The sequence below is a fragment of the Oncorhynchus mykiss genome, chromosome 15, assembly GCF_013265735.2.
Source record: "Oncorhynchus mykiss isolate Arlee chromosome 15, USDA_OmykA_1.1, whole genome shotgun sequence".
In the NCBI taxonomy this organism is placed as follows: Eukaryota; Metazoa; Chordata; class Actinopteri; order Salmoniformes; family Salmonidae; genus Oncorhynchus; species Oncorhynchus mykiss.
Window position 1 is genome coordinate 69,892,239 of NC_048579.1, and position 72,089 is coordinate 69,964,327.

The 72,089-nt window shown below is 44.1% G+C and overlaps 2 protein-coding genes across 3 annotated transcripts; one reads left to right on the forward strand and one right to left on the reverse strand.

Moving 5' to 3' along the window:
- Window positions 1–13,182: 13,182 nt before the first annotated feature.
- LOC110499754 (transcription factor E2F7) lies at window positions 13,183–35,393 on the reverse strand. 2 transcript variants are annotated; one of them, XM_036945147.1, is made up of 13 exons: window positions 34,755–35,393; window positions 34,122–34,214; window positions 29,707–30,003; window positions 29,134–29,293; window positions 28,204–28,452; window positions 26,594–26,752; window positions 26,088–26,225; window positions 25,389–25,628; window positions 25,039–25,126; window positions 22,762–23,110; window positions 17,740–17,929; window positions 16,958–17,319; window positions 13,183–15,313 (listed from the first exon to the last, which is right to left on the reverse strand). In XM_036945147.1, the coding sequence occupies exons 2-13, from the start codon at window positions 34,212–34,214 to the stop codon at window positions 15,155–15,157; spliced, it is 2,484 nt and encodes an 827-aa protein (XP_036801042.1). In that variant the 5' UTR covers window positions 34,755–35,393; the 3' UTR covers window positions 13,183–15,154. The 2 variants fall into 2 exon arrangements, with proteins under 2 accessions (XP_036801042.1, XP_036801041.1); XM_036945146.1 differs by having other exon boundaries at window positions 17,740–17,944; window positions 34,755–35,392.
- Window positions 35,394–53,357: 17,964 nt separating this feature from the next.
- On the forward strand, window positions 53,358–55,648 carry LOC118936536 (fish-egg lectin-like). Its single transcript, XM_036945148.1, has 5 exons — window positions 53,358–53,624; window positions 53,741–53,974; window positions 54,153–54,370; window positions 54,498–54,616; window positions 55,207–55,648. The coding sequence occupies exons 1-5, from the start codon at window positions 53,570–53,572 to the stop codon at window positions 55,346–55,348; spliced, it is 768 nt and encodes a 255-aa protein (XP_036801043.1). The 5' UTR covers window positions 53,358–53,569; the 3' UTR covers window positions 55,349–55,648.
- The last annotated feature ends 16,441 nt before the right edge of the window (window positions 55,649–72,089 follow it).

The following is a 72,089-nucleotide window of genomic DNA, read 5'->3' on the forward strand; positions in this document are numbered from 1 at the left end:
TGACGTCAACAGGATTTTCTCTGTGTGGATCAAAGACGATGCACAATGCCTTGTAGTCAAATCCAACCTCTCAGGACTACGGTGAGAGTCGCAAATGGCACCCTATTCCCTATAAAGTACACTACTTTTTACTAGGGATGATAGGGCTTTGGCCAAAAGTAGTGCACTATATAGGGAATAGGGTACCATTTGAGACGTAATCTACCAGATAATTAGCTTGGCCTGTTTTCAGGGCAGAGTCCAGCCCTCAGACAGAGGTGGGAGTGTTGGACATTGTTTGGGTGTTCACTCACATATAACATAAATATTTACACCCTCTGTCTGTCTCAGTTGTCCCAAACCTCAGTGTCCTGTATGATAGCTATTCTGCGTCCCAAATTTGCACCCTATCCCCAATATAGTGCATTACTTTTGACCAGTGCCCATAGGGCAAAAGTAGTGATGTAAGAAATAGGGTGCCATTTGGAGCACAAACCATTGTGTTATGGTTGGAATGTGCCAAGTATCTGAGATAGCGCCCAAGGTCTGTCATGTTGCTGTGTGAAGACCACAGCTGGCTGGGATTTTCATGGGTTGTGCACTTCTTTTTCCCAGCTGGCACTGAGACTACGCTAGACAGCGTATTGAAAAGGGAGTGCAGTATAGAAAGGACCAGAGGAAATGAGTTTAGGAAACACACATGTCAAGGCTGTCTGATGGCAGATATGTGGAGATTGGGAGCCATATGAGTTAGTGCAACCTGCGTTCTTGTTTTTCTTCACTCCAACCATCTGACTCTGTCGTGCAGTAGTTGGTCAATGTATTATCAGAGATGGAAAACTTTGAATTGAAAGGCAAACCAAATCTACAGAAAGATAAGACATTTAGTCAGAGGCACAGTTCACTTCAAGGGTTTTCTTGGTATTATTTAAATATGTACACTACCAGCCAAAACTTTTAGAACACCTACTCATTAAAGGGTTTTTCTTTCTTTTTACTATTTTCTACATAGTAGAATAATAGTGAAGACATCAAAACTATGGAATAACACATATGGAATCATGTAGTAACCAAAAAAGTATTAAATAAAATTTAAATATATGTTATATTTGAGATTCTTCAAATAGCCACCCTTTGCCTTGATGACAGATTTGCACACTTTTGGTATTCTCTCAACCAGCTTCACCTAGAATGCTTTTCCAACAGCCTTGAAGGAGTTCCCACATATGCTGGGCACTTGTTGGCTGCTTTTCCTTCACTCTGCGGTCCGACTCATCCCAAACCACCTCAATTTGGTTGAGGTCGGGGGATTGTGGAGGCCAGGTCATCTGATGCAGCACTCAATCACTCTCCTTCTTGGTAAAATAGCGTTTACACAGCCTGATTATTATTATTTGACCCTGCTAGTCATCTATGAACATTTGAACATCTTGGCCATGTTCTGTTATAATATCCACCCAGCACAGCCAGAAGAGGACTGGCCACCCCTCATAGCCTGGTTCCTCTCTATGTTTCTTCCTAGGTTCTGGCCTTTCTAGGGAGTTTTTCCTAGCCACCGTGCTTCTACACCTGCATTGCTTGCTGTTTGGGGTTTTAGGCTGGGTTTCTGTACAGCACTTTGTGACATCAGCTGAAGGGCTTTATAAATAAATGTGATTTGATTGATTGGAGGTTTGTTGGGTCATTGTCCTGTTGAAAAACAAGTGATAGTCCCACTAAGCCCAAACCAGATGGGAAGGTGTATCACTGCAGAATGCTGTGGTAGCCATGCTGGTTAAGTGTGCCTTGAATTCTAAATAAGTCACAGATAGTGTCACCAGCAAAGCACCCCCACACCATAACACCTCCTCCGCCATGCTTCATGGTGGGAAATACACATGCGGAGATCATCCGTTCACCCACAAAACGCATCTCACAAAGATGTGGTTGGAACCACAAATCTCAAGTTTGGACTCATCAGACCAAAGGACACATTTCCACCAGTCTAATGTCCATTGCTCATGTTTCTTGGCCCAAGCAAGTCTCTTCTTCTTATTGGTGTCCTTTAGTAGTGGTTTCCTTGCAGCAATTCAACCATGAAGGCCTGATTCACAGTCTTCTCTGACCAGTTGATGTTGAGATGTCTGTTACTTATTTATTTGGGCTGCAATTTCTGAGGTTGGTATCTCTACTGAACTTATCCTCTGCAGCAGAGGTAACTCTGGGTCTTCCATTCCTGTGGCAGTCCTCATGGGAGCCAGTTTCATCATAGATACATGTGTTGTTGCGGGTGTAAGTAAGCTTGAGGAATAGGATATCATAGCGCTTGATGGTTTTTGAGACTGCACTTGAATAAACTGCACTTGATGTTCTTGAAATGTTCCGTATTAACTGACCTTCATGTCTTAAGGTAATGATGGACTGACCTTCATGTCTTAAGGTAATGATGGACTGACCTTCATGACTTAAGGTAATGATGGACTGACCTTCATGTCTTAAGGTAATGATGGACTGACCTTCATGTCTTAAGGTAATGATGGACTGACCTTCATGTCTTAAGGTAATGATGGACTGACCTTCATGTCTTAAGGTAATGATGGACTGACCTTCATGACTTAAGGTAATGATGGACTGACCTTCATGTCTTAAGGTAATGATGGACTGACCTTCATGACTTAAGGTAATGATGGTCTGACCTTCATGTCTTAAGGTAATGATGGACTGACCTTCATGTCTTAAGGTAATGATGGACTGACCTTCATGTCTTAAGGTAATGATGGTCTGACCTTCATGTCTTAAGGTAATGATGGACTGACCTTCATGTCTTAAGGTAATGATGGTCTGACCTTCATGTCTTAAGGTAATGATGGTCTGACCTTCATGTCTTAAGGTAATGATGGTCTGTATTTTCTCTTTGCTTATTTGAGCTGTTCTTGACATAATATGGACTTGGTCTTTTACCAAATTTGGCTATATTCTGTAACCCCTCTACCTTGTCACAACACAACTGATTGGCTAAAACACACAAAGAAGGAAAGAAATTCCACAAATGAACTTTTAAGAAGGCACACCTGTTTATTTAATGCGTTCCAGGTGACTACCTCATGAAGCTGGTTGAGAGAATGCCAAGAGTGTGCAAAGCTGTCATCAAGGCAAAGGGTGGCTACTTTGAAGAAACTCAAATCTAAAATATATTTTGATTTGTTGAACACTTTTTTGGTTACTAGAGGATTCCATGTGTGTTATTTCATTGTTATGATGTCTTCACTATTATTCTGCAATGTAGAATATAGTACAAATTAAGAAAAAACATTGAATGAGTAGGTGTTCTAAAACTCTTGACCGGTAGTGTATACAGTGCCTTGCGAAAGTATTCGGCCCCCTTGAACTTTGCGACCTTTTGCCACATTTCAGGCTTCAAACATAAAGATATAAAACTGTATTTTTTTGTGAAGAATCAACAACAAGTGGGACACAATCATGAAGTGGAACGACATTTATTGGATATTTCAAACTTTTTTAACAAATCAAAAACTGAAAAATTGGGCGTGCAAAATTATTCAGCCCCTTTACTTTCAGTGCAGCAAACTCTCTCCAGAAGTTCAGTGAGGATCTCTGAATGATCCAATGTTGACCTAAATGACTAATGATGATAAATACAATCCACCTGTGTGTAATCAAGTCTCCGTATAAATGCACCTGCACTGTGATAGTCTCAGAGGTCCGTTAAAAGCGCAGAGAGCATCATGAAGAACAAGGAACACACCAGGCAGGTCCGAGATACTGTTGTGAAGAAGTTTAAAGCCGGATTTGGATACAAAAAGATTTCCCAAGCTTTAAACATCCCAAGGAGCACTGTGCAAGCGATAATATTGAAATGGAAGGAGTATCAGACCACTGCAAATCTACCAAGACCTGGCCGTCCCTCTAAACTTTCAGCTCATACAAGGAGAAGACTGATCAGAGATGCAGCCAAGAGGCCCATGATCACTCTGGATGAACTGCAGAGATCTACAGCTGAGGTGGGAGACTCTGTCCATAGGACAACAATCAGTCGTATATTGCACAAATCTGGCCTTTATGGAAGAGTGGCAAGAAGAAAGCCATTTCTTAAAGATATCCATAAAAAGTGTTGTTTAAAGTTTGCCACAAGCCACCTGGGAGACACACCAAACATGTGGAAGAAGGTGCTCTGGTCAGATGAAACCAAAATTGAACTTTTTGGCAACAATGCAAAATGTTATGTTTGGCGTAAAAGCAACACAGCTGAACACACCATCCCCACTGTCAAACATGGTGGTGGCAGCATCATGGTTTGGGCCTGCTTTTCTTCAGCAGGGACAGGGAAGATGGTTAAAATTGATGGGAAGATGGATGGAGCCAAATACAGGACCATTCTGGAAGAAAACCTGATGGAGTCTGCAAAAGACCTGAGACTGGGACGGAGATTTGTCTTCCAACAAGACAATGATCCAAAACATAAAGCAAAATCTACAATGGAATGGTTCAAAAATGAACATATCCAGGTGTTAGAATGGCCAAGTCAAAGTCCAGACCTGAATCCAATCGAGAATCTGTGGAAAGAACTGAAAACTGCTGTTCACAAATGCTCTCCATCCAACCTCACTGAGCTCGAGCTGTTTTGCAAGGAGGAATGGGAAAAAATGTCAGTCTCTCGATGTGCAAAACTGATAGAGACATACCCCAAGCGACTTACAGCTGTAATCGCAGCAAAAGGTGGCGCTACAAAGTATTAACTTAAGGGGGCTGAATAATTTTGCACGCCCAATTTTTCAGTTTTTGATTTGTTAAAAAAGTTTGAAATATCCAATAAATACGGTTCCACTTCATGATTGTGTCCCACTTGATGTTGATTCTTCACAAAAAAATACAGTTTTATATCTTTATGTTTGAAGCCTGACATTGTCAAAAGGTCGCAAAGTTCAAGGGGGCCGAATACTTTCGCAAGGCACTGTATATATATATATATATTTAAATGATTTTTTAATTTCTTTCTCTCCTCTCTGTTGACTGAGAAAGGACAGTTCTGAACGGCTCTCCATGAAAGTCGTCACTGAACGCCAAGGACACCAACCGGTAACACGAGACTGTAATGAACAGGTGAAAACCTCACAGACGATAACGTTGAATGGGTCTGTTACCATTGTGACGCTCAAGCTAGGAATGGTCCAGGGCAATGCGTGGCGAATGGTCCCGTTCACTGCTATGGTTGAACTGCAATGAATTCTCAACTGGAGGGTAGAACCAATGAAGATACATGTGTTGTTGCGGGTGTAAGTTAGCTTGAGGAATAGGAGATCAAAGCCTCTGAGAAACAGTAGTGTGTTTCCATTGAATACACCTCTGATAAACAGTAATGTGTTTCCATTGAATACACCTCTGAGAAACAGTAGTGTGTTTCCATTGAATACACCTCTGATAAACAGTAATGTGTTTCCATTGAATACACCTCTGAGAAACAGTAGTGTGTTTCCATTGAATACACCTCTGATAAACAGTAATGTGTTTCCATTGAATACACCTCTGAGAAACAGTAGTGTGTTTCCATTGAATACACCTCTGAGAAGCAGTAATGTGTTTCCATTGAATACACCTCTGATAAGCAGTAGTGTTTCCATTGAATACACCTCTGAGAAACAGTAGTGTGTTTCCATTGAATACACCTCTGATAAGCAGTAATGTGTTTCCATTGAATACACCTCTGATAAACAGTAGTGTGTTTCCATTGAATACACCTCTGATAAACAGTAATGTGTTTCCATTGAATACACCTCTGAGAAACAGTAGTGTGTTTCCATTGAATACACCTCTGATAAACAGTAATGTGTTTCCATTGAATACACCTCTGAGAAACAGTAGTGTGTTTCCATTGAATACACCTCTGATAAACAGTAATGTGTTTCCATTGAATACACCTCTGAGAAACAGTAGTGTGTTTCCATTGAATACACCTCTGATAAACAGTAATGTGTTTCCATTGAATACACCTCTGAGAAACAGTAGTGTGTTTCCATTGAATACACCTCTGAGAAGCAGTAATGTGTTTCCATTGAATACACCTCTGATAAGCAGTAGTGTTTCCATTGAATACACCTCTGAGAAACAGTAGTGTGTTTCCATTGAATACACCTCTGATAAGCAGTAATGTGTTTCCATTGAATACACCTCTGATAAACAGTAGTGTGTTTCCATTGAATACACCTCTGATAAACAGTAATGTGTTTCCATTGAATACACCTCTGAGAAACAGTAGTGTGTTTCCATTGAATACACCTCTGAGAAACAGTAGTGTTTCCATTGAATACACCTCTGAGAAACAGTAGTGTGTTTCCATTGAATACACCTCTGAGAAACAGTAGTGTGTTTCCATTGAATACACCTCTGAGAAACAGTAGTGTGTTTCCATTGAATACACCTCTGATAAACAGTAGTGTGTTTCCATTGAATACACCTCTGAGAAACAGTAATGTGTTTCCATTGAATACACCTCTGATAAACAGTAATGTGTTTCCATTGAATACACCTCTGATAAACAGTAATGTGTTTCCATTGAATACACCTCTGAGAAACAGTAGTGTGTTTCCATTGAATACACCTCTGAGAAACAGTAGTGTGTTTCCATTGAATACACCTCTGATAAGCAGTAGTGTTTCCATTGAATACACCTCTGATAAACAGTAATGTGTTTCCATTGAATACACCTCTGAGAAACAGTAATGTGTTTCCATTGAATACACCTCTGATAAACAGTAGTGTGTTTCCATTGAATACACCTCTGAGAAACAGTAGTGTGTTTCCATTGAATACACCTCTGAGAAACAGTAATGTGTTTCCATTGAATACACCTCTGAGAAACAGTAATGTGTTTCCATTGAATACACCTCTGATAAACAGTAGTGTGTTTCCATTGAATACACCTCTGATAAGCAGTAGTGTTTCCATTGAATACACCTCTGATAAGCAGTAATGTGTTTCCATTGAATACACCTCTGATAAGCAGTAGTGTTTCCATTGAATACACCTCTGATAAGCAGTAATGTGTTTCCATTGAATACACCTCTGATAAGCAGTAGTGTTTCCATTGAATACACCTCTGATAAGCAGTAGTGTTTCCATTGAATACACCTCTGATAAGCAGTAATGTGTTTCCATTGAATACACCTCTGAGAAACAGTAGTGTGTTTCCATTGAATACACCTCTGAGAAACAGTAGTGTGTTTCCATTGAATACACCTCTGATAAACAGTAGTGTGTTTCCATTGAATACACCTCTGAGAAACAGTAGTGTGTTTCCATTGAATACACCTCTGAGAAACAGTAGTGTGTTTCCATTGAATACACCTCTGAGAAACAGTAGTGTGTTTCCATTGAATACACCTCTGATAAGCAGTAATGTGTTTCCATTGAATACACCTCCGAGAAACAGTAGTGTGTTTCCATTGAATACACCTCTGAGAAACAGTAATGTGTTTCCATTGAATACACCTCTGACAGCTCATAGATCATATCTTAAACTCTCTTTATTCTATGTCTTGAATGTTTACATCCTCTGTTCACTTTAAATACAATTAATTAATTCAGTATCATGCTCGAACCAGATGTAATGTCCAGTATCATGCCCAGCCCGAACCAGATGTAATGTCCAGTATCATGACCGAACCAGATGTAATGTCCAGTATCATGACCGAACCAGATGTAATGTCCAGTATCATGACCGAACCAGATGTAATGTCCAGTATCATGACCGAACCAGATGTAATGTCCAGTATCATGCCCAGCCCAATCCAGATGTAATGTCCAGTATCATGACCGAACCAGATGTAATGTCCAGTATCATGCCCAGCCCAATCCAGATGTAATGTCCAGTATCATGACCGAACCAGATGTAATGTCCAGTATCATGCCCAGCCCAATCCAGATGTAATGTCCAGTATCATGCCCAGCCCAATCCAGATGTAATGTCCAGTATCATGACCGAACCAGATGTAATGTCCAGTATCATGACCGAACCAGATGTAATGTCCAGTATCATGACCGAACCAGATGTAATGTCTATGGCACACCATTTGGTAAGCCCTCTAGTGGTGCTTTCTAGTGAATTAGTAGAAGAGCTTCACAAATCATTATGTGTAATGTGTATGATGTTAACCTATTGAATGGAACACAATGGAGCCGACAGTAGAGTCACATCCCATCTGGGGCCATGTGCATCAAACGTAGGACTGCTGATTTAGGATCAGTTTGGTCTTTTATATATATTTATATCCTAGATCAGCACTCCTACCCTGTCCTTCAGATTAACCTCTTCATACTGACCTACTTTTACTTCCTTCTTCTAGTCTCTGCCAAAGGATTAGATTTGGAACTATGTTTGGGGGCAAACAATCGGCTTCAAATGTAGAAATCCTGGAAGGAGTGGGCAGAGATTGGGCTCATGGGCCTAACCTGTTACGCCTACATTGGCACTGCTCAGGCCAAGGCCTTTCAGCTGGAATGAAAATAATACGAAATGTAATTCAGAAATCGCTCTCTAGTGATTTCTTGTGGCGGGCCTGGGTGCATGCACACTGACTCAGGTCGCCAGCTGGACGGTGTTTCCTCCGACACATTGGTGCAGCTGGCTTCCGGGTTAAGCGAGCATTGTGTCAAGAAGCAGTGCAGCTTGGCGGGGTCGTGTGTTGGAGGACGCATGGTTCTCGACCTTCACCTTAGACCGCTGCGCCACTCGTGAGTCCTGTCTGTAGATGTTTTTGACCTCTCCCAAGGTAACCGTTGAGAAAAACAACACATTCACATGATTGGCATTAGTGTGCAATTATAATGACCCCCGGAGCTCTACTCATGTTTCATACTGTCCACAGGGAGTCCTGCTTGTTTAAAGTCTCTATGATGTTAACAAAAGGTGATGTTGGGGAGCCTAAGTGCTGTTCAGCTGCAGGAGCTGCTTTGATGAGGAAACACCTGTTATCACCAGTAACACCTGCAGCCGCTAGCAGCCCACACCATAGAACTAGAATCACATTACATCACCATAGAACTAGAATCACATTACATCACCATAGAACTAGAATCACATTACATCACCATAGAACTAGAATCACATTACGTCACCGTAGAACTAGAATCACATTACATCACCGTAGAACTAGAATCACATTACATCACCGTATAACTGGAATCACATTACATCACCATAGAACTAGAATCACATTACATCACCGTAGAACTAGAATCACATTACATCACCATAGAACTAGAATCACATTACATCACCATAGAACTAGAATCACATTACATCACCATAGAACTAGAATCACATTACGTCACCGTAAAACTAGAATCACATTACGTCACCATAGAACTAGAATCACATTACATCACCATAGAACTAGAATCACATTACATCACCATAGAACTAGAATCACATTACATCACCATAGAACTAGAATCACATTACATCACCATAGAACTAGAATCACATTACATCACCATAGAACTAGAATCACATTACATCACCATAGAACTAGAATCACATTACGTCACCATAGAACTAGAATCACATTACATCACCATAGAACTAGAATCACATTACATCACCATAGAACTAGAATCACATTACGTCACCGTAAAACTAGAATCACATTACATCACCGTAGAACTAGAATCACATTACATCACCGTAGAACTAGAATCACATTACATCACCGTAGAACTAGAATCACATTACATCACCGTAGAACTGGAATCACATTACATCACCATAGAACTAGAATCACATTACGTCACCATAGAACTAGAATCACATTACGTCACCGTAAAACTAGAATCACATTACATCACCATAGAACTAGAATCACATTACATCACCATAGAACTAGAATCACATTACGTCACCGTAGAACTAGAATCACATTACATCACCGTAAAACTAGAATCACATTACGTCACCATAGAACTAGAATCACATTACGTCACCGTAAAACTAGAATCACATTACATCACCATAGAACTAGAATCACATTACGTCACCGTAGAACTAGAATCACATTACATCACCATAGAACTAGAATCACATTACATCACCATAGAACTAGAATCACATTACGTCACCGTAAAACTAGAATCACATTACATCACCATAGAACTAGAATCACATTACATCACCATAGAACTAGAATCACATTACATCACCATAGAACTAGAATCACATTACGTCACCATAGAACTAGAATCACATTACGTCACCATAGAACTAGAATCACATTACATCACCATAGAACTAGAATCACATTACATCACCGTAGAACTAGAATCACATTACATCACCGTAGAACTAGAATCACATTACATCACCATAAAACTGGAATCACATTACATCACCATAGAACTAGAATCACATTACATCACCATAGAACTAGAATCACATTACATCACCATAGAACTAGAATCACATTACATCACCATAGAACTAGAATCACATTACGTCACCATAGAACTAGAATCACATTACGTCACCGTAAAACTAGAATCACATTACATCACCATAGAACTAGAATCACATTACGTCACCGTAGAACTAGAATCACATTACGTCACCGTAAAACTAGAATCACATTACGTCACTGTAGAACTAGAATCACATTACATCACCGTAGAACTAGAATCACATTACATCACCGTAGAACTAGAATCACATTACATCACCGTAGAACTAGAATCACATTACGTCACCGTAGAACTAGAATCACATTACGTCACTGTAGAACTAGAATCACATTACATCACCGTAGAACTAGAATCACATTACGTCACCGTAGAACTAGAATCACATTACGTCACTGTAGAACTAGAATCACATTACATCACCGTAGAACTAGAATCACATTACGTCACTGTAGAACTAGAATCACATTACATCACCGTAGAACTAGAATCACATTACATCACCGTAGAACTAGAATCACATTACGTCACTGTAGAACTAGAATCACATTACATCACCGTAGAACTAGAATCACATTACGTCACCGTAGAACTAGAATCACATTACATCACCATAGAACTAGAATCACATTACATCACCATAGAACTAGAATCACATTACATCACCATAGAACTAGAATCACATTACATCACCATAGAACTAGAATCACATTACATCACCATAGAACTAGAATCACATTACATCACCATAGAACTAGAATCACATTACGTCACCGTAGAACTAGAATCACATTACATCACCATAGAACTAGAATCACATTACATCACCATAGAACTAGAATCACATTACGTCACCGTAGAACTAGAATCACATTACATCACCATAGAACTAGAATCACATTACATCACCATAGAACTAGAATCACATTACATCACCATAGAACTAGAATCACATTACATCACCATAGAACTAGAATCACATTACATCACCATAGAACTAGAATCACTGATTCTTGTTCTTTTTTTCTTATACAAGTTAACAAAATCAATGAAAACTAAATCAATAGAGCGCTTCCTTTTATACATCACAATCACCATTGTACCGTTTCTATTTTTTACATTGCAAACTAAACAGAGAAAAAAAAATATTTTCTCTCCACAATCACTAGAACAAATTCATTCTTCTTGTCTTCCAAAGAACTGCATAATTGTTGGCCATGTAGTTGAAAATGTCCCAATTTGACTAAAGAAAGTGTTAGCTGAGGCCTGTGTAACTTGGCTAGAAGTCATGTATGTTGCTTGTTTCCTCCAGACAGAGATGCTGGCCTGCTACTCTTTTAGATATTCCAACTAGCAGAACCTTGGCTAGAAGTCATGTATGTTGCTTGTTTCCTCCAGACAGAGATGCTGGCCTGCTACTCTTTTGCAGATATTCCAACTAGCAGAACCTTGGCTAGAAGTCATGTATGCTGCTTGTTTCCTCCAGACAGAGATGCTGGCCTGCTACTCTTTTGCAGATATTCCAACTAGCAGAACACGTCATTATGACGCAACCAGGATCTTCTTGGATTTACCCATCAATGGAGAAAGATGACTTCAGGACTGATATTGTAATATCAAACACCACAGATATCAATACGGTTATCTGAAGTCTAAACAGAGACTTTTGTTTCATGTTTGGCTAAGGCTGAGCAGTTCACTCAACATTCTCTATTATTAATTATGAATGAAATAAGAGCCCAGACATGACAGTCTACTCTGTTCTCCTAGTTGAAGTGTGTATTTGTGTATGGTTTAGTACCTTCAGGGGGAGAATACCAGTACGTTATACTTAACTGGACGTCATTTGCTGTGAAATATTTGTAATACCTGGCCACTACCAGCCTATGCTGTTGATTCATCTACATATGATTTTTTAATACCTGGCCACTACCAGCCTATGCTGTTGATTCATCTACATATGATTTTTTAATGCCTGGCCACTACCAGCCTATGCATCTACAGATGATGTTTTAATGCCTGGCCACTACCAGCCTATGCTGTTGATTCATCTACAGATGATTTTTTTAATGCCTGGCCACTACCAGCCTATGCTGTTGATTCATCTACAGATTATGTTTTAATGCCTGGCCTCTACCAGCCTATGCTGTTGATTCATCTACAGATGATTTTTTTAATGCCTGGCCTCTACCAGCCTATGCTGTTGATTCATCTACAGATGTTTATGTTGTAAATACATACAAGGCCTAAACCCGAACCGAACCTATGGGCAGCAACCCACCAGGTTTATTACACCTGTAATAAAATACCAGATTGGTCTGCAGTCACACTGACAGGATGCATTTGCCTGACCTCTGACCTCTATTATTAGGACAGCTTTGATTGGATGTAGAAAGAGGTCATTGGCCCTGTTTGAATAATTAACGTGATCTGATAGATGACCAATCAAGGCATGTCCATGTCAGACTAGTGAATACTTCAGAGAAAGGAAGGATGCAGGTTTTCATTCAGGGCCTTTATAGGAAATGGAGCATGCTGTTTCTTAATGAGTGATCTACTGCCATCTATTGGTCAGTTCCTTCAATGGCAGCCAAGTGCCAGTGCCTTATTCACTATATTGTGAAGCACAACGACCTGTGGCTAAATATGTTGTAATTTGACAAAACGAAGTGTCATTGCTCAGAGCTAGATATACAATACTATATTTGCAGGTGAAAAATCTGTGTGAGAAATACGAGTTGCACGGAAAGCAGCTGGACATTTTCACTTTTTTATTACAAAGGTTGTGGATGTCTAGAGAGAAACCCTGTTTGTCCCATAACATACATACAGGCTGTAGTAAGCACGGTGAAAATAACAATGTGTTGTAATGTTAGAAAAGGTTCCCTACAAAGCAGTGGACGGATAACTACAGAAACTAGCAGTGTAATTATTATTTTATGATAAGAAGCGGCATTAAATTAAACATTTCAATGTTTTGAAGTAATAATTAAAAACATATGAATACAATATACAAAAATAATTCCTGGTTTAAAAAAAAAGAGAGATTTCTGTACATGAACAACACATCTACAGCAGTGGAGGCCTCTGACTGGAGGACGGCTCATAACGGCCAGAACAGAGCAAATGGAATGGTATCAAACACATGTAAGCCATGTGTGATGTATTTGATACCATTCCAGATTCCGCTCCGGTCATTACCATGAGCCCGTCCTCCCCAGTTAAGGTGCCACCAACCTCCTGTATTCTACAGTTCAAGTAGATGATCAGCACCCTTTGGTGTAATGTAACTTTTCCTCAATTACTCCCCCCCAAAAAATATTCCAGAGGCCAAACTCTAATGCATTAAATACAGTACTTTGATATTTCACTCTAGTCTCCAGTATACACCGCTGGATAACTAAGTCATTCAAGTATCTTGTAACATCATCAAATCATTTCACATTTAGTTTTCACCTGGCATGTGGTGCCGTGAGCACATACACATTGACAGAGAGCGATGCTGGCATGTGGTGGCGTGAGCACATACACATTGACAGAGAGCGATGCTGGCATTTGGTGTTATTCTTAAAGCCCAACAATTGGAAACCTGTAAACCACATGAGTGTTGTACAAATACAGAACCCTTTGGAGTGGCCAAGATGCCAGTCTTTGTACCAAAAACCCTGGCAGCCATTTTGTAGGCCTTAAGCTCACCAATGTGTTGCTGTGACAGCTTAAAGGAGAACTCCACCCAAAACATTTTGGACTATATCAACAATGGACTAATGAAACACATAGCAAAATATCGTTTTTGGGTGGAGTTTAAGTTAAAACCTAATTTACACAGTGAAAACCAGTGGTTTTTAAACCTCTCTTAGAGCCAGGTCAGTTACACGCTAGAAGTGCAACCGAGAAGCGTATCGATATCTCTTCGACGTCATGACTTATTACCAACACCAGTTTCTGAAATGTGTCATCATGGGAAACCTTTCAGCTTCCACAGATATCATTCACCTATGATCAACTGTTTTCCCTTTTCCTACGGATACCGTTTTTACAGAATCCCTCCAGAGCCAGCGAAACTCAACAATCAGAAGTATATTCTTAAATACTTAGTGCTAAAAGTAGAGTAACATCATCAGAATTGTTACTCAACAGATATATTAGTTAATATATAAATAACGTTGGGATATAATAAAGTCATGGGTGGAGCGATTACCAAGGTAGCTCAATCTTTCTATGGAAGATGGACTAGAAAAATAAATATGAGTGGTACCTAACTCCCACCACAGGAGGGCACTAAAACAAAAGACGACAACACTGCTTCCCTGTGTCCTCTGATAGTTATCGGTGTCCCACAGTCCAATCATGAGGAACTCGAGGGTGAAGTTTCCCCTAGGATCAGCTTCCCTTCCCCCAATCCTAACCTTAACCATTAGTGGGGAAACTGCAAACTGGCCCAAAATCAGAGTCTAGGGGCAACTTCGCCCTACATGATGAGGCACTTAAAGGAGGTATCGTATAGACTAGCATTCATTCATAAGGCGAAGCACCAGTGGTATGAAAGCAACACAGTTCGGTCATACAGAAAAGATACCCTGAGAGTCAGAGCGTGGGGACTAAAGCCAAAGCTAGCGCAGTCAGAGCACGTTTAGCCGGAGAGCAACATTTGTCCATTCCTCTCAGGCCACTAGGCAGTCTTTCAGGTTATAGCTAACAGCCACTGCCACTCTAAAAGGTCCCCAGACTTCTAATTGGTCAGTGGTTGGCTGATGTCCAGCCTCCTCTGGGCGGAGCCTCGTCGGCGGGCCACGGGGGTTGTGGTGGCCATTCCCAGGGTCCCTGGCGTCTGGAAGAAGGCCTTGGAGCCACCGCCAGCTGCCGCCTCCTCCTTGGGAGTCTGTGGTGTCTGTGGAGGAGAGGCAAGAGAGTGAGGCCCTGAAACCACACAGTTTAAGGAAAGCTGCCTCTGCCGAGCATCTCACTACAGATGAATAATCAACTCTGGCAGTAGAGTATCACTGTGACAGTATTCCATCTACCCCTCACCCCCTCTTCCAAATACCAGCCTTATAAAATACCACTCAATTCAATTCTAAGAAACAATGTTTTCCAGCGAAGGACACATTTCAGCTTGAACGGGGGGGGGGGCCCTGCGAAACCTAGCTATGCATTTCTAAGCAGAGCAAGCGAACCACCTGTTGGAAACAGACCACTTGTATACAGTCTTCATTCCATCAATGTTAGGAGGGGGAGTGCATAGCAGGGATGGGAGACCGTGTGCTGATTCATTTGTTATGGCTGAACACGTTGGCTCGTCCAATCATTAATAATGTCCCTTCATTTTGCGCCAAGAGTCTAACGAGTGAGCTTGTGTCCCAAATGGTACCCTAATCCCTACATAATGCACTACTTTAGACAAAAGTCCTATGGGCTCTGGTCAAAGATAGTGAGTTATAGCTATAGGGAATAGAGTCCAATTTAGGATGCAACCGGAGTCTGAGAAGTGTCTTCTCGAGGCACAGAGTGATGTCATCAGAGCTATGTTGGGGAGTTTAATTGTCTTTTAATGACCAAAAGATGAATGAACTCTGCTGAGGTGAAAAAAGCTATATTTTCCCTTTCGGGGATAATCTAAAGCAAACAAAAGCTGAACTGCTGTGGAGTAGTTAAAACATGATAAACGGAGTTTGATGGTGGCATTTCCAGTGTTTGTCTGCTACACAAAAGGTCATACATCATGTGACCGGATTTAACTGCTTTCCAAATATAATCTGATCCTTGTGAAGTGGTTAAGGCACGGTCTGTCTGTCTTCCTGCCTGTCTGTCTATCTATCTTCCTGCCGGTCTGTCTGTCTATCTATCTTCCTGCCTGTCTTCCTGCCGGTCTATCTATCGTCCCGCCTGTCTGTCTATCTTCCTGCCTGTCTGTCCATCTATCTTTCTGTCCATCTATCGTCCTGCCTGTCTATCTATCTATCTTCCCGCCTGTCTGTCTATCTATCTATCTTCCCGCCTGTCTGTCTGTCTGTCTGTCTGTCTGTCTGTCTATCTTCCCGCCTGTCTGTCTGTCTGTCTATCTATCTTCCCGCCTGTCTGTCTATCTTCCCGCCTGTCTGTCTGTCTATCTTCCCACCTGTCTGTCTGTCTGTCTATCTTCCCGCCTGTCTGTCTGTCTGTCTGTCTGTCTGTCTTCCCGCCTGTCTGTCTGTCTGTCTGTCTGTCTATCTTCCCGCCTGTCTGTCTGTCTGTCTGTCTATCTTCCCGCCTGTCTGTCTGTCTGTCTGTCTATCTTCCCGCCTGTCTGTCTGTCTGTCTGTCTGTCTATCTTCCCGCCTGTCTGTCTGTCTGTCTATCTTCCCGCCTGTCTGTCTGTCTGTCTATCTTCCCGCCTGTCTGTCTGTCTGTCTGTCTGTCTATCTTCCCGCCTGTCTGTCTGTCTGTCTATCTTCCCGCCTGTCTGTCTATCTTCCCGCCTGTCTGTCTGTCTTCCTGCCGGTCTATCTATCTATCTATCTTCCTTCCTGTCTGTCTGTCTTCCTGCCTATCTCACCTGTGCCTCTGTCTGGATGAAGGTCAGAGACGGCCTGGTCTCCAAGGGAGAATGTGGAGGTATGGGTGCCGACCCGAACAGCGGGTGCTGCTCTGGACTGGAGAGGGCCGGCGCCACTGCCCCCCCATTGAACTCCGGGGCTCCGGCCACTGTGTAGGGCCCGGCGGATCCCACCACGAAGCAGGCGGGGGACATCATGGTGGACATGTTGAAATTGAGATTGGCATCGCCCCGGTTGGCCATGAGTGGGTAGGGGGAGAGGGTGGAGGAGGACACAAGGACATAGGGCAGGGTGCCAGCAGGTAGAGTCAGGCCGCCTGTCGTCTGACCAGCAGAGAGGAGGAAGTTGAGACTGTTGAGACCTGGAGGGGAGAGGGGTGAATGAGGATGAGTCATCTGTGAAAAATGGCACCCTATTCCCCATTTAGTGCACTATTTTTGACCAGCGCCCTATGGAACCATGAGGAGGGGGAGTAGACATCGCTTGAACCAACAGGAGACGAGGTGCAGCCAAAAATCACAAGAACATAGAAAAATAGGCGTGATCATCACTCACAATGCCTTTATCCTTGAAAGACTACAAATCCCTACATGGGACTGAGGTAGACAACAAGTCTATCAGCACTACCTGTACAGTCCAATATCCATCCTGGCACAGAGTCTAAGGTCATGTTTCAGAGACGCAAACTAAAAAAAATGATGCTAGTGTGGATAAGAGACATTAACCGAGCAACACTGCAACACTGACTGACTGGCACAGAGTTGTTTTTAACATAGCATACCTGCAGAGTTAGGCACATAGAGGTAGTGTGAAGGCCGGACCAGGTTGTTGTGGGGGCTCTGTCTGCCCACCTCCCCGTCTCTGAGGACTCTCAATAGGGCCTCTTCCCTGACTAGCCCCCCTGGGTGTCCTAGGGAGCTGGTCTTTGGGCTGGTGGTCATCTGACAGCTGTTTCCCTCCACACTCCTTCCCTCCACTCTCCTTCTCTAGGAAAATAAAAACAAGAGACATTTTGAGAGGAGTAGAGTGAAGTTGCCCCTAGATGCTGATCTTGGGTCAGTTTTGTATTTCCCCCACTAATAATTATGGTTAGGATTGAGGAAGGGAAGCTGATCCTAGAAATATACCTACATTTTTAGAGAAAAGGGTTCTTCAGCTGTCCCCATAGGAGAACCCTTTTTGGTTCCCGGTAGAACCCTCTGCACGGGTATAGCCTGTAGAACCCTGTAAGGTTCTAGATGGCACATTTGCATTCTAAGAGTGTAGGGAAACTTCCCCCCGGAGCCCGATGCGTGTGAAAAGGAAGATCAAATCAAACTTTATTTGTAAAGTGCGCCGAGTACAACAATAATAAACAGCTAGTAGCAGCAGTGTACAAAAGGGAGGGGGGGGTCCTAGGCCCCAGTGATGTACTGGGCCGTGCGCACTACCCTCTGTAGCGCCTCACGGTCAGATGCCGAACCGTTTCCATACTAGGTGGTGATGCAACCGGTCAGGATGCTCTCGATGGTGCAGCTGTAGAACTTTTTGAGGATCTGGGGACCCATGCCAAATCGTCTCCTGAGGGGGAAAAGGTGTTGTCGTGCCCTCTTCACGACTGTCTTGGTGTGTTCGGACCATGATAGTTGGTTGGTGATGTGGAAACCAAGGCACTTGAAACTCTACACTAGTTAATGGGGGCCTGTTCGGCCCGCCTTTTCCTGTAGTCCACGATCAGCTCCTATTCTTCAGTTTTTAATGTGACCCTCCCACAGCCCAATGCTGCAGCGCTCCCTAGTGCATCCCATAATTAATTTATGATGAGCTTTGATCACATTTCCCTCTCAAATAATGAACCATGAAATTGCATGGCTCATCTACAAAAATGATAGCTCTGTTTTGCTAATTTTTCAAGCACAAATAACGTGAACTGCTACGCTTCCTCTGCAGAGGATTTTGTGACTGCTTCAGGTGAATGTACCAGACTACTGGTAGGTAAGAAATACTGTGGATTTGAGCACACCTACCATGACTTCTCTCGCTCCTCAATTTGAATGGAAGTGAGAGGCTGAGATGAATAGTCTGGGGTTTTGTACAATTACAAATATCACATGCATCACCAAAATGATAATGCCATTGTGTTTAATTACAACTTGGAATCCCTTTATCCTGGTCAGGGAGCATGCAGTGATTCAGATTTTAATTTAATGCTTCGCTTTCGGGAATCATTAAGATTTTCTGCATTTTCTGAATGAAATCACAGCATGTATGACGATGAAATATACTGAAATAATGTCGTCCTCTACTACTTCAATGTCTTCATAATGTCGTCCTCTACTACTACAATGTCTTCATAATGTCGTCCTCTACTACTACAATGTCTTCATAATGTCGTCCTCTACTACTTCAATGTCTTCATAATGTCGTCCTCTACTACTTCAATGTCTTCATAATGTCGTCCTCTACTACTTCAATGTCTTCATAATGTCGTCCTCTACTACTTCAATGTCTTCATAATGTCGTCCTCTACTACTTCAATGTCTCCATAATGTCGTCCTCTACTACTTCAATGTCTCCATAATGTCGTCCTCTACTACTTCAATGTCTCCATAATGTCGTCCTCTACTACTTCAATGTCTCTATAATGTCGTCCTCTACTACTTCAATGTCTCCATATCGTCGTCCTCTACTACTTCAATGTCTCTATAATGTCGTCCTCTACTACTTCAATGTCTCTATAATGTCGTCCTCTACTACTTCAATGTCTCCATATCGTCGTCCTCTACTACTTCAATGTCTCCATAATGTCGTCCTCTACTACTTCAATGTCTCCATAATGTCGTCCTCTACTACTTCAATGTCTCCATAATGTCGTCCTCTACTACTTCAATGTCTCTATAATGTCGTCCTCTACTACTTCAATGTCTTCATATCGTCGTCCTCTACTACTTCAATGTCTCCATATCGTCGTCCTCTACTACTTCAATGTCTCCATAATGTCGTCCTCTACTACTTCAATGTCTTCATAATGTCGTCCTCTACTACTACAATGTCTTCATAATGTCGTCCTCTACTACTACAATGTCTTCATAATGTCGTCCTCTACTACTTCAATGTCTTCATAATGTCGTCCTCTACTACTACAATGTCTTCATAATGTCGTCCTCTACTACTACAATGTCTTCATAATGTCGTCCTCTACTACTACAATGTCTTCATAATGTCGTCCTCTACTACTACAATGTCTTCATAATGTCGTCCTCTACTACTTCAATGTTTCCATAATGTCGTCCTCTACTACTTCAATGTCTCCATATCGTCGTCCTCTACTACTTCAATGTCTCTATAATGTCGTCCTCTACTACTTCAATGTCTCCATATCGTCGTCCTCTACTACTTCAATGTCTTCATAATGTCGTCCTCTACTACTACAATGTCTCCATAATGTCGTCCTCTACTACTTCAATGTCTCCATAATGTCGTCCTCTACTACTTCAATGTCTCTATAATGTCGTCCTCTACTACTTCAATGTCTCCATATCGTCGTCCTCTACTACTTCAATGTCTCCATATCGTCGTCCTCTACTACTTCAATGTCTCCATAATGTCGTCCTCTACTACTTCAATGTCTCCATAATGTCGTCCTCTACTACTTCAATGTCTCTATAATGTCGTCCTCTACTACTTCAATGTCTTCATAATGTCGTCCTCTACTACTTCAATGTCTTCATAATGTCGTCCTCTACTACTACAATGTCTTCATAATGTCGTCCTCTACTACTACAATGTCTTCATAATGTCGTCCTCTACTACTACAATGTCTTCATAATGTCGTCCTCTACTACTTCAATGTCTTCATAATGTCGTCCTCTACTACTACAATGTCTTCATAATGTCGTCCTCTACTACTACAATGTCTTCATAATGTCGTCCTCTACTACTACGTCTTCATAATGTCGTCCTCTACTACTTCAATGTCTTCATAATGTCGTCCTCTACTACTACAATGTCTTCATAATGTCGTCCTCTACTACTTCAATGTCTTCATAATGTCGTCCTCTACTACTACAATGTCTTCATAATGTCGTCCTCTACTACTTCAATGTCTCCATAATGTCGTCCTCTACTACTTCAATGTCTTCATAATGTCGTCCTCTACTACTTCAATGTCTCCATAATGTCGTCCTCTACTACTACAATGTCTCCATATCGTCGTCCTCTACTACTTCAATGTCTTCATAATGTCGTCCTCTACTACTTCAATGTCTCCATATCGTCGTCCTCTACTACTTCAATGTCTTCATATAGTCGTCCTCTACTACTACAATGTCTCCATAATGTCGTCCTCTACTACAACAATGTCTCCATAATGTCGTCCTCTACTACTTCAATGTCTTCATATCATCAGCAGAAGCTCTCAATTTTCTAATCAATCAGTATAATGTTGCTAAGAAACTTGAGGAAACCTCTTTTCATTATGAAGTGATCGCTGAACATAAACAGCACATTCTTCTGAGTTATGTCTTTCACCTTCACATGTAATGAACCTCACAAAATCATGGGTTGCCTCTCAAATGGCACCCTATTCCCTATATAGTGCACTACTTTTGGTCAGGGCCCATAGGGAACAGGGTGTCATTTGGGAAATAGCCGTGGAGGAAAATGAAACTCCCTCCTTGGAGAAAACATTCCCGTACGTAAACAAACCATTTGGTAATTCACTGGTCTGACCCCCCCTCATGAGATCAGGCCTGAGTCCCAAGTGGCACCCTATTCCCTACATAGTGCACTACCCTATAGACCCTGGTCTAAAGTAGTGCACTATATAGCAAATAGGGTGCCATATAGGAAGCAACACAGATACTTCCAATACACATGTTGAATTAAACCAACAGAGGACAAAGTTATGTTCTGTGATCTTTAGAGTGGGTATAAATGGAGTGTCCAGACAGACAGGCAGTTCTGTGTGTGTGTTTGTGTGTGTGACTTCTCAGCAGTCGTATCAGTGTGTGTCACTTATAAATAACAAAAGGGCATCATTGGGAAGCTCATTATTGACAATGCATAAAGAGTGTACTGGTCACCTTGGAAACCAACCAGTGTGTTATTAAGAGTGAGGGTTATATTCAATCAGATCTGCTTTATGTGACATTGGCATAGAGATTGTTTTGGCGGTGTAAGAGGTGGAACTGCGTTAGAGCTGTGAAATCCACAAGCAGCTCACGTTATTATACCTAAAGCAGACATTGCCACTGGCTGCACAGAGTCGCATTATGAGAATCCCATGCAGCCTGGTTTACAAGACTGAACACTGATAGAACTCGTCATTATTTCTATGTAGTCCACCCTTTCTCCTTCTGAACTTTAACGTGAGTGGGACAATGATCAAGACCAATTTGACAGCGCCAATGCAGTTCCACCTCCGACACATCAGCTATGAGGGTGTCAGCTATCGCCGGTTAACACTTGATCTGATTGAATCTAGGCCTGAGACGTTACAGTGTGAGGCGTCGCTCTCCCTGACCGGTCTTATCGGTTGTCAAATCACCACGCTTCTAATTAAAAAGTTTTGTTTTTCACAACTTTCAGGGTGAGGAACCGTCTATCGTTAAGTAGTAAAACACTGAACTTCCCCTTTAAATGTGGATCATACATTACTGTGATTGGTCTAGCAGGAGGAGGATGATCTACAGTGATCTAAGGTCAGAGGTGGTCCTAGGTACAGTGTGGAAATATGGACAACAACTACCTGAAGCGTGTCAGGCTCATGGTCAGTCAGAGATCCACAGTACATCTGTGGATTTCACTTTTTCCACAAACTCACCTTTTCAGATAGCTCTGTCTCAGGTGACTCCCTCTTCTCCTCCACTCCTTCATCCTTCTTCCTCTTCTCCAGGATGTTCTCTCTGGACCTTGACCCCGGTGACCTTTGAACTTCCGTGGTCAGGCAGTCAAGCCCATCCTGCGCCTCCGGACCTCCGTACAGCATGACCACCGAGGCCTGGGACAGGCTGGGTAGATAGGCCATGTGGTGGGGATGGGGGGACAGGGGTCCCACGTATGAACCCTCTGGGTGGACGGGCACGGCCAGGGGGGCTAGGCCCGGGGAGCAGAGCAGGGAGTTGCCGTCACTGTGGGCGGGGCTCTGAAGTCCGCCGCTGGGGTGGGAGACACTGCAAAGACACAGAGGAACCAACTTAGACATATGTTTCTGTCATTCTCTCCAAGCAAATGCTCTGTAGCAGGGCTGTCAAATTCATTTCCTGGAGGGGCCGAGTGTCTGCGGGTTTTTGTTCCAATGAATGATATTAATTAGTTAGGAACTCTCTAGGTCTTAATCAGACATGGTCCTCTAGGAATTGAGTTTCACACCTTTGCATTATACTGTTTATAGAAAAAGATGGGACATTAGAATGTAGAAACATATAGTAATAAAGTCCTTAAATGCTATTTTTTCCAGAAAAACAAAACAATGTGGTGACTGTGCATTAGCCAGACCAGATTTCAACTGTAAAAAATACAACAACAAAACAATGTGGTGACTGTGCATTAGCCAGACCAGATTTCAACTGTAAAAAATACAACAACAAAACAATGTGGTGACTGTGCATTAGCCAGACCAGATTTCAACTGTAAAAAATACAACAACAAAACAATGTGGTGACTGTGCATTAGCCAGACCAGATTTACTGTAAAAAATACAACAACAAAACAATGTGGTGACTGTGCATTAGCCAGACCAGATTTACTGTAAAAAATACAACAACAAAACAATGTGGTGACTGTGCATTAGCCAGAGCAGATTTCAACTGTAAAAAATACAACAACAAAACAATGTGGTGACTGTGCATTAGCCAGAGCAGATTTACTGTAAAAAATACAACAACAAAACACTCCCTCTCAGCAGTCTGGAACCAGCAACCTTTACGACTCCTCCATCCCCACTCCAAAAACACTCATTCTCAGCAGTCTGGAACCAGCAACCTTTACGACTCCTCCATCCCCACTCCAAAACCACTCCCTCTCAGCAGTTTGGAACCAGCAACCTTTACGACTCCTCCATCCCCACTCCAAAAACCACTCCCTCTCAGCAGTCTGGAACCAGCAACCTTTACGACTCCTCCATCCCCACTCCAAAAAAAAAAACACTCCCTCTCAGCAGTCTGGAACCAGCAACCTTTACGACTCCTCCATCCCCACTCCAAAAACCACTCCCTCTCAGCAGTCTGGAACCAGCAACCTTTACGACTCCTCCATTGCCACTCCAAAAAAAAAACACTCCCTCTCAGCAGTCTGGAACCAGCAACCTTTACGACTCCTCCATCCCCACTCCAAAAAACACTTAGAGCAGCAACAGCCTCGAGACGGCTGTGGCTTGGCCACCGGTGAAATAGCCACCACATCCTTAGTAGAAATGGTCAGAAACCGAGAGGACCAGGAGACACTGCAGCCAACTCATGTAAAACATGTTAAACCAGCCTAAACAAACATCAGGGTAAGAGTAAAAACTCAAAGCCAACCATTACGAAAACCACCTTTTAGAAATGAAATGAACTGTGAGACGTGGACCAATAACAGTTTGCGGAGAGCTATTAAAGACCTATTAAAAACTCCAAGCCGGAGCCTCTGGAGCTGGTCATTTGCACGCATCACTTCCTCTAAGGGCCCAGTTTCCTGTTCCTGAGTTGCAACTAAATCACCATAGGCCATGTCTCAAATGGCCCCTTATTCACTATATAGTGCACTACTTTTGACCAGGGCACATAGGGCTCCCATAGGGCTCTGGTCAAAAGTAGTGCACTATAAAGGGTGCCATTTGGGACACCTTCATATATTTTATTCACGTGGCAGCCCTGTTGTATACCAGTGGACCTGATGTGTCATTACATTCAACCAACAAGCTAGTCCTTGGCAACAGGCAGTGTAATAGATCATGAAATGCAACACAGAAGTTGTAGATTGTTTGCAGTAAATCTAAGGTTATTACCACTGGATGGCGTATGAAAAGTGATGGCGTGATTAGGAACAGGATTGGTAGCAGCCTGGGATGTTTGGTGTGTGTGTGTGTGTGTGAGCCTCCTTCCGTGTGTGTTCTACTTACCCTGTAACAGAGGTTCCAAACTGCAGCCGGCACACAGCGCTGTTGCTCACACAACTTCTGGAATAGTCCACTGACTGGGGAAGCAGACCTGGACAGAACCGAGGGAGACGTGAGTTAATTACATTTACAGGTATTACTTTATTTGAATGGTCCCAAATAGATGGTTGGTAGATGTTCAGCTAACTAGCTGCTTGCCCTTAACCTTATCCTAGTCTTACCCCGACCTGTAACCCTAGCATATCAACAGATTAGTAGTTGGTTGACAGTTGACAGCTATGTGCTCTAACCCACATCACAACTGGTTCATTGGGAACCAGTTGTGATGTGAGCGGTCTGTCCTGACTCCTTACCCGTGACCTCTCTGCGTGGGCTGCTGGGCGCCGAGTTGACACGGCGTTGGCTGGCCACGGAGGTGGGCACCACATTGAAGGAGGCATGGCGTGCCAGCTTCTGTTTCCTGCCGCCCGGAAGAGCGATGGCCTCCGGAAGAGCGATGGCCTCCGGAAGAGCGATGGCCTCCGGAAGAGCGATGGCCTCCGGAAGAGCGATGGCCTCCGGAAGAGCGATGGCCGCCACAGCCTCTGAGTCCTCTGTTGAAAAACAGAGTGGTCAGTGAGTTCTGTGTGTCAGTAGGAGTAGGGTGAAGTTGCCCCTAGACACTGATCTTGGGGCAGTTTATCATTTTCCACACTAATAGTTAAGGCTAGGACAGGAGGAGAGGAAGCTGATCCTAGATCTGTGCCTAGGGGAAATTCATCCCAGAGCGTGTTAGTCTTGGTCAGTAGACAGGTTTATGAGTAGTTTTAGTAGAAGACAGTTCCATTATAAATGTATAATGCATCCATTTCCATTCACTGTAATATTGTTTTATAGATGGTCTCCCTATGTACTGAGCTGATGCCCTTCTGAACCAACATGGGAGTGATGTTATTTACCACCGAGGACCACTGTGTGAAAAGTGTTTTAATGAATGCTTTTAAGTGCTATCCTATGTGGATCCACATCTGGCTGTATTATTCACTACCCAAATCATTTCAATTCAATCTTACCATGTCTGCTGTGGAAGTCTGCCGGGCCGATCCACTTGAACGCAGGCTTCCTCCCCCTCTCCTCCCGGACGTGGACCTTCTTGATCAATCCCAGACTCGTCAGGACGTTGGCGATGTCATACAGCCGCCGCACCTTAGCTGAAGACAGATTTGAATCAGATTCGAACAACACAGTAAAAAGGCCAATGGGAGGGATGTCTGGAGGTGACGTTGCCCCTAGACACTGATCTTGGGTCAGTTTTGCACCTTCCCCACTAATGTTTAAGGTTAGGATTATTAGAGGAGAAGTTGATCCTAGACCTGTACTAGGGGAAACTTCAACCTGCAGCTATTTGGTGGCTGGGTTGTGATCATTAGGCCCCAAAGGGAAGACACTGACTGAAACAGCCAGGGACTACCTGGACTTGATGTTGTGTCAGAGGCTCTTTGACTGCACAGCAAAACCCTCAAGATCCCTATGAGCTCTGGTCAAAAGTCGTTCACTATGTAGGTAATAGGATGCTTACTTTTGTACTTGCTGTGGCTGGCGGGGTCCTGGCTTTCCTCAATGAGGATTTTGGCGGCCACGTCCAGAGTGACCGTCTGGGTCCTGGACACCAGGAAGAGCATGACAAACTTCTGACTCATGATGCGTAGGGACTTGTCTTTCCTCGTGCTGGCGGCCGCTGCAAACAGACAAGCAGAACAAAGTTAAAGGGAATACTGGGTCCTATTCACTAAGTGGCAAACTGAAGAAGATGGACAGAAACAGGGAGGGAACTACCTGAACTTGTTTCCGCTTTTGCGTTGCAAAACGTTTTGCGATGGTGTGCACTAATGAATAGGACGTTGCAGTGGCTTGTATGGTCTAGTGCTGCCGACAGCAGTTTACATACCAGTGTCAGCATGGGTTTGAATCTGACCTACAGCATGTCGCACCCTCCTCCTATAACAATACTACTTTAATGTCCGTGTTACAGAGGACGATGGATATTTGATTCAAGTCCTGAGTTACCTGTCAAACAGGTGGTCTTGTCAAACAGGACCAGAATACGAACGACAACGTTCCTTATTCAGTGAGAGAAAGTGACCCTGCCCTCCTCTCAAAGGGACGTTATGACGGGAAGTGGAAGGCCTAGTGTTCTGCAGGACGGGACGCCAGGTCCAAGGCAACCACTGCCTCTCTAGGGAACAGTAGCTTTGGATTCTGTTAGCTAGCTACATGCAGCTACCTAGTTAGCCAATTAGCCACGTTGAAACGCACAGCCCAGCGTCGTCCCGGGTTAGGGTTTGGCCGGGGTAGCCGTCATTGTAAATAGTAATTTGTTCTTAACTAACTTGCCTAGTTAAATAAAGGTTAAATATTTTTTTTAAGAATTTGCCTTTAAGCCCAAGTCAGTAAAAGCATTCCTCATCGTCATGGAGACGAGGGTAGGGGGTAACGGCCTCACGGGTTTATCAAGGCTGATGGGATTCTTTGTGTTAATGTGTGTGATGACCAAGCGCTCCTCGTCAATGTGATGGATCACTAATACAACTGGGAGATGACAGCAGAGGAATGGCGACAGGAGCGAAGCTTGGCGGCTGAGCTTTTGATGTGGCACATATTAACTAGTAATCTCCAAACGCCCGCTGAAGTTAATTAACCAGACTGTTTGACTAATAACGACACAGGGTATAAGTGATCCATTACCTGTCGTGAGAAGATTCCCCCCCAATCCTAACCTTAACCATTAGTGCGGAAAATGCAACACTGACCCAAGATCAGCGTCTAGGGGCAATTTCACCCTACTCCTATCATGGAGAAGGTTGACCTGAATACATTGCGGTCTAGAAAGTATCTTGTTATTTAGACAGAAAATCAGACAAAATTATTTTGTCAAACACACACCCTGCACATCCAAACAAATCCAAACTTGGGTTGCAGACGGAGCATGAAGGCGCTCCAAATCTCCCATTGACATACATGCATTGACACCAAACTTCTAGCTTCAGTCACACATCCCAAATTATAATAATTCAACCCTGTGTCCATCAGCTGCCCCTGATGTAGCAATCGCAGATTGTCCCTTTAGGACAACGTAAAACTAACCCAAGGTCAGCGTCTGGGGGCAATATCCCCCTACTCTGCTCTCACCACAGCTGGAATCTCCTTCACCTCCCTCCTCTGGGGTGTGTGTGGTGGCTCCCTCTCTGTGACCACCCTCCCCGGCCTGCTCCATGTGCAGGTGGTAGCGCTGCCGCCTGCCCATCCTCTGCAGCTCGGCCAGGGTGGACCCCAGGCGCCGCCGCCCGTACCACACGTACTGGTTCTTAGCCACGCGCCCCACGATCATCAGAGACTCCAGGACGTTTACGATGTCATAGATCCGCCGCCGCTCCACCCCTAAAGACAGACAGACACCAGGGACAGGTCAGACTGGGGTCAGCAACATGATGTCAGTGTTCTGTTATGTGAGCTGGTTAAAAAACAAAGCTCTAACTAAGGTACCTCAACAGGATTTAATGACACAGCAGACCATGTCTGGCTGCATCTTAACGTTCCTCAGTCTCAGACATTGCTTGGTTTATACTACAACCTGGTGCTATTCTGGAAGGTACAGTGGGATACGAGGGCTCTGCGGGAAGGTATCCATAGCAACCATTTCCAAAATCCAATAGTGCGTGATATTTCACATAGCTAATGTAATATCCGTTTTATGAGCTATTTCCATTATTGTCTTCCTTTCTGTGCAGTTACCAATTATGGCAGCCTCCCTGAGCCGGGTCGTGTTCATTAGTCATAAAACGGAAGACAACGGGTCATTTGTAGCCGAGTTGCGAGAGCATGATGCTTGTAACACAAGGGTAGTGGGATCGATTCTCGGTACTGCCCATATGTATAATGTCTGCACGCATGACTAAGTTTCTTCGGATAAAAGTGTCTGCTAAATGGCATTTATTATTTAACGGACTGAAACAGGGAGGGACTGTTGAAAACATTTGCAAAACATTTTACATCGCTTGCCCTGATGAACATAACCCAGGTGTAGCTGTAACCTCCCTCTCTGGATTTATTGGCTCTTACCCAGGCTGGTAGACACCTCATCCAATGAGATACTGATGGTGTCAGAGGTTGGATAGTCCGGATACAGGGCCAGGAACTTCTGGCACAGCAGGCCCAGGCTCTTCTGCTTCCTGCTGGGCTTCCTTTCCCCCTCTTCCTCCTCCTCGTCCACCACATCAAACTGATCAGAGAGACAAAGCATTGTCAAGAAAGTCATTGAGTCAAGAATTGTAATTTACTACAGCATTATATTTTTAAGATTTCAGCATCTATATCAGTTGGAAGATGATAATAAAATCCAACAGTATGATAATGTCACTGTATATTCAAGATAGCCAGAAACTGCTGGTAGGATATGTTAACATTTGCTAATCTCAATCCATACAAATTACCCATAATACATTACTAAATGCTTGCCCAAAGGCGGCCATCACCATAAATTCAGTATAGGAGGTCAGTGTCAGAAATGGCATCTTATTCCCTATACAGTTGACTAGTGTTGACCAGAGCCCTGTGGGCCCTGGTTAAAAGTGGTGCACTATAAAGGGAACAGGGTGCCATTTGGGGTGCAGTCGGTGAGTGGTCAAAGGGTACCTGGCACGGGCCATCCACCTCGACATCCTCCACTGCTCTCTCATTCTCAATGGGCCTAAACAGCACCTTCTTCATCTCTCTGTCGCGGATGTCAGGGCTGGCAGCACTGATGAGCATCCTGAGGTTGGCCGTGGGGGTCCAGGGGTCCGCGTGGGGAGGGGCCCCCCGCTCAGAAGGCTTAACAGGGGTGCTCTGGAGGTGTTCCGGGGTGGGAGGCTTACTGCCATACAGCAGCATGGTGGCCGTGGTGTCCATCTTGTGAGGGGTGGTTCTTCTTCGCTCGACACATCTGTTTTCCTGGGAAGGAGCACAATGTTATGAACTTAAGTGGGGTGGAGTGATATGAAATGTGTTGCATTTGTAGGCGGATCTACTTCATATAAATAACGTAAACATAACTATCTTCGGTTTTTACTTTTTAATTACCGTTTATAATATTACACATACATATACATACATACATACATACATACATATATTATTGAAGAATATTCCCCCCCTCGCTCAACTTTTTTCATTCAACTTTTTCCACCCCGGACGCTTTATCTGGACATCGTTCTACAGAACCTCCACCAGCCAAAGCAAAGTAGTAACATTAACATGAAGACTAAGAATTGCTGTACTCATAATATACAGGACAACAATCACCTTATGGTGAGGATAGCTGTGCTGCAAGCAAAGCTTCAGACACAATCATTAGGCAAGAGTCATAAGTACAGATAGTAATATAAATCATCTCGCACGGTCCCAGCAGCCAGACAATTTTCTCATGGCTTCTGGAAGGAAATACTGTAGGAATGCTCAACCGGTTCTCCCCATTAAGCAACAAGTCAGAGTCCGAGTCTTCTCTGGTCTCTCCTCAACCCGTTACGGGGTCTGAGACGCCGAAGCCTCCCACCATTAGCTCTGACAAATTGAACACCGTAGTCATTGCCGACTCCATTTTCCATAGTATTAGACTTCCAGCGATCATAATACACTGTTTACCAGGGGGCAGGGCTACCGACATTTAGGCTCATCTGAAGGTGCTGGCTAAAGCTAAAACTGGCAAGTGTAGAGAGTATAGGGATATTGTTATCCACGTCGGCACCAACGATGTTAGGATGAAACAGTCAAGAGGTCACCAAGCGCAACATAGCTTCAGCGTGTAAATCAGCTAGAAAGATGTGTCGGCATCGAGTAACCGTCTCTGGCCCCCTCCCAGTTAGGGGGAGTGATGAGCTCTACAGCAGTCTCTTGCAACTCAATCGTTGGTTGAAAACTTTTCTGCCCCTCCCAAAAGATAGAATTTGAGGATAATTGGCCCTCTTTCTGGGACTCACCCACAAACAGGACCAAGCCTGGCCTGCTGAGGAGTGACAGACTCCATCCTAGCTGGAGGGGTGCTCTCATCTCATCTATGAACATAGACAGGGCTCTAACTCCTCTAGCTCCGCAATGAGATAGCCAGCCTGCCAGCTTAGTGGAGTCTGCCACTAGCACTGTCAGTGTAGTCAGCTCAGCTATCCCCATTGAGACCGTGTCTGTGCCTTGATCTAGGTTGGGCAAAACTAAACATGGCGGTGTTCGATTTAGCAATCTCACTGGAATAAAGACCTCCTCCATTCCTGTAATTATTGAAAGAGATTGTGATATCTCACATCGCAAAATAGGGCTACTTAATGTTAGATCCCTCACTTCCAAGGCAGTTATAGTCAATGAACTGATCATAATCTTGATGTGGCTGGCCTGACTGAAACATGGCTTAAGCCTGATGGATTTACTGTGTTAAATGAGGCCTCATCTCCTGGTTACACTAGTGACCATATACCCCACGCATCCTGCAAAGGCGGAGGTGTTGCTAACATTTACGATAGAAAATTTAAATTTACAAAAAAAAAAAAAAAAAGACTTGAGTTTTCATCCTTTGAGCTTCTAGTTAGGAAATCTATGCAGCCTAATCAATCACTTTTTACAGCTACTGTTTATAGGCCTCCTGGGCCATATACAGCGTTCCTAACTGAGTTCCTATTGGACCTTGTAATCACGGGAGATAATATTCACATTTTTGGTGACTTTAATATTCGCATGGAAAAGTCCACAGACCCACTCCAAAAGGGTTTCGGAGCCATCATCGACTCAATGGGTTTTGTCCAACATGTCTCTGGACCTACTCACTGCCACAGTAATACTCTGGACCTAGTTTTGTCCCATGGAATAAATGTTGTGGATCTTAATGTTTTTCCTCATAATCCTGGACTATCGGACCACGATTTTATTACGTTTGCAATCGCAACAAATAATCTGCTCAGACCCCAACCAAGGAGCATCAAAAGCCATGCTATAAATTATCAGACAACCCACAGATTCCTAGAGGCCCTTCCAGACTCCCTCCACCTACCCAAGGACGTCAGAGTATAAAAATCGGTTAACCACCTAACTGAGGAACTAAATGAAATCTTACGTAATACCATAGTGCAGTCGCACCCCTAAAAACAAAAAACATTTGTCATAAGAAACTAGCTCCCTGATACACTGAAAATACCTGAGCCCTGAAGCAAGCGTCCAGAAAAATGGAATGGAAATGGCGGTACACCAAACTGGAAGTGTTCCGACATTGCAAAAATCAGAAACATTCTGTCCAAAAATGATGCAGAAAAATGTATCCATGCTTTTGTTACTTCTAGGTTAGACTACTGCAATGCTCTACTTTCCGGTTACCCGAATAAAGCACTACATGAACGTCAGTTAGTGCTAAACAAGGCTGCTAGAATCCTGACTAGAACCAACATTTTGATCATATTACTCCAGTGCTAGCCTCTCTACACTGGCTTCCTGTTAAGGCAAGGGCTGATTTCAAAGTTTTACTGCTAACCTACAAAGCATTACATGGGCTTTCTCCTACCTATCTTTCCGATGTGATCCTGCAGTACATACCTACATGTACACAACGGTCATAAGAAGCAGGCCTCCAGCAGGCAAACAGCTGGAGGCCGGGGTTTCTCCTATAGAGCAACATTTTTAAGGAATGGTCTGCCTATCCATGTGAGGGACGCAGACTCAGTCTCGACCTTTAAGTCTTTATTGAAGACTCATCTGTTCAGAAGGTCCTATGATTGAGTGTAGTCTGGCCCAGGGGTGTGAAGGTGAACAGAAAGGCACTGGAGCGATGAACCGCCCTTGGGGTCTCTGCCTGGCCGGTTCCTCTCTCTCCACTGGGATTCTCTGCCTTTAACCCTATTACGGGGACCGAGTCACTGGCTTACTGGTGCTCTTCCATGCCGTCCCTATGAAGGGTGCGTCACCCGAGTCCCTGACGTGATCTTCCTGTCCGGGTTGGCTCCCACCTTGGGTTCGTGCTGTGGGGGAGATCTTCGTGGGCTATACTCTGCCTTGTCTCAGGGTAGTAGGTTGAAGACATCCCTCTAGTGGTGTGTGGGCTGTGCCTTGGCAAAGTGGGTGGTGTTATATCCTGCCTGTTTGGCCCTGTCCGGGAGTATCGTCGGACAGGGCCAGTGTCTCCCGACCCCTCCTGTCTCAGCCTCCAGTATTTATGCTGCAATAGTTTGTGTTGGGGGGCTAGGGTCAGTCTGTTATATCTGGAGTATTTCTCATGTCCTTTCCGGTGTCCTGTGTGAATTTAAGGATGCTCCCTCTAAGTCTCTCTTTTTCGCTCTCTTCTCTCAGAGGACCTGAGCCCTAGGACCATGCCTCAGGACTACCTGGCCTGATGACTCCTTGCTGTCCCCAGTCCACCTGGTCATGCTGCTGCTCCACTTTCAACTGTTATGCCTGCGGCTATGGGACCCTGACCTGTTCACTGGACGTGCTACCTTGTCCCAGACCTGCTGTTTTGGACTCACTCTCTACCACATCTGCTGTCTCTAACTCTGAATGATTGGCTAAGAAAAGCCAACTGACATTTACTCCAGAGGTGCTGACCTGTTGCACCCTCTACAACCACTGTGATTATTATTATCTGACCTTGCTGGTCATCTATGAACCTTTGAACATCTTGGCCATGTTCTGTTATAATCTCCACCCGGCACATCCAGAAGAGGACTGGCCACCTCTCAGAGCCTGGTTTCTCTATAGGTTTCTTCCTAGGTTCTGGCCTAGGGGGTTTTTCCTAGCCACCGTGCTTCTACATCTACATTTGGATTGCTTGCTGTTTGGGGTTGAGGCTGGGTGTCTGTACAGCACTTTGTGACATTGGCTGATGTAAAAAAGGGCTTTATAAATCAATTTGATTGATTGCTTTAGTTCATGTGAGAAATAATCTTATTTCAAGACACTCCAGGCATGTCATATAAAAGTGCTACAAATTCACAAAAAGAGGAATTGACTCTGAAGATTGTTTCCCAGGTGTCTCTTCAATAAGGAATAATAAATAATAAGGAATTGAAGGGTTCATTTGACTTGGAATAAAAACATACCTTCTGATCATTTCTGCTTCCAACTTCCTCCATGTCTGCTTTGCTCTTCTTTGGACTTATGAGATCTCTCAAAGCTAGACATTCAACTTCCATCTGAAAAACAATTAGCCATATCATATTCATTTGCCTCTGAACTGTGCAGAAAGGTCATTATTTAGTTTCATACAGTCATATTTCAGTCACTACTTTGCTATTGCCAAATACAGCAAATAGATCGATCTATTAAATGGCCGTAAGATATCAGTGGTCAGAAGATTTTGGCGCAAAGACCTTAGCCCACCTAACGTTAGCTGACGTATCTAGCTAGCTAACAAGCTAACTATCACATCTAATTCTGACACATTGAATATTGCTACTGTAAAAGTCCTTTTGACAAGACGAATACACAATAAATAGCTAAATTGTAGCTATAGTACACAATGGAAACACTTTGCAAAAAAAGGATGCAATCTTGGGAAGTATTTTCTAAAAGCTAGCAGGTTGCAAGACAAAAATGATATATACTGTTAATCAATAAACAAAACATTTGTCTTTACTTAATACATAAATACCTTGCTACATTATTTACCTGCTGGCTGTCATCTAACTTACTGTAGCTAGGCTAGCTAACGTTAGTGATTATTATTTACTCACCTTCTTCAGCGTTTCCTACGTAACGTAAGAAGATAAAGTTGTCAATACCAACGTACAGTATCTCCAATTGCACAGACTTACTGGTGGTACGTTGTTTAACTCAAATCAACATAACTTTAATTTCTTAAATAAGCGGGCTTTCTTCTAATATCCAGCTGTAAAACTTCTCCTGTTCCGCTGAAGTTACTTGTGTTGGAATTGCATTACTGAACAGGAATAGCTACAACCAAAAACACCCGCTAAAGCTTTTTTTTCTGGCGCTCTCATGCGTTTCACTCAGTCGAGCCAATCAGCATCTAGATGTTGTGACGCGTACAATTGATTTATCCAATAGGCAAGGGGCAACAGCCACGCCTCTAAAGATTCTTGGCGGGGCAGTCCGCGCGGTCTTGACTGAGATTCGTGCTGTTCAGTTTGACTGCTGCTGTTCATGGTGTTTGAGTGGCATAGCCGCGCACTTAGAAACCCTATTAATAACCTTAATGACAGAGGCGTTGTTGTTGCATGTATCGACTACGGACCCACTGCGGTTCCATCTAATTAACTTGCGTGGCTCAGGGAAACAGATGGGACAGGAGTGGGTGGCGCTCATTCTACCTGTGACACCGCGCGAAAAGTTGTAACGTGAGGAGCCCAATACCCAGGGTCCCGCCCTCAGGCTTTCCCAGTTCCTCGAGTTGTCCCGGTTATCACATAATCCCCGCCCAATATTTCAAGACTGTTTACTTTGAAAAATGTAGGTTTACAGAAATAATATATAATTCATATTCTTGATTTATTTGCAAAAAACTAAATGTTTCTCAGATACATGGGATTGCATATTTAATGTATTAGCAATTATTGAATTGTAAATGTATACAGTGCAAAATTAGCAAAGGAGAACAATTGGCTATTGATTGGTCCTGGTTGCCTATGCTATATATCTACTTTCAGAGAGATAGCATCTTCCCAAAGCACCTGAAACCCTGCCTCTTTAAAAAGTATTTTAAATAATCTCCCTCCTCACCTCGCCCCTGTTAAAAAAACTTTCCTGAACCAACACTTGCTCTTGAACCCCCCCCCCCCCCCCCCCCCCCCCCCCCACCTTCTAGCTCTGGCTTTGTTTATAGCTACTTTACTGAGAGAAAGTGTACTTACTATGACTGTGATATGTGGTTGTCCCACCTAGCTATCTTAAGATGAATGCACTAATGTCTGCTGAAGGACTAATATGTCAAATGTGCAATGTTGCATTCTCTGCATGGACAGGGTGGATGGCAATATACTTTCAACAACAATGTGGATTTGTTCTCTCTCTGAGAAGCTCTATTTGTCACCCAAAGAGCTGATCGTAGGCTATGTCATTGGATCCATTACAGTAGATAGCCCATTCTTCTCAGTATTCACAAGTGTGTCTGTGTGTCTCACCAAGGCAGTGTCGTGGCATTGCCTTTTGTTATAAAGAAAAAACGTAGGATGACTTTGTGTGAAGCATCGTATTCAATGTCCTCTGTGAAGTCATCATCACGTTCATCTTATTATATGAAGCTTACTTAGGGAGAGAGTTTGTTAACTGGCAACAAGAGGCATTGCCCACCTCTTTGGGTATAGATCATTCAGATGCTCATAAATGTTATCCATGAAATGTCAGTTTTCCCCTCTGCACCAATATTAGAAGCCACAAATTGTTCTTGCATCTTTGATACATTCTAAAATAACATTCAGATTGAACTCCAAAGACATTACCTCTGGTCAGTCACATTATGTTTGGCACTGTGGAACAGTGAGAGCACTTCCGGCTGCATCCAGCCTCCCACTCTAATTGCCTCAGAATGCCACCCTGACATTTCCTTAACAGGTCCCTGGGAATTGTGAAAAATCAATGTGCATTAGTCTGAGGAGCGTCAGCCAATATTTGCAGTCCTTTAAACGACTCAAAATGTCTTCCAACTGCTGACATTTTGGATGGGCTCCATTTAAAAATAAAATAAACTTTACTGTAATGTTTGGTATCTGGACTGCTGTTACTATGCATCTCTGCTCGTCAGCTCTGGTTATTCCAGTATCGGTGGGAAATATTCATAATAAAACACAGCACAATGGGCATTGTGCTGCTATAATAGGATGCTACTATCCGGTTTGTATACAATTTGTATGGAAACCCAGTAGTAGCATCCTATTATAGCAGCACAATGCCTATGATACAAATTAAGTCCTGAGCATAGAGGAGAAGCCTGGCAGAGTGGCAGAGTACCGTGGCAGTACCCCCAGCCCACTCTGCCGTGATATAACTGGATGCATCCCAAATTGCACCTTATTCCCTATATAGTGCACTACTTTTGACCAGGGGCCATGGGAATAGGGTGTCATTTGAGCTGCAGACTGTGTCATTTTCTCTGGGCACAGCACTAGGACTCGATAGGAATCAGACAAGGTGATTTTATCTCCCTGCTAACTATCATTGTGGCAACGTTGGGGTGCTCAGCTGGACATTCATTCAGCTTGCAGCTTCATCTGCCCTGTACGATAACACTATAGGCCTTGTACAGGTGGGAGTTGCATTCAGACACTTCTTCCAACACACAAAGACAGGAATATGAATGTTGTAGCACCTCTGGCTTGGGCCCTGTTGGAATACTCCAGAAATAATCCTACCTTCACAGATGTAAATTGGTGGTTGGTGATTGGATTGGTGTGCAAGGTTACCACTCAACTATCTTCACCAATCCAACCACTTATAGATCTGTGCTTCCCTCTCAAGAAAACAAGCAAGGTCGAATTTTTCATGTATTCCTGAGTGTTCTTAACTCTGGGTTAATGTTGACTGACATGACCAAGGCAACTTATCAAAGTCGTCATTCGGGACCATAATTAGCTGAATCAGGTGTCCTACTGCAGGGCTGGAAGGACAGCCTACACACCCAGTAGCTCTCCAAGCCCAGAGTTGGAGAACCCTGGACTATGGCTTAGCTGTCCCCTGGTGACAGCGTTGGTTTTCATGTGTCCATGGCAACACAGATGGAACAAACATAGAGAAGGGGTTTCATGGACCACAACAGCTGTCTGCTAAACACAGCATGCTTGAGAGGCAAACAAGTGTTCCATCTGCCATTGGCTTTGTGAATGATTACCTCTTAACCACCAATATACAGTCACATATGTCTTGTCCAACAGTCTTAAATATTATAGCTTTGTGTGTGTGTGTGTGTGTGTGTGTGTGTGTGTGTGTGTGTGTGTGTGTGTGTGTGGGGGGGTGTGTGTGTGTGTGTGTGTGTGTGTGTGTGTGTGTGTGTGTGTGTGTGTGTGTGTGGTGGGGGGGGGGGGGTGTATTATAAAATGCATTGGTTGATAGAAACTTTGGCTTGGGGTTGATATTAAAAACTGTATACTCCCTGAATAGCTGTTTAGTTGGTAAACACAAACCTTCACATGCATCAGAGAGATTCAGAAAAAGTACCTGCCTGATGTGAACAGGGAATAGATTCACCACATCTCATTACAGTAATTCATAATAAACAGCAAGCTTGAGTTGACCATCTCCATTTATAACATTGTTAGCGAACTGCTAAAAGCCCAGCGGCCTGGGACACAGATCGATCTTAACTGAAGGGATGGCATTTCATGAGTGCGTGCATTAGCATGATGCTAAAAGTGTTTAGTCAGTGGGCTCTCTGGACAGCTTTCTAATGGGAGATCATCATAGGTCTGTTGAGAAACAGCATCATCAGCAGATTAGGATCAAACTGAAAGAAATGGACTGTCCAGTAAGAAAGGTTCACTTTTATTTTCCGTTGCAAAACATTTTATAAAGTTGCCTGCCCCAATGAACACAACCCTGTTGTTGTTCTGTTTCCACTTTCATCTATTACCTTTTGTCATGACAACCTCAGGTTTCTTGTACTCCTCCTAAGGCATCAAGGCATTTACGGGGTATGCTTCCTAAATAGCAACCTATGCCCTATATCAGGGAGGGCAACTCCAGTCCTTGGAATGGTGTCACACATTTTTTCCATCCCTAGCAAACACAGCTGATTAAACTAATTCCATTCTAAACTGAAGTTCAAGATTAGTGGATTATTGGAGTCCTGTGTGTTGGCTGAGGATGGGGCAAAAGTGGAACACCAATCAGGACACAGAGGACTGGAGTTGCCCATCCCTGGTGTAGGGAAAAACATCTCTCCTCAGTCAGTCAAGCAAAGTAGTTTGGGGAGCTGTCTATTGCCCTCACACATAACCCCCCGACAGGATCTTGTTGCCAGGGACAAGCTGAGACTTGCCCATCTTCCTGGATCTCTGTTGACGTCATTAAGGTTGACAGATGCTCCACTGGGCTTCTGTTTGGGTTTATAATCTACACGGTTGGATGACTTCTCTGCATCTGTGGTTGAGGGAAGATCACCACCCACTGGCCAGCTAATGACATGGCAGTGTACATTACTCCCGACAGGTCAAAAGGTCATCCACAGATGGGTGCAAGGTAACATTCCCAGACACTGATTTTGGGTCAGTTTAACATTTTCCCCTTACTAATGGTAAGGTTAGGTTTGGGGGAAACAAGCAGAGACAGTGGGAGGCTTGGTGGTGTTATGGTTAACAAAATCCCCCATGATGACAGATAAAACAATAGATGAGGTGAATCTGTACCTACAGGAAACTTCCCCCCGGAGCAGACTTCACTCCCTGTTTTCTTATCTTAGTGTAGGGTACAGGGTGGGGTGACCCCAAGGCATGGGGTAAATAATCCCTCCTACCTCAGATTTAAAGACCTGAGTCATGTTCTTTAGGCACCATACACAAGAAAATGGACTGAAACAGGGAGGGACTACCTAGATTTAAGAAACGGTCATTTTCTTTTTTCATTGTGTGGCGTAATGAACACGATCCAGGTCACCTTTAACCTGCGAGTGGACAAACAACCTGACAGAGATAGATGCCTTGAGCCAGAATTCCATCTGTTTCACTACATCAGTACCAGCCATTCGCTCCACCATTTGAACCACACAGGTAAAAATCACCCTGTCAGTTCGTTGGAAATGGCCAACGTCTCTTTCCTATCATTATTTGAGGGGTTTTATGACACTCAGTTCATCATTAGAATTCTTTACCAAATCAAATCATTGATGTCTTCTCAATTTGTCCAACTGCAACAATATTGCCAAGTTGATGAGTTAATAAAATCCACCACCTGTTTTTCAGAGCCTTTAATAGAAACCTGCATACATCCATTTAGGCACTTCAGTCCCTATCAACGCTACTTGGACATTTTGGCGAACCTCAGGTGAGCGCTTCTCAGTCGTAATCCAACAGATGCTACGCAGGCTGCACATTATATAGGATGCGTCCCAAATGGCACCCTATTCTCTTTGTAGTGCACTACTTTTGACCAGAGCTCTGGCACACACACTGTAAAAGGGGATGTATTTGATCACTGGGGCTGGCGCAAGGACCGAATCCAGTCTATTTATGCTGCTGGCTTACGTAGGAAACCTGTCTCCCTCTAACACAGCTACTCTGTCAGAGCACAGATCGTTAGGGTTATACACCGCCACAAATACTCCATTGATTCAATCATTGAGCTGAGGTGAGGAGCCAAGCCGTATTTCACTGTTCATACTATTGAGAGTTGGGCGAGTTGGTCCCATTTGTTTGAGGAGACCTAGGGCGCGTCCCAAATGGAACTCTTTTCCCTACATAGTGCACTACTTTAGTCCTATGAGCCCTGGTCAAAAGTAGTTGCACTATATACAGAATAAGGTACCATTTGGGTTGCAGCCCTAGTGTGGGCGACAAAGTGCTCAGGTGAAGGAGTGCCCTTGGGCCCCCGTTTGATCAGAGTCTTGGTAGTCCCAGCCCACTGATGATGAATGGCACACTTAATTGTTTGTCTCTCTCACTAGCACTTTCTCACCACAAAAGAGATCAATATGGCTCTTAAGGGCTGGTGTGATGGTGTTTTGATATCCTCTCAACTACATTCCATCACTTTCTCTCCCCCTCTCTTACTCACTCCTCTTTCTCTCCCCCTCTCTTACTCACTCCTCTTCTCTTTCTCTCCCCATTTCTTACTCACTCCCTCCTCCTCTCTTTCTCTCCCCCTCTCTTTCTCCCTCCTCCTCTCTTTCTCTCCCCTATCTTACTCCCTCCTCCTCTCTTTCTCTCCCCCTCTCTTTCTCCCTCCTCCTCTCTTTCTCTCCCCCTATCTTACTCCCTCCTCCTCTCTTTCTCTCTCCATCTCTCTCATGCCCTCCCTCTCTTTCTCTCTCCTTCTAACTCCCTCCCTCCTCCTCTCTTTCTCTCTCCCTCTCTCCTCCTCCTCTCTTTCTCTCCCCCTCTCTTACTCCTTCCTCTCTTTCTCTCTCTCTCTCTCCCTCTCTCACTCCCTCCCTCTCTCTCTCTCCCTCTCTCTCTAGCCCCCTCCCTCCTCTCTTACTCTCTCCCTCTCTCCTCCTTCTCTCTTTCTCTCCCCCTCTCTTACCCACTCACCCCTCTTCTCTTTCGCTCTCTTTCTCCCTCATTCAACCAACCGATGGTGACAATAGGATTTTGAAGTCATAACATTTGAGACCTAGATTTGGCCTGTGTTGAATGTTAGGAGTACCAACGGCATGCATTCAGCAGAAAAGTATATCAAATCCAATCAAATGTAAATAAAATCTAATCTAACCACTAAGCAACCTGCCACCTCGTGAAGTGTTACCAAACATAATATATATAATAATTTTTAATAATAATTTTTATGACCCCATAGGGAGCAGGATTTATTTTAAGGAGTTATCAGACTGTAAGCATAAAATGAATGAAGTGTTACCATTTGTCCTTTTAAAATGAAAGAGGAATTGACTGAGATGTAGACCCTATCAAAGCTGTAGGACTGTATTAATTAAGCTTCTCATAGTAGTAGTGCTGACCCAGGATCAGCCTCCCCCTGTTTATAATCTTATTAATTATGATCTCAAGGTAAAACTGATTATAGCTCAGCACTCTTACTCCAAGACATTTTATGAATAGTGATTAATTGCAAAAATGAGTGCTTTTGACTTGACGTGAACCATCTCAAGTGGAGTATCAGGTCTGTGTGTGGACTCCAAGAAGTGTAGCAATATGTTGAGCTGTGTACACATTATGCTGTTGACTAACCTTAGCAAATAACTTGTGTAGCAGGTTATTTGCTAAGGTTAGCCAACAGCATAATGTGTACACAGCTCAACATATTGCTACACTTGTTGGAGTCCACAAACAGATCTGATACTCCACTTGAGATTAAGTTGTGTAATGGACTAGTGTAATATGCTGTTGTGTGCAGTTGAAATAGCCATCATTATTTGTTATCTGAGATAAGGTTAGTTAAACAATATTTTTATTTGATTGATTAATACCAATGATTTCTATGTACACTAGATGAGTCCCAGGGGGTGCTGTTTTGAAGCCACCATGCCTCCATCTTGGAACTCCCTCACCATTGGAAGCTATAGAAATGCATTTATTAATATCTGTTTTTACCACTTTTATTATATTACAGACACCTTCATGCATTCTTTTAAATGATATTATGTGAGCTAAACGTTCAAATATATACTGTCTATATAAACATTTTCCTTAAAGTAAAGGTTTTTGAAAGTACTAATGTTACTATCCACACTACAACAACAAAAATACTTAAATGCATGTAATTTTGTCCTTGAAAAATTTAAATGAACAACTGTAGAATTCCATTCATTCCCATGGGGGACAGCTTCTTCTGTACTCTTAGAAAAAAGGGTTCTAAAAAGGGTTATTCGGCTGTCCCCATAGGATAACTATTTTTGGTTCCATTTAGAACCCTCTGTAGAAAATTATCAATGGAAATCAAATGTATCAACCTATGGAGGTCTGGATTTGGAGTCACACTCAAAATTAAAGTGGAAAACCACACTACAGGCTGATCCAACTTTGATGTAATGTCCTTAAAACAAGTCAAAATGAGGCTCAGTAGTGTGTGTGGCCTCCACGTGCCTGTATGACCTCCCTACAACACCTGGGCATGCTCCTGATGAGGTGGCAGATGGTCTCCTGAGGGATCTCCTCCCAGACCTGGACTAAAGCATCCGCCAACTCCTGGACAGTCTGTGGTGCAACGTGGCGTTGGTGGATGGAGCGAGACATGATGTCCCAGATGTGCGCAATTGGATTCAGGTCTGGGGAACGGGCGGGCCAGTCCATAGCATCAATGCCTCCCTCTTGCAGGAACTGCTGACACACTCCAGCCACATGAAGTCTAGCATTGTCTTGCATTAGGAGGAACCCAGGGCCAACCGCACCAGCATATGGTCTCACAAGGGGTCTAAGGATCTCATCTCGGTACCTAATGGCAGTCAGGCTACCTCTGGCGAGCACATGGAGGGCTGTGCGGCTCCCCAAAGAAATGCCATCCCACACCATGACTGACCCACCGCCAAACCGGTCATGCTGGAGGATGTTGCAGGCAGCAGAACGTTCTCCACGGCGTCTACAGACTGTCACGTCTGTCACATGTGCTCAGTGTGAACCTGCTTTCATCTGTGAAGAGCACTGGGCGCCAGAGGCGAATTTGCCAATCTTGGTGTTCTCTGGCAAATGCCAAACGTCCTGCACGGTGTTGGGCTGTAAGCACAACCCCCACCTGTGGACGTCGGGCCCTCATACCACCCTCATGGAGTCTGTTTCTGACCGTTTGAGCAGACACATGCACATTTGTGGCCTGCTGGAGGTCATTTTGCAAGGCTCTGGCAGTGCTCCTCCTCCTCCTCCTTGCACAAAGGCGGAGGTAGCGGTCCTGCTGCTGGGTTGTTGCCCTCTTACGGCCTCCTCCACGTCTACTGTACTGGCCTGTCTCCTGGTAGCGCCTCCATGCTCTGGACATTATGCTGACAGACACAGCAAACCTTCTTGCCACAGATCGCATTATTGTACCATCCTGGATGAGCTGCACTACCTGAGCCACTTGTGTGGGTTGTAAACTCCGTCTCTACCACTAGAGTGAAAGCACCGCCAGCATTCAAAAGTGACCAAAACATCAGTCAGAAAGCCTAGGAACTGAGAAGTGGTCTGTGGTTATCACCTGCAGAACCACTTCTTCATTCGTGGTGTCTTGCTAATTGCCTATAATTTCCAACTGTTGTCTATTCCATTTGCACAACAGCATGTGAAATTTATTGTCAATCAGTGTTGCTTCCTAAGTGGACAGTTTAATTTCACAGAAGTGTGATTGACTTGGAGTTACATTGTGTTGTTTAAGTGTTCCCTTTATTTTTTTGAGCAGTGTATATGTGCTTTCTTGAGCAGGGGGAACTTGCGGGCACTGCAGGATTTCAGTCCTTCACGTCGTAGTGTGTTACCAATTGTTTTCTTGGTGACTATGGTCCCAGCTGCCTTGAGATCATTGACAAGATCCTCCCGTGTAGTTCTGGGCTGATTCCTCAACGTTCTCAGGATCATTACAACTCCACAAGATGAGATCTTGCATGGAGCCCCAGGCCGAGGGAGATTGACAGTTCTTTTGTGCTTCGTCCATTTGCGAATAATCGCACCAACTGTTGTCACCTTCTCACCAAGCTGCTTGGCGATGGTCTTGTAGCCCATTCCAGCCTTGTGTGGATCATTTTTTTCATTTTTTTCATTATTTCATTTTTTTCATTATTAGCCAAATAATTATAATTATAATTCTGCACAAAACCCCCAAATTAGACAGGATCGCATTGGCTAAAGATGGAGCAGGCCATCTGGCATTAGTCTGGACTGTCCTATCCGTTTCTGTTTGGCTACCAATCTCCAGGTGCACTGCTAGTGCAGTAGTGTGGTTGGGGCCTGCTTCATTCACTGCTGCACATTTCCATGGCCACATCACTTTTCTTCCCTGATGTTCGTCGCTTCGGGCCATTCCTTCATACACTCAGGTACATATACACAATGTTTTTGTTTTCACATAATGCCAGGTGAAGCAAAAACAAGACTGATACAATTTGCTGGAATTTGCAGTCACCCTGTGTAGGCTGTTAAGGTAAACATTTATATTATGTATCAGAGCTTGCCTGTGGCTGGGCCTCTACTACTCTCACAGTCAGGGCACTTTAAACCCAGCGCTGCATGTAAGATAACATTACAATGTAATGGTCCATCAGGCCTGGGCTCCATTTCACCCCTGATTTCCCAAACGCCAGACAGAGTTTCTGCACTGAATTTAAAATACTCTGGCAAGCTATCAGTTCGCTCCTACAGTATACAGATGTGCTGGAGACACTTTATATATATATATATATATACAGTGGGGCAAAAAAGTATTTAGTCAGCCACCAATTGTGCAAGTTCTCCCACTTAAAAAATGAGAGAGGCCTGTAATTTTCATCATAGGTACACTTCAACTATGACAGACAAAATGAGAAAAGAAAATCCAGAAAATCACATTGTAGGATTTTTTATGAATTTATTTGCAAATTATGGTGGAAAATAAGTATTTGGTCACGTACAAACAAGCAAGATTTCTGGCTCTCACAGACCTGTAACTTCTTCTTTAAGAGGCTCCTCTGTCCTGCACTCGTTACCTGAATTAATGGCACCTGTTTGAACTTGTTATCAGTATAAAATACACCTGTCCACAACCTCAAACAGTCACACTACAAACTCCACTATGGCCAAGACCAAAGAGCTGTCAAAGGACACCAGAAACCAAATTGTAAACCTGCACCAGGCTGGGAAGACTGAATCTGCAATAGGTAAGCAGCTTGGTTTGAAGAAATCAACTGTGGGAGCAATTATTAGGAAATGGAAGACATACAAGACCACTGATTATCTCCCTCGATCTGGGGCTCCACGCAAGATCTCACCCCGTGGGGTCAAAAGGATCACAAAATCCCAGAACCACACGGGGGGACCCAGTGAATGACCTGCAGAGAGCTGGGACCAAAGTAACAAAGCCTACCATCAGTAACACACTACGCCGCCAGGGACTCAAATCCTGCAGTGCCAGACGTGTCCCCCTGCTTAAGCCAGTACATGTCCAGGCCCATCTGAAGTTTGCTAGAGAGCATTTTGATGATCCAGAAGAAGATTGGGAGGATGTCATATGGTCAGATGAAACCAAAATATAACTTTTTGGTAAAAATTCAACTCGTCGTGTTTGGAGGACAAAGAATGCTGAGTTGCATCCAAAGAACACCATACCTACTGTGAAGCATGGGGGTGGAAACATCATGCTTTGGGGCTGTTTTTCTGCAAAGGGACCAGGACGACTGATCCGTGTAAAGGAAAGAATGAATGGGGCCATGTATCATGAGATTTTGAGTGAAAACCTCCTTCCATCAGCAAGGGCATTGAAGATGAAACGTGGCTGGGTCTTTCAGCATGATATTGATCCCAAACACACTGCCCGGGCAACGAAGGAGTGGCTTCGTAAGAACATTTCAAGGTCCTGGAGTGGCCTAGCCAGTCTCCAGATCTCAACCCCATAGAAAATCTTTGGAGGGAGTTGAAAGTCCGTGTTGCCCAGCAACAGCCCCAAAACATCACTGCTCTAGAGGAGATCTGCATGGAGGAATGGGCCAAAATACCAGCAACAGTGTGTGAAAACCTTGTGAAGACTTGCAGAAAACGTTTGACCTCTGTCTTTGCCAACAAAGGGTATATAACAAAGTATTGAGATAAACTTTTGTTATTGACCAAATACTTATTTTCCACCATAATTTGCAAATAAATTCATAAAAAATCCTACAATGTGATTTTCTGCATTTTTTTCCCTCATTTTGTCTGTCATAGTTGAAGTGTACCTATGATGAAAATTACAGGCCTCTCTCGTCTTTTTAAGTGGGAGAACTTGCACAATCGGTGGCTAACTAAATGCCATATTCCACAAACCCCCAAGATACCTTACTGCTATTACAAACTGGTTACCAACATAATTAGAGCAGTGAAAAATAAAGTGTTGTCATCCCCATGGTATACGGTATGATATCCCACATTTTTCAGCCAATCAGCATTTAGGCCTCAAACCACCCAGTTTTTAATAGTAAGATTATAGGATCTCCATGGTAGGTACACTGTCTGTCTTTGAGACTGCTCTGCTCCGGTCCATAGGGTTGTTGTTACTGTAGACTGCTCTGCTCCGGTCCATAGGGTTGTTGTTACTGTAGACTCTCTCTGCTCCGGTCCATAGGTTTGTTGTTACTGTAGACTGCTCTGCTCCGGTCCATAGGGTTGTTGTTACCGTAGACTCTCTCTGCTCCGGTCCATAGGGTTGTTGTTACTGTAGACTCTCTCTGCTCCGGTCCATAGGGTTGTTGTTACTGTAGACTCTCTCTGCTCCGGTCCATAGGGTTGGTGTTACTGTAGACTCTCTCTGCTCCAATCCATAGGGTTGTTGTTACTGTAGACTCTCTCTGCTCCGGTCCATAGGGTTGTTGTTACTGTTGACTCTGTCTGCTCCGGTCCATAGGGTTGTTGTTACTGTAGACTCTCTCTGCTCCGGTCCATAGGGTTGTTGTTACTGTAGACTCTCTCTGCTCCGGTCCATAGGGTTGTTGTTACTGTAGACTCTCTCTGCTCCGGTCCATAGGGTTGTTGTTACCGTAGACTCTCTCTGCTCCGGTCCATAGGGTTGTTGTTACTGTTGACTCTGTCTGCTCCGGTCCATAGGGTTGTTGTTACTGTAGACTCTCTCTGCTCCTGTCCATAGGGTTGTTGTTACTGTAGACTGCTCTGCTACGGTCCATAGGGTTGTTGTTACCGTAGACTCTCTCTGCTCCGGTCCATAGGGTTGTTGTTACCGTTGACTCTCTCTGCTCCGGTCCATAGGGTTGTTGTTACTGTAGACTCTCTCTGCTCCGGTCCATAGGGTTGTTGTTACTGTAGACTCTCTCTGCTCCGGTCCATAGGGTTGTTGTTACTGTAGACTCTCTCTGCTCCGGTCCATAGGGTTGTTGTTACTGTAGACTCTCTCTGCTCCGGTCCATAGGGTTGTTGTTACTGTAGACTCTCTCTGCTCCGGTCCATAGGGTTGTTGTTACTGTAGACTCTCTCTGCTCCGGTCCATAGGGTTGTTGTTACTGTAGACTCTCTCTGCTCCGGTCCATAGGGTTGTTGTTGTTGTGTTATGGATAAGAGAAGAACCCACAGAGCCCTGGTGCGTCATACAGCCAACATTCTAATGACCTTTCACCCACAGCAAATGACAATAATAGCACCTCATCTTGTTCAGTAGCTATGGTGCAGGTTTGTAGTCTGCCGTGTTGCGGGGAGGTTAATTAAAAAACAGTGACCCCTCTTGATATTTTGTGTGTATGCCAGTAGGAACGGGGGACTCAGAATTCAACATACTGCAGAAGGTTGTTCTGATGGAATCTGAAGCAGAAAGGTAAAGCACATGGGTATATATAATAAACTAATATAGAGTTTATTTAGCTAATAACCAGAATGCATTTTCTGAGTGGCCAGAACCACATTGACATAGATGGTATTTGCCACACTCTCTAGAATGACTTGCATAATTCATATTATTCATGCCAGTATATCAACGGGCTATGGGCGTGACCTCCCATAACGAAGTGAAACTTCGCAGTGATCGGAAGCAGTGTGTAATGGCTGTGTAATATCTGCAAATGAGGACAAGTTAGGTCTCTGGTGGGGTCCTCACTCATGGACAATACTAGCCCCTTTAAGATAAGTTTAGGCTTCAGTGATTTCCACACTGAGTACAGGCCTAGGGTTCAGAGAGTGGGACAGTTACTGGCATATGACGTTTGATGGATGTGCTGAGAATGTTGACCACTAGGTGGCTCTCAGCCCTTATGCCTCTGCATATGCAGTGGAGTGCAGTACTTCAGTATATTATAACAATTACATTTACTTTTAATACTTAAGTATATTTAAAACCAAATACTTTTAGACTTTTACTCAAGTAGTATTTTACTGGGTTACTCACTCTAATAGAAAATGACTCAAGTTAAAGTGTCTTTACTTTTACTCAAGTATGACAATTGGGTACGTTTTCCACCACTGGGTATATAACATTTGATGGAGTTGCTGTACTGCAGCTGTATGTGCTGAGAATGTCGACCACTAGGTGGCTCTCAGCCTTTATGCCTCTGCTGTCTGCTCCCTCAGTGTCTGTCTCAAATTGCACTGTACAACACAGCGATGCAATTATGTGCATGGTCAGTGGTGCAGTACAATGCAATGGCACCAGGGACAACAGGTTTTTACCTCAGTCCTACCACAGTTGTCTGTCTCAATCATTTGCACTCTGAATGTATGTTGGCTATATTATATTTAGCTCTTCTACAGTCATGTATCTATAACATATCTACCTCACATCAATGCTCCCCCACACAAATTCATATACTGCATATCTCAGAATTATAGTTTTTTTTCTCACAAGGTTATAGCAAGAGAAAACCTATTCCGTTCTGTCGCATCAATTCCCTTGAGATAGTTCAAACACAGACAAAAAAAAGGCTTTTCCTCTCAACTCCGTAGACTGATACCGCCGAGGGAATTCTTTTAAAGGTCACCCCAAAACCCACAGATATATTTTTTGCTCTGTTTTGGTATGGCTTTTTCAGACACGAATGTGTGCTGCCTCATCACCTCCCATCCATGCGAGGACCCCTCTCCTCCCTGAAGACCCTTCCCCTCCCTGTGATAACTAAGCAGCATCCTCCATCTCAGTTAACATCCTGTGTGAACGTGACACCAGCACAGGCAGGAAATAGTTGGCCTAAATTATCCAATGGCTCTGTCGCAATTCATCTTTCCGTTATTCCTCGCCTAGGTCCAAGGTCCCTCCTCTAAGCCCTTTTTCTCCAATGCGCTTTGAGGATGCAGTGAGGAAAAAGGATGTGAGGAACCGAGGAAAGATGAATTGGGAAAGAGCCGATGAGTAGCGCGGATGGGCCTCATCTCGTGTGCTGCTATCCCCTTCATGTTGTGTATGAAACCGTATAATACATAGTGTCCCTGTATCGTTTATCCCACAAAACCAGACCTAAAGAGGGACAGGAGGCTTGTTAAGGGAGAAAGGATGTAAGAGTGTTGGCAAGAGTAGCAAAGCCTGTTATCGGGTCCCTCCCGTCTGCCGTGATCATGTGGCTGTGCCCAGCATTAGGTGAGACGAGGTGAGATGAGAGAGGAGATGAAACAGCACATTGAGTCAGCGTCCCAAATGGCACAATATATTTTGTAGTGGACAACTTTTGACCAGGGTCTATAGGGCTATAGTCAAAAGTAGTGCACTATACAGGAAGTAGGGTGCCATCTGGGATACAGTCTGAATCACAGGGGAGAGCGAGAGGAGTGGTTCTGCACCCGCTCCCAACCCAACAGGAGTAACCGTTTTCTGAGGCGAGCAGGAGCAAACCGCAAAAATCTCTTTCTCTCAGGATCGATTGAGCTTTTCCCCAGCAACCACGTTATGCTAAAGGCACCCACCAGCACGCACCCACCAGCACGCACGCACACGCGCACACACCCATCCACACACACATCCTGGACTCTCCTTGTCAGATAAAACTATACAAAATATAAAATACTCCTCTGGGTACATTAGTAGTAATTTGTAATTAACACAGTAGTTACTATGACTTCGGGAAGACTTCCTCCAACATATCAGAGCTCTTGCAGCATGAACTGAGATGATGTCTACACAGTCAAAGGACCAGAGAATGAATCTAGTACTGAAAGCACAAGCTACAGCTAACTAGCACTGCTGTGCATAAAATGTAGTGGGTAGTTGACTCAAAGAGAAAGACAGACAATAGTTTATCTGCTGTCTCAGCCACTGCCTGTCACCGAGGGTGTACCCCAAGGCTCTATCCTAGGCCCCACGCTCTTCTCAATTTACATCAACAACATAGCTCAGGCAGTAGGATGCTCTCTCATCCATTTATATGCAGATGATACAGTCTTATACTCAGCTGGCCCCTTCCCGGATATTGTGTTAAACGCTCTACAACAAAGCTTTCTTAGTGTCCAACAAGCTTTCTCTGCCCTTAACCTTGTTATGAAAACCTCCAAAACAAAGGTCATGTGGTTAAGTAAGAAGAATGCCCCTCTCCCCACAGGTGTGATTACTACCTCTGAGGGTTTAGAGCTTGAGGTAGTCACCTCATACAAGTATTTGGGAGTATGGCTAGACGGTAGGCTGCACTTCTCTCAGCACATATCAACGCTGCAGGCTAAAGTTAAATCTAGACTTGGTTTCCTCTATCGTAATCGCTCCTCTTTCACTCCAGCTGCCAAACTAACCCTGATTCAGATGACTATCCTACCCATGCTAGATTACGGAGACATAATTTATAGATCGGCAGGTAAGGGTGCTCTTGAGCGGCTAGATGTTCTTTACCATTCGGCCATCAGATTTGCCACCAATGGACACATCACTGCACTCTATACTACTCCGTAAACTGGTCCTCTCTGTATACCTGTCGCAAGACCCACTGGTTGATGCTTATTTATAAAACTCTCTTAGGTCTCACTCCCCCCTATCTGAGATATCTACTGCAGCCCTCATCCTCCACATACACACCCGTTCTGCCAGTCACATTCTGTTAAAGTTCCTCAATGCACACACATCCCTGGGTCACTCGTCTTTTCAGTTTGCTGCAGCTAGCGACTGGAATGAGCTGCAACAAACACTCAAACTGGACAGTTTTATCTCAATATCTTCATCCAAAGACTCAATCATGGGCACTCTTACTGACAGATTGTGGCTGTTTTACGTGATGTATTGTTGTCCCTACCTTCTTGCCCTTTGTGCTGTTGTCTGTGCCCAATAATGTTGGTACCCTGTGCTGCTGTCATGTTGTGTTGCTACCATGCTGTGTTTTCATGTGTTGCTGCCATGCTATGTTGTTGTCTTAGGTCTCTCTTTATGTAGTGTTGTCTCTCTTTCGGGATGTGTGTTTTGTCCTATATTTGTATTTAATTTATTTGTATTTTTAATCACCCGTCCCCACAGGAGGCCTTTTGCCTTTTGGTAGGCCGTCATTGTATATAAGACATATGATGGTCGTCATAAGACATAAGACGACCGTGACAATGTAAAATCTGCATAAGTACAATGCATTTACTAGGTGTTACACAGGATTTATAATGAAATGGATCTTGAAGGGTACTTGTAATTATAGTGTACCGATACTCCGATAGTGGTGTAAAAAGTACCCAAACGTGAGTAAAAGTAAACATACCTTAATAGAAAATTACTGAAGTAAAAGTGAAAGTCACCCAGAAAATGGTCCTTGAGTAATAGTCTAAATATACTTACAGTAAGTATCAAAATTAAAAGTATAACTCATTTTGCATTCCTTATATTAAGCAAAGCAGACGGCACAAAACAACATCTACAAACACAGTACCCCATAACGACCTAGCGACAAGAGACTGCAGTCACCTTTGCATGGATAAACAGTGTTTGTTTGTCCTGTATGAATCTTTTGTTAGAGTAGCAAACCCCTGAGACATCAAACACACAACAGGCTGTTTATCATGATACACAATCTTGAGACCACATCCTGAAATACACCACCTTCTTGGTCCGTTTCAGTGTGCATACAGGGCTAATTGCAGTCTAGCCATGATACACAACATCTTTACATACACTACATGACCTAGGGGGGACTACCCACGAACCACGAAAAACAGGCCCAGACCATTATTCCTCCTCCACCAAACTTTACAGTTGGCACTATGCATTTGGGCAGGTAGCGTTCTCCTGGCATCCGCCAAACCCAGATTAATCCATCAGACTGCCAGATGGTGAAGCGGGATTCATCACTCCAGAGAACGCGTTTCCACTGCTCCAGAGTCCAATGGCGGCTAGCTTTACACCCCTCCAACCGACACTTGGCAATGCACATGGTAATCTAAGACTTCTGAACGGTTGCTCGGCAATGGAAACTCATTTCATGAATCTCTCAACGAACATTTATTGTGCTGATGTTATTTACAGAGGCAGTTTGGAACTCGGTAGTGAGTGTTGCAAACAAGGACATACGATTTTTACGCACTGCGCGCTTCAGCACTCGGCGGTCCATTCTGTGAGCTTGTTTGGCCTACCACTTTGCGGCTGAGCCGTTGTTGCTCCTAGATGTTTCCACTTCACAATAACAGCACTTACAGTTGAACAGGACAGCTCTAGCAGGACAGAAATTTAATGAACTGACTTGTTGGAAAGATGGCATCCTATGACTGTGCCAAGTTGAAAGTCACTGAGCTCTCCAGTAAGGCCATTCTACTGCCAATGTTTGTCTATGAAGATTGCATGGCTGTTTGCTTGATTTGATACAAATCCACAAATTTGAAGGGGTGTCCACATGGATCATTTGTTAAAGAGAAATGAAATTCCTGACATTTAATCCTAGTAAACATTCCCTGTCTTAGGTCAGTTAAGATCACCACTATTTTAAGAATGTGAAATGTCAGAATAATAGTAGAGTGAATGATTTATTTCAGCTTTTGGACACGCATATGGGTTATTCATACATAGACAACACCGACCTGAACTTTAGGACAGGAACATTAGCTTTTCAGTGATCTATGCCCCAATGTCTGAGCCAATAAGAGAATGGAAACTAAGTAAGACAACAAGATTCGTAAAGTGGAGTGACACTTATGTAAGGATGAGACTGTATAAAAGCCAAGTACTAAGAATGAAGAGTCAGTTGTTCCATGGAATTGCTCGGCTCTGTTACTTTGTAATAAATTCACAAGTTTTGGTATTGGTGAATTATTTGATTCAATATTTTCCACAACACTATAAAAGTGCAAAGTCTTGCAAGGGGACAATTGAAGTCTGGTTTACAACCAAACGTATACCGTAGATCTACAGAGACATCATGAGAGCGACTGCAGCCGTCCTATTGGTCCTATGTCTCCTGACCATCAGTCATGGTAAGTTACCATCATCTGAAACATGCTTGATCAACTTGGAATTGATCATCAAGTTTGCTCCATAATTTCATCCTCCTTGTTGGCTGTGTGCTCTACTCATGTCTTTGTCTCCATAGCATGGGACTGTCAGGAGGTAGTAAACATCAAGAATCTGATGCAGATCGATGCAGGACTGGGACAAGTGGTTGCAACAGACACAAGTCAAATCCCCTACTACCTGGTAGGTGATGAATGGATCCGCCTGCCTGGTTCCCTGAAGCATATCACTGTAGGACCAGCAGGGATCTGGGGTATCAACAAGGCAGACTCAATCTACAAGTATGTGGCCGGTAACTGGGTGCAAGCTGCAGGTTAGTGGAGAGAATTACTCAATATTTATCCAGAGGACACCTGCTTCTTAGCTTTCCTGATACCATCAGGCTGTTGAAAACATTTTAAATTGTAAACTTGTATGTCATTTGGAAGTACTCACAGATATGTGCTCCTTGTTTGCTTGTCCGTCTGTCTGTCTCTCTTTGTGGTCTTCAGGCCTTCTGAAACAGTTGGATGCTGGAGGTGAACAGTTTATTGTGGGGGCCAACGTGGACGATACACCATACTGTCTGACACGTAGTGCCACAGTTGGCTACAAGGGTCCAGGCTCACCCCTTCCATGGACAGGATTGCCAGGAAGTGTGAAGTATTCTAGTTGCGGACCTTTTGGGTGCTGGGCAGTCAACAAGAATGATGATATCTACTTAATGAGTGTAAGAGCTGGGAAAGAGTGTGAGAGCTGGAGCAGAGTAGTAGAGGATGGAGAGTGTCAGTTATTCTAAAACTGTTTCATATTATAACTGTTGTAATTGTCCTAAAACACACTCTGTTTGTTTTCAGCTGAATCAAGACTGCCAAAACAACGGGTGGAGTCACATTGGCGGCAAGCTTTCCATGATTGAAGTGGCAACTGATGGTGGTGTCTTTGGGGTCAACTCTGCAGGCCACGTTTATACCAGGTAAGGTTACTACTGAACTATGTGTATAATAATGGTATACCTTTAATTATAATTATTATCCTTACTGTACATGCTTTGTGAAACAACTAAAATACTGTAGATACATAAATAAAATCAGTGAAATATGATCCGATCTAAACTTATAGGACTTATAAAGACATGTGTAGACATTGTACGATGAAGTATGTAAGAGTGGGATGTCCTGTAAAGCTACAGTTTGGGATAAAAACAACAACTTCCCAGACACCCCACTACTTGTTTTGGTAAACAGCTGAGGAATGTAGTTAGAGAAATATAACCACTCTCAAATTCATACATGGAGCTACGGATGCAAAGACAGATCAATTATTTGTTTAAAAAAAACATAACATGTTTTTTAAAGCTATACATTGTTTGTTTACAATAACATTGTGTTCTAACTATTGAGTAAAAGCTTACATTTTAGCTTCTTTTGTGGTTGAATAAAGCTCAAGAGGCAGAAGTTATATTCTTCAAAAATCTATGGCTATATTCAATTATTACAGTCCAAAAATGGATGTACTTAAAGAAATGGATAAGCTTTAAAACATGAACCCCTTTCTTCAACACAGAGACGGCATCACAGCCAGTAAACCAGAGGGCACCGGATGGAGCAATGTCCCAATGTGCATGCTCATGGGCCACGTGACCTACGACCTGGGCCGTCTTTGGGTGGTCTCCAAGTCTGGAGTCACCATGGTGTGCACACCTTAGCCTCTCCTCTGCATCTGATGGCCGTTCGGGATCTGTCTAAAGTTCACTTGCTAACTCATCGATCTCTCTTTCTGGAACAGCCTTCCGCTTGAGATTGCCCAACATCAGTTCATAAGAATCCTTCATTCTAAAACCTACTACTCTAACTATACTTTTCAGTACTTTATCTCTGTCAATAGTAATCACTGATCTTAATGATCTTGCTTCAGAGGTTATTCATAGAGATGGATGGAATCCTTTTTAATGCTTATTATCTCATTATATAATCATAATAAAGCATTCAGTTTGAAGCTATTGTAATTTCCGTGTTTCTTGGTTTTCATATTGAACAGGGGGATTTTAGTTTGCTCTGCCAGTGACGATTTTAGCATGTACATCTTGGTGGGGCAAACTCAACAAATTGTTTGAGATACATTCCAGCAAAGACACTACACAACACAACATTAAACCAGTGGTGGAAAAAGTACTTCATTGTCATACTTGAGTAAAAGTCAAGATACCTTATTAGAAAATGACTCAAGTAAAAGTGAAAGTCACCCAGTAAAATACTACTTGAGTAAAAGTAAAGATACCTTAATAGAAAATGACTCAAGTAAAAGTCACCCAGTAAAATACTACTTGATTAAAAGTAGAAAAGTATTTAAAATATACTTAAGTACTAAAAGTAAATGGAATAGCTAAAAATGTACATAAGTATCAAAAGTAAAAGTAAAAATTCCTTATTTTAAGTAAAGCAGACGGCACAATAAAAAAAATTGACGGATCGCTAGAGGAATACCCTAACACTCTTTAGTGATTTCACCAGATCAGAGGCAGTAGGGATGACAGTAAGGTGCCTCACTAGGACGAGGTAGGTGCAAGAGTCAGGAGCAGGAGAGCACTGAGGTCCAAATAGTAAAATATTTATTTGGAAACACAGACATATTCCCGCACAAAATAACAGTAGGCAACGAGGTTAATAAACCCACATAAATTAACTCAATAGAACACAGGTGTCAGAAACAGACAGACACAAACAAAAAATAAAAAATGGATTGGTGGAAGCTAGTAGGCCGGCATCGACGACCACCGAGCACCTCCCGAACAGGAAGAGGAGCCACCTTCGGTGGAAGTCGTGACAATGACAAGGGATGTTCTCTGATAAGGGTTGTGAATCGAACCATTTACTTTTGGGTGCAAGGGAAAATGTATGGAGTAAAAAGTACATTGTTTTTTTTAGGAATGTAGTGAAGTAAAAGTACAAGTTGGCAAAAATATAAATAGTAAAGTAAAGTACAGATACCAAAAAAATGACTTAAGTAGTATTTTAAAGTATTTTTACTTAAGTACTTTACACCACTGCATTAAAGAATCCATTAATTGCAGTATAAGGGTGACAGACAGTGCCCACATACTGTTAGGGCCCACATAAAGCTATCCAGACAGCAGAGCTTTCCTTTCTGCACCATGGAGTGAATCCTTATCACCAATACACCTGACTATCAGCGGAGCCTGGCAACCTGGTCTCAGAGTAATTCGTATTATTCTGTACGTAAATCCGAGACCACTATTTAGTATGATATGTTACATTTCGAATGGGATGTATTCATTTGTGAATGTCCATTACCATTTTCATACGATATGTTACAAATGATAATTTGTATTATATGTTACGAACTTGCAAAACTTACAATATGTTACATATTCTGTTTAGGTGGCTAACGTTAGCTAGCTGGCTAATGTTAGATAGGCTAGGTTAGGGATTAAGTTTAGGAGTTAGGTTAAAGGGTTAAGGTTAGGGGTAGGGTTAGCTAAAAGGTTTAAGGTTAGGGTTAGTTAACATGTTAAGTAGTTGTGAAGTACCTAATAAATAATAAGTAGTTGAAGTTGCTAATTAGCTAAATTGCTAAAGCTAGCCGTGATGAGATTCAAATGCGTTATACGCCCACCCATCCACCCAGACTTTAGTAATCATGTGTCATACCAAACCTAACATATCATACTAATTTGAGTGTCCCAGACTTACGTTTATGAGATCAGGCTGAGCATCGTCTGGCAGCAAGACAGTTCATTCGGCATAATTTACTGCATTTTATAAAAACAGCTGATATGGCAGACTTGCTTAAATAAATAGGGTTTCCTTGTGGATTTGTGTAACTCGATAAGAATCACATTCTGCTTCAATAATAGTGAATGCCGACATGAGTTTAGACTTTTGAACCATACACAAACATTATTACATTTATGTTCAGTAAATTCATGTTGTTTGTTCTGATCATTAGCAAACGAGCTGCGACGAGGTAGGCCTATTCCTTTAGTACTTTCAAAATGGACACCGACAGAAATTCAGATGTTATTTCAGATAAATTCAGCAATGTGTTGAGGTCTAAATTTTACTCTTCATTATATCACCACAGACACACATTGAGAGAGAGAGAGAGAGAGAGAGAGAGAAAGAGTTGAAATTTGAAATATTTTATTGGGCATTTGTGGTCTAAAAAGGAAGGAAAATACAATCCCGAGGATTCACTTTTATGTGAAATATACCGACTCACAGACAGCGCATTGAGCAAACAAAACAACCCTCGCAAAATCAACTGGAATTACATGGAGAAAAACACCTGAGCTAATTATAATACACAAAGTAAGCAAAACAATTAAATGCATCATTCCAACATGACCTAAAATAATGAACAAGATACTAATGAGATAGACCTATATATGCAATATAACAATTTAGATGTACAAAATACAGTATAAGGGAAAAAGTTGTGGATAAGAGGGAAGCAAGCATTCTGATTATGACATTAATCAGCGAGTTTAAATGGAATTAGTTGATATGCCTATTTGTTTCAGCCCTTTTGAAATGTACAGAAACAGAATGGGCCGTTCTTACTGTATTCCCCCTATACACCAAGTCAGAATAGTAGGATAAATAACAGGGGCAAAGAAGCAGACAATAAAAGCTCTTATAATATTCAATAATGACAGTTCTCTAAAACTGGCTATTGGTTATAGGTGCACCACCGTCAGTTTACATAAGGAAGGTGGCGTGGCAGTCCCTCTTGTGGGCAAACTTTGTCAGCATCAAACTTGGTCATCAAAGTCTGGCATTCTCTGGATGAAGTCATGCTGGATTAATGCATGGCCAATGATTTCAACCTGTTCTGGCCCATAGTGTTGCATGTGAATGTTTATCCTTTTAAGCTTGATAATGAGACCCTTTCAGACAGATGTTTTCCAACCTTAAACCCAGACTTGGACCACACACCCTCTCCACCGAATAGCAGGCAGGGGAAGCAAAATAGTGGTTGCTTTGCGGCACTTGCAGTTATTCACCGATTCCTTACAAACCACTCATTGTTGAATTTGCGATTTCCGACTTCTTGTGTAATGTTTATGTCCAATGGCCGATGAGCACAGAGATGTTTTATTCATAATGTATCTTCATATGATAAGGCTTGAAAATGATTTCCCAGTAGATTGGCAATGTGATTCATAATGATGACTGCTTGTCTAGCTAGCTAGTATGCTAGCTAAGATTTTGAAAGTATGATGTTGACATGATCAGTCCAATCAAAGCTACGGTATAACATGTTTTGACGTCATTTTTATCTGAACCAAACATAGACATCTATGACTGGTTCAGATTTAGGTTTGGACCGGACTAAAAACCAACTTCCGTGGACATAAAAATCAAGGCCAGTCCAGACACGACCAAAAAAAGATTTCCAAAAGGGGTCGGCATTTATCCGTGTTTACTGAGGTGTAGCCTACAGTGTCGCCTGAAACTGCGTTTTATGAATGGCCATCTATATGGTAAGCCTACCATTGTGAAACACCAAAAAAAGAACATCAGGTCCAACAGGACCAAAAAAAGACGTCCAGAGGACATTGGCGTCGGCCCGTGCTCACTAGGGTGTGGCGTACCATGTACGCCATCAAAGGAAATGTATAAATAATGTGTTAGGCCCACTGTTTGTAAAACAGGCTGTTGTGTCATACATTTTATCTCCTGCTTGTAGGCTACAGAAAAGGCTATATACTATTTCTACCATATACTATATCCAGGTACGAGATCAAGCGCGTGAACCAACATTTTTTAGAGGCTTAATCATAGAATTACATCTACAGTCCCTAAGGATCTCTGTGGGCCTAGTCAAAAAGATTTTTAATTTAACTTATATGTTTAAATATGTTACATTTTACTATGGAATAAACATAACAAATCAATATTTTTTCATCTGATTGTCTAACTATAATTTCAAAGGGCTCCTTCATAGGCCACCCGCACATGTTTATCCACTTGCAAGATATTTCCAGCTTCCAAATAGTGGTGAGTGGATAGATACATCTTTTTCACAAAACACCAAAAAGTTTCATGTCAAATTTGGCTACTGTCACTAGGGAAGAATTTATGCGTCCACTGCTGTTGCTGCGCGTTTCGGTGCCGGCCACTCATCTCTGCCTTGGCAAAATGTCAATGTTCTCGTTGAACCACATCGTATTTGAGTGCAGGCTATACCATTATTTTTCAAGTTCATTCGTTCATTTGTCATGTCTCTAACATGCGGTAATCATAAAAAGTTGTGTAATAGCCTAGAGTTTTTGTGAATGGCTCATGTCTCACCCTGGCTCTATCTGCTGCATCATTTATGTTGGTGGAGCGTCACAGCGATGCCAACAGAGGTGCTGCTGGGAATGAACAAGCAAAATATTTTGTACCCCTGCCTTATCACAGAGCGGCATCAGCGCTCCCCTTAAAACTCCATATGCCACTGGTTGAGAGAAATTGTCATGTTTTTTGGGCAGAATTACGTGGGTTGTTGTTGAAGGTGGGTCTTGGTCAGTTTAGCTCAAAAAATTCCGCCCTCGCCATGTGCCTGCATAGACAGTCGCATAATCCTGCCTAATGAGCGGGCCGGCCCTGCTTAGAGGGTAGGTACAGGGTAAGACTGCTGTAAAATAAAGCTGTACACAATCAAGACAAGCACACAACTCAGAGAGAAGTTTATTTCATGAAAAATAAAGCAGTAATTATTTGTAGCTCAAATAATTACATTCAGACTTTAAAACATTTTTGTGAGAAGAACCCTTTTCAGGACCCGCCCTGGTCTCACAAATACTGTTCTAGCTCAGCCCCCGTTAATCACACAGGCTAATGATTGGTCTCAATGGATGTAGAATAAATAGACCAATGCAATGTAGCTCAAACACACATTTTTTCAAAGGGGTTGGAAGCACTATATCACAGAAATGATCATGTGGGATTCAAGGCATTTTGAAAAGATGTACCCAACCTCTTTCTTCAATACAGAGTCAGCATCACAGCCAGTAAACCAGAGGGCACTGGATGGAGCAATGTCTAAATGTGTAGGGATTGACGGTGCCTTTAGGGGCAAGTGAACTGAGCAGTCACTCAAGTTAAGCCTGCTCTGAGGTAGCCCCACTGCTCTGAGGTAGCCCCACTGCTCTGAGGTAGCCCCACTGCTCTGAGGTAGCCCCACTGCTCTGAGGTAGCCCCACTGCTCTGAGGTAGCCCCACTGCTCTGAGGTAGCCCCACTGCTCTGAGGTAGCCCCACTGCTCTGAGGTAGCCCCACTGCTCTGAGGTAGCCCCACCGCTCTGAGGTAGCCCCACCGCTCTGAGGTAGCACCACAGCTCATTTACATTTTCAGGCAAGTGATCCAATCTTCAGGTAACCAAAAAAATACTCCTGACTTGCCCGATGGGCAGGTGCCTTTCAGACTTTAATGTAAATCCCTGATGTGCATGAAGCACGTGACCTACGACCTGAGTCGTCTTTGGGTCGTCTCCACTTCTGGAATAATAATTAGTAGTGGGCAAAAACATCCATCATTCTGTATGAACAAGGCATTTGAGAATGCAATCCTTGTCATTGCTCATCATCTCTCATATTACATCATGATCATAGCCCGATCTACCATCAGTGTCCAATATCTAGGCACTCAGTCAATGTTCAAATGTTCATAGTTCAATGTTAGATGAGCAATCAGCATCCCATAACTACACAGCATAATAGGCATCCCATAACTACACAGCATAATAGGCATCCCATAACTACGCAGCATAATAGGTATCCCATAACTACACAGCATAATAGGCATCCCATAACTACACAGCATAATAGGCATCCCATAACTACACAGCATAATAGGCATCCCATAACTACGCAGCATAATAGGTATCCCATAACTACACAGCATAATAGGCATCCCATAACTACACAGCATAATAGGCATCCCATAACTACACAGCATAATAGGTATCCCATAACTACACAGCATAATAGGCATCCCATAACTACACAGCATAATAGGCATCCCATAACTACACAGCATAATAGGCATCCCATAACTACGCAGCATAATAGGCATCCCATAACTACGCAGCATAATAGGTATCCCATAACTACACAGCATAATAGGCATCCCATAACTACACAGCATAATAGGCATCCCATAACTACACAGCATAATAGGTATCCCATAACTACACAGCATAATAGGCATCCCATAACTACGCAGCATAATAGGCATCCCATAACTACACAGCATAATAGGCATCCCATAACTACACAGCATAATAGGCATCCCATAACTACACAGCATAATAGGCATCCCATAACTACACAGCATAATAGGCATCCCATAACTACACAGCATAATAGGCATCCCATAACTACACAGCATAATAGGCATCCCATAACTACACAGCATAATAGGCATCACATAACTACACAGCATTATAGGCATCCCATAACTAGTCATTAATCAATGTTCAAATAGTTCAGTCACAAACACGACATAAACACCTTACTTAAATGTACACTTTAAAACATTTCACTTGGAAAAAGTCCAGTAAGTTTCAATATGGCTGACATGGAATTCTCCATCAACCCAATGATTTCTGCTCAATGTAAAACAATTATGAACTTAAATATTGAAGTTTGCCTTTGCAACACAGAGAGCTGAGTTGATCAAACAAGAGAGTATAATTTGCTGAGACTGACAACTTCAGAATACTCCGTTGGATGAAAATACATGTCTCATTAACATATTTCCCAGTGTGCTACCATTGAAATAACAGCCAAGTCTTGTCAATGTTGATATCCCCTGTAGGGTTGTGATTCATTGTGGTTAAATAAAAAGTAACTGTTAAGGTGCGTGAATGAGGACCCAAAAGCGAATTAACGTAAACAGAGCTTCTTTAATAACAAAACAAACGTAGGCTCAGATGGACCGGCAGATTCCGACAGGACAGGACAAGGTTGCAGCAAACATGACGATAGTCTGGTTCAGGCATGAAACACAAACAAGAATCCGACAAAGACAGAAACAAAACAGAGAGAGATATAGAGGACTAATCAGAGGGAAAAAGGGAACAGGTGGGAAAAGGGGTGACGAGGTAGTTAGGAGGAGACAAGGAACAGCTGGGGGAAAGAGGGGGAGAAAAGGTAACCTAATAACGACCAGCAGAGGGAGACAGGGTGAAGGGAAAGGACAGAAACAAGACACAACATGACAATACATGACAGTACCCCCCCACTCACCGAGCGCCTCCTGGCGCACTCGAGGAGGAAACCTGGCGGCAACGGAGGAAATCATCGATCAGCGCACGGTCCAGCACGTCCCGAGAGGGAACCCAACTCCTCTCCTCAGGACCGTACCCCTCCCAATCTACTAGGTACTGATGACCACGGCCCCGAGGACGCATGTCCAAAATCCTACGGACCCTGTAGATGGGTGCGCCCTCGACAAGGATGGGGGGGGGGGGGGGGGGAAGACGAGCGGGGGCGCGAAGAACGGGCTTGACACAGGAGACATGGAAGACCGGGTGGATGCGACGAAGATATCGCGGAAGAAGAAGTCGAACTGCGACAGGATTAATGATCCGAGAAATACGGAACGGACCAATGAACCGCGGGGTCAACTTGCTAGAAGCGGTCTTAAGGGGAAGGTTCTGAGTGGAGAGCCAAACTCTCTGACCGCGACAATATCTAGGACTCTTAGTTCTACGCTTATTAGCAGCCCTCACAGTCTGCGCCCTATAACGGCAAAGTGCAGACCTGACCCTCTTCCAGGTGCGCTCGCAACGTTGGACAAAAGCCTGAGCGGAGGGGACGCTGGACTCGGCGAACTGAGATGAGAACAGCGGAGGCTGGTACCCGAGGCTACTCTGAAAAGGAGATAGCCCGGTCGCAGACGAAGGAAGCGAGTTGTGGGCGTATTCTGCCCAGGGGAGCTGTTCTGACCAAGACGCAGGGTTGCGAAAAGAAAGACTGCGTAAGATGCGACCAATAGTCTGATTGGCCCGTTCTGCTTGACCGTTAGACTGGGGGTGAAAGCCGGAAGAGAGACTGACGGAAGCCCCAATCAAACGGCAAAACTCCCTCCAAAATTGAGACGTGAATTGCGGACCTCTGTCCGAAACGACGTCTGACGGAAGGCCATGAATTCTGAAAACATTCTCGATGATGATTTGTGCCGTCTCTTTAGCAGAAGGAAGCTTAGCAAGGGGAATGAAATGAGCCGCCTTAGAGAACCTATCGACAACCGTAAGAATAACAGTCTTCCCCGCTGACGAAGGCAGTCCGGTGACAAAATCTAAGGCGATGTGAGACCACGGTCGAGAGGGAATGGGAAGCGGCCTGAGACGGCCGGCAGGAGGGGAGTTACCGGACTTAGTCTGCGCGCAGACCGAACAAGCAGCCACGAAACGACGCGTGTCATGCTCCCGGGTGGGCCACCAAAAACGCTGGCGAATGGAAGCAAGCGTACCCCGAACGCCAGGGTGGCCGGCTAACTTGGCAGAGTGAGCCCACTGAAGAACGGCCAGACGAGTAGGAACAGGAACGAAAAGAAGGTTCCTAGGACAAGCGCGCGGCGACGGAGTGTGAGTGAGTGCTTGCTTTACCTGCCTCTCAATTCCCCAGACAGTCAACCCGACAACACGCCCCTCAGGGAGAATCCCCTCGGGGTCAGTGGAGGCTACTGAAGAACTGAAGAGACGAGATAAAGCATCAGGCTTGGTGTTCTTAGAGCCCGGACGATAAGAAATCACGAACTCGAAACGAGCGAAAAACAGCGCCCAACGCGCCTGACGCGCATTAAGTCGTTTGGCAGAACGGATGTACTCAAGGTTCCTATGGTCAGTCCAAACGACAAAAGGAACGGTCGCCCCCTCCAACCACTGTCGCCATTCGCCTAGGGCTAAGCGGATGGCGAGCAGTTCGCGGTTTCCCACATCATAGTTACGTTCCGATGGCGACAGGCGATGAGAAAAATACGCGCATGGGTGGACCTTGTCGTCAGAGAGGGAGCGCTGAGAAAGAATGGCTCCCACGCCCACCTCTGACGCGTCAACCTCGACAACGAACTGTCTTGAGACGTCAGGTGTAACAAGGATAGGAGCGGATGTAAAACGATTCTTGAGGAGATCAAAAGCTCCCTGGGCGGAAACGGACCACTTAAAGCACGTCTTGACAGAAGTAAGGGCTGTGAGAGAAGCTGCCACCTGATCGAAATTACGGATGAAACGACGATAGAAGTTCGCGAAGCCGAGAAAGCGCTGCAGCTCGACGCGTGACTTAGGAACGGGCCAATCGATGACAGCTTGGACCTTAGCGGGATCCATCTTAATGCCTTCAGCGGAAATAACAGAACCGAGAAATGTGACGGAGGAGGCGTGAAAAGAGCACTTCTCAGCCTTCACAAAAAGACAATTCTCTAAAAGGCGCTGGAGGACACGTCGAACGTGCTGAACATGAATCTGGAGTGACGGTGAAAAAATCAGGATATCGTCAAGGTAAACGAAAACAAAGATGTTCAGCATGTCTCTCAGGACATCATTGACTAATGCCTGAAAGACAGCTGGAGCGTTATCGAGGCCGAAAGGAAGAACCCGGTATTCAAAGTGCCCTAACGGAGTGTTAAACGCCGTCTTCCACTCGTCCCCCTCCCTGATGCGCACGAGATGGTAAGCGTTACGAAGGTCCAACTTAGTGAAAAACCTGGCTCCCTGCAGGATCTCGAAGGCTGAAGACATAAGAGGAAGCGGATAACGATTCTTCACTGTTATGTCATTCAGCCCTCGATAATCTATGCAGGGGCGCAGGGACCCGTCCTTCTTCTTAACAAAAAAAAAACCCACTCCGGCGGGAGAGGAGGAGGGGACTATGGTACCGGCGGCAAGAGCTACAGACAAATAATCCTCGAGAGCCTTACGTTCGGGAGCCGACAGAGAGTATAGTCTACCCCGGGGGGGAGTGGTTCCCGGAAGGAGATCAATACTACAATCATACGACCGGTGTGGAGGAAGAGAGGTGGCCCTGGACCGACTGAACACCGTGCGCAGATCGTGATATTCCTCCGGCACCCCTGTCAAATCACCAGGCTCCTCCTGTGAAGAAGAGACAGAGGAAACAGGAGGGATAGCAGACATTAAACACTTCACATGACAAGAGACGTTCCAGGAGAGGATAGAATTACTAGACCAATTAATGGAAGGATTATGACAAACTAGCCAGGGATGGCCCAAAACAACAGGTGTAAAAGGTGAACGAAAAATTAAAAAAGAAATGGTTTCGCTATGATTACCAGAGACAGTGAGGGTTAAAGGTAGCGTCTCACGCTGAATCCTGGGGAGAGGACTACCATCCAGGGCGAACAAGGCCGTGGACTCCCTTAACTGTCTGAGAGGAATGTCATGTTCCCGAGCCCAGGTCTCGTCCATAAAACAGCCCTCCGCCCCAGAGTCTATTAAGGCACTGCAGGAAGCTGACGAACCGGTCCAGCGTAGATGGACCGACAAGGTAGTGCAGGATCTTGAAGGAGAGACAGGAGTAGTAGCGCTCACCAGTAGCCCTCCGCTTACTGATGAGCTCTGGCTTTTACTGGACATGAAGTGACAAAATGACCAGCAGAACCGCAATAGAGACAGAGGCGGTTGGTGATTCTCCGTTCCCTCTCCTTAGTCGAGATGCGGATACCTCCCAGCTGCATAGGCTCAGCACCCGAGCCGGCAGAGGAAGATGGTAGTGATGCGGAGAGGGGGGCAACGGAGAACGCGAGCTCCTTTCCACGAGCTCGGTGACGAAGATCAACCCGTCGCTCAATGCGAATAGCGAGTTCAATCAAGGAATCCACGCTGGAAGGAACCTCCCGGGAGAGAATCTCATCCTTTACCTCTGCGCGGAGACCCTCCAGAAAACGAGCGAGCAAAGCCGGCTCGTTCCAGCCACTGGAGGCAGCAAGAGTGCGAAACTCAATAGAGTAGTCTGTTATGGATCGATTACCTTGACATAGGGAAGACAGGACCCTGGAAGCCTCCTCCCCAAAAACAGATCGATCAAAAACCCGTATCATCTCCTCCTTAAAGTCCTGATACTGGTTAGTACACTCAGCCCTTGCCTCCCAGATTGCCGTGCCCCACTCACGAGCCCGTCCAGTAAGGAGAGATATGACGTAGGCGACACGAGCAGTGCTCCTGGAGTAAGTGTTGGGCTGGAGAGAAAACACAATATCACACTGGGTGAGGAACGAGCGGCATTCAGTGGGCTCCCCAGAGTAACACGGTGGGTTATTGATTCTGGGCTCCGGAGATTCGAAAGCCCTGGGAGTGGCCGGTGGATCGAGGCGGAGATGGTGAACCTGTTCTGTGAGGTTGGAGACTTGGGTGGCCAGGGTCTCAACGGCATGTCGAGCAGCAGACAATTCCTGCTTGTGTCTGCCTAGCATCGCTCCCTGGATCTCGACGGCTGAGTGGAGAGGATCCGAAGTCGCTGGGTCCATTCTTGGTCGGATTCTTCTGTTAAGGTGCGTGAATGAGGACCCAAAAGCGAATTAACGTAAACAGAGCTTCTTTAATAACAAAACAAACGTAGGCTCAGATGGACCGGCAGATTCCGACAGGACAGGACAAGGTTGCAGCAAACATGACGATAGTCTGGTTCAGGCATGAAACACAAACAAGAATCCGACAAAGACAGAAACAAAACAGAGAGAGATATAGAGGACTAATCAGAGGGAAAAAGGGAACAGGTGGGAAAAGGGGTGACGAGGTAGTTAGGAGGAGACAAGGAACAGCTGGGGGAAAGAGGGGGAGAAAAGGTAACCTAATAACGACCAGCAGAGGGAGACAGGGTGAAGGGAAAGGACAGAAACAAGACACAACATGACAATACATGACAGTAACAGATTTGATTTCACTCCCTGTTTCGGCAGCCTCCCTGAATCTCCATCCGACACTCTAAAATGTAGATGACTGTTTTTATCAAATTCTCTTCTTACCAATAATAAACAAATGGTTCACCAGATGTGTCAGTTGTGTTCGATCTGATCAAATGCCACTTGTCAAAACAACAGGGTTTTTGGTGCATATGCAGTTGATAATGTGTTAAAATACAAGTCATCTGAGTACATTAGCTTTTCAGAGGATCACAAACTGTTTCTGCATATTGACTATTGATTAAAAATAATAATAATTGTACTATAAATGGAACTAACAGAAATCGTGAAAACGGGTTTGCCCTGTCTACACTAGTGAGATTGTTGTATCTGTTTATCTGGTCTGTGGCTACTCAGGCCAGTTTTCATAGAAGCCACAGTCTTGTCGTGCCTGGAGAAATATTTATAACATTCCATTCCATTTCAACATGATACTGATACAAGAGATTGACAAAACAGCGTTGCGTTTCCCTTTAAGTTGCAGCAGTATCAGTTAGGTAGCAGGGCAGTAGCAGTTAGGTAGCAGGGCAGTAGCAGGGCAGTAGCAGTTAGGAAGCAGGACAGTAGCAGGGCAGTAGCAGTTAGGTAGCAGGACAGTAGGTAGTGGGGCAACAGCAGTTAGGTAGGGGGGCAGTAGCAGTTAGGTAGTGGGGCAGCAGCAGTTAGGTAGGGGGGCTGCAGCAGTTAGGTAGAGGGGCTGCAGCAGTTAGGTAGGGGGTAGCAGCAGTTAGGTAGGGGGGCAGCAGCAGTTAGGTAGTGGGGCAGCAGCAGTTAGGTAGGGGGGCAGCAGCAGTTAGGTAGGGGGGCAGCAGCAGTTAGGTAGGGGGTAGCAGCAGTTAGGTAGGGGATAGCAGCAGTTAGGTAGGGGGCAGTAGTAGTTAGGTAGGGGGGCAGCAGCAGTTAGGTAGGGGGGCAGCAGCAGTTAGGTAGGGGGGAGCAGCAGTTAGGTAGGGGGGCAGCAGCAGTTAGGTAGCAGGGCTGCAGCAGTTAGGTAGGGGGGCAGCAGTTAGGTAGGGGGCAGTAGTAGTTAGGTAGGGGGGCAGCAGCAGTTAGGTAGGGGGGCAGCAGCAGTTAGGTAGGGGGTAGCAGCAGTTAGGTAGGGGGGCAGCAGCAGTTAGGTAGCAGGGCTGCAGCAGTTAGGTAGGGGGGCAGCAGCAGTTAGGTAGGGGGGCAGCAGCAGTTAGGTAGGGGGGCAGCAGCAGTTAGGTAGGGGGCAGTAGCAGTTAGGTAGGGGGGCAGCAGCAGTTAGGTAGTGGGGCAGCAGCAGTTAGGTAGGGGGTAGCAGCAGTTAGGTAGGGGGCAGTAGCAGTTAGGTAGGGGGTAGCAGCAGTTAGGTAGGGGGCAGTAGCAGTTAGGTAGGGGGTAGCAGCAGTTAGGTAGGGGGCAGTAGCAGTTAGGTAGGGGGTAGCAGCAGTTAGGTAGGGGATAGCAGCAGTTAGGTAGGGGGCAGTAGCAGTTAGGTAGGGGGTAGCAGCAGTTAGGTAGGGGGCAGTAGCAGTTAGGTAGGGGGTAGCAGCAGTTAGGTAGGGGATAGCAGCAGTTAGGTAGGGGGGCAGCAGCAGTTAGGTAGGGGGGCAGCAGCAGTTAGGTAGGGGGGCAGCAGCAGTTAGGTAGGGGGTAGCAGCAGTTAGGTAGGGGGGTAGCAGCAGTTAGGTAGGGGGTAGCAGCAGTTAGGTAGCAGGGCTGCAGCAGTTAGGTAGGGGGGCAGCAGCAGTTAGGTAGGGGGGCAGCAGCAGTTAGGTAGCAGGGCTGCAGCAGTTAGGTAGGGGGTAGCAGCAGTTAGGTAGGGGGGCAGCAGCAGTTAGGTAGGGGGTAGCAGCAGTTAGGTAGGGGATAGCAGCAGTTAGGTAGGGGGGCAGCAGCAGTTAGGTAGTGGGGCAGCAGCAGTTAGGTAGGGGGGCAGCAGCAGTTAGGTAGGGGGGCAGCAGCAGTTAGGTAGTGGGGCAGCAGTAGTTAGGTAGGGGGTAGCAGCAGTTAGGTAGCAGGGCTGCAGCAGTTAGGTAGGGGGTAGCAGCAGTTAGGTAGGGGGCAGTAGCAGTTAGGTAGGGGGTAGCAGCAGTTAGGTAGGGGGTAGCAGCAGTTAGGTAGCAGGGCTGCAGCAGTTAGGTAGGGGGTAGCAGCAGCAGTTAGGTAGGGGGGCAGCAGCAGTTAGGTAGGGGGGCAGTAGCAGTTAGGTAGGGGGGCAGCAGCAGTTAGGTAGGGGGCAGTATCAGTTTGGTAATGGGGTCTTTCACTTATCCATAAATTGTCTGTATTTACCCTAACCATTAAAAAATAACAAGAAAAGCCTTTCTTGGTCCAGCCTCCCTTCAACTCTTTGATATACGGGGCAGCAGGGTAGCCTAGTGTTTAGAGCGTTGGACTAGCAATTTGGTAGCAGGGCAGCAATTTGGTAGCAGGGCAGCATGACATCTACTTAATGGTTGCAAAATCCCCGAGCTGACAAGGTACAAATCTGTTGTTCAGCCCTTGATCAAGGCAATTAACTCACTGTTCCTAGGCCGTCATTGAAAATAAGAATTTGTTCTTCACTGACCTGCCTAGTAAAATTAAGGTAAAATTAAAAATAAAAAAATACAGGTGGAACAGGAAGCCATCATTGCTTTTAAAGCTGTGTGCAGGGCTATTAAAGCGCAAAGCCCTGCAATGGGACGATTGAAGTTTGATGTAAAATCGCAACTTATACTGTAGATCTACAGAGACATCATGAGAGCCACTGCAGCCATCCTATTGGTCCTCTGTCTCCTGGCCGTCAGTCACGGTAAATTACCATAATCTGAAACATGCTTGGTCAACTTGGAATTGATCAAGATTTTATTGGTGCAATCTACCCATATGTCTTTGTCTCCATAGCATGGGACTGTCAGGAGGTAGTAAACATCAAGAATCTGATGCAGATCGATGCAGGACTGGGACAAGTGGTTGCAACAGACACAAGTCAAATCCCCTACTACCTGGTAGGTGATGAATGGATCCGCCTGCCTGGTTCCCTGAAGCATATCACTGTAGGACCAGCAGGGATCTGGGGTGTCAACAAAGCAGACTTAATCTACAAGTTTGTGGCCGGTAAATGGGTGCAAGCTGCAGGTTAGTGGAGAGCATTACTCAATATTTATCCAGAGGACACCTGCTTCTTAGCCTTCCTGATATCATAAGGGTGTTGAAAAAATGATGTTTTACAATTTTAACATGTAAGTCATTTGGCAGAATTCACAGATACGTGCTCCCGTTTGCTTGTCTGTCCATCTGTCTTTGTTGTCTTCAGGCTTTCTGAAGCAGGTGGATGCTGGAGGTGTTCAGTTTATTGTTGGACGATACTCCATACTGTCGGACTCGCACAAGGGACCAGACACCCCTTCCATGGACAAGAGTGCCAGGAAGTGTGAAGAACTACAGATGTGGACCCTTTGGCTGCTGGGCAGTCAACAAGAATGATGTTATCTACTTAATGAGTGTCAGATCTGGGAAAGAGTGTGAGTGCTGGAGTAGAGTAGTAGAGGTTGGAGAGTGTCAGTTATTCTAAAACTGTTTCATATTATGACTGTTGAAATTGTCCTAAAACCCTGAGTGAATCTGTTTGTTTCCAGCTGAATCAAGACTGCCTAAACAACGGGTGGAGTCCCATTGACAGCAAGCTTTTTGTGATTGAGGTGGAAACTGATGGTAGTGGGGTCAACTTTTGGGGTGATGTTTAAACTAGGTAAGGTTGTGTTAGGTTCTGAACAAACAGAGTAAAAACTCACGAAAAGCTCAAACTAAGTTCATTCACCCACTGGTCCTCCCACTAGCCGGAATCAACTCCTTGCACATCTAGACAGCCAATACATCTCTGTTGCTAGTCAAGAACTTGTTTGGTTCCTCTCACTGGTGTAGTCATGGCCCCGCTTGACGCTAAAACCTTTGTGGTCTGTTCCTTCTCACTCCATCTGACCTGTGACCTGGGCCGAATTCCTCTCTCCTCCTTAATCCACGCCTGTCCTCCCTTATCTGTGACTGAAACCAGACATTTGCCCTGTGCTTCCCCCCTTAGGATCCATGAGATTCAACAATAACATGTTTGGACAGAATGTAATCTTTCTTCATTCCCATGTCTCAGTCAACAACTTTCCAAACACCTACAGTACCAGTCAAAAGTTAGGACACATCTACTCATTCAAGGGTTTTTCTTTAGTTGAACTATTTTCTACATTGTAGAATAATAGTGAAGACATCAAAACTGTGAAATGACACATATGGAATCATGTAGTTGCCAAAAAAGTGTTAAACAAATCAAAATATATTTAATATTTTAGATTCTTCAAAGTAGTATCACATAGTGATCCAAGATGGCAACCCGCCTCACCCAATGTGATACGGATCCGCTATTGCTTTTAGACAGCTAGAACCTCCATCAGAAGCTAGCCATCAGATGCTAATCAGCTAATTAGCTACTAGCTAGTTAGTCATTGTTAGCCACTGCTAGCGGCCTTTACCTCTAGCTCAGACACCAGCCGCTTTTACCTTGGATAATACCC

What these genes read in the sequence shown, in the direction of transcription:
- LOC118936536 (XM_036945148.1), top strand. Translation starts at nt 53,570, where the DNA reads ATGAGAGCGACTGCAGCCGTCCTATTGGTCCTATGTCTCCTGACCATC. An exon ending in TCTCCTGACCATCAGTCATG is followed by an intron (nt 53,625 to 53,740) that starts GTAAGTTACCAT and finishes TTGTCTCCATAG; the next exon opens with CATGGGACTGTCAGGAGGTA. An exon ending in TAACTGGGTGCAAGCTGCAG is followed by an intron (nt 53,975 to 54,152) that starts GTTAGTGGAGAG and finishes TGTGGTCTTCAG; the next exon opens with GCCTTCTGAAACAGTTGGAT.
- LOC110499754 (XM_036945146.1), bottom strand. Translation starts at nt 34,214, where the DNA reads ATGGAAGTTGAATGTCTAGCTTTGAGAGATCTCATAAGTCCAAAGAAG. An exon ending in AGACTTCCACAGCAGACATG is followed by an intron (nt 25,629 to 26,087) that starts GTAAGATTGAAT and finishes GTTTTTCAACAG; the next exon opens with AGGACTCAGAGGCTGTGGCG. An exon ending in AGACAGAGCTATCTGAAAAG is followed by an intron (nt 17,945 to 22,761) that starts GTGAGTTTGTGG and finishes TTATTTTCCTAG; the next exon opens with AGAAGGAGAGTGGAGGGAAG.